General features: G+C 50.9%; 1 protein-coding gene across 1 annotated transcript; it reads left to right on the top strand.

Moving 5' to 3' along the window:
- On the top strand, window positions 31,713-62,646 carry LOC100519997 (matrix-remodeling-associated protein 5). Its single transcript, XM_013991051.2, is given in 11 exon segments — window positions 31,713-32,412; window positions 35,086-35,301; window positions 40,789-40,918; window positions 41,526-41,916; window positions 46,785-48,500; window positions 48,503-49,522; window positions 49,525-49,635; window positions 49,638-50,126; window positions 50,129-51,754; window positions 54,891-55,791; window positions 59,562-62,646. Coding segments are annotated over 10 exon segments (8,481 nt in total). The 5' UTR covers window positions 31,713-32,412; window positions 35,086-35,113; the 3' UTR covers window positions 61,471-62,646.

The following is a 71,940-nucleotide window of genomic DNA, read 5'->3' as shown; positions in this document are numbered from 1 at the left end:
CTGTTGTGTTAACTCCTCTGGAACCACACGTGCCCTTCCATGCAAACCACGCTTCTTCCAATTTGAGACGTGAGAACATGAAGGCTTAATGCACCGTCCTCGGAGGTCCTATACGGAGGACTCGGAATCAGCCGAACATGAGTTTCCACCACGAAAACGGCAGCACCCAAGTGTCCCCAGCCCCCCTCCCCACCCTCCACCCCCATCTCTCTCTGGCTCTGTCTCCCAGCACCATCAGTCCATCCAATGTCAATCCCAGGAGGAGCCTTTACTGGAGAATCACCTGCCACCAGGAGCAAAGCCCACCCCTCCCAGCCAGGAGCATGCCCTGCAGCATGTAGAGGACAGAGCGGGTCCAGGCAGGTGGAGGCAGTTAGGGAATGTCCCCCCCACCCCGGCACCCACACAGAGGAAATAATTCACCAGTCATCGTGGCCAAAACCAACCCCAAAGATTGCACAACACAGCCTACACGGGTACACAGGGGCTCTCCCTCGCTCCTGGGGCAGGGACCGAAGCCTCCCCCAGACAGCATCGTCACGGACAGCCAGGGTCTCTGCACAGCCTCCCCGCCCAGCCAGTGGTCACTCTGTTCCTTTGAGGCATATAACACCTATAACACAAGGCGCGGTGGTTTGCAAAACGCCCCTGTGGTGGGTTGCAAAACGCACCTGGCTCGCGGATGGAGAATTATGAGTCTAAACACCCAGAGACGCTGTGTTATTCAGCTCAGGCTGCCCCAGCCACGTACCGCAGATGGCGGGCTTCAAAAAAGAAAGAAAGAAAGAAAGAAAAACAGACATTTATTGACTCACCATCTTCTTGGAGGCCAGAAGCCTGAGATCAAAGTGGCCGCGAGCTTGGTGTCTGGTGGGGATTCTCTTCTCTGCTTATCAATGGATGTCTGCCTTCCTGCTGTGTCCTCACGTGGTAGAAAAAGAGAGAGGGTGTCTCTTCTAATGTGGCCGAGACCGGCCTCTGTCCAGTGGGCCCCATGAAGTCTCAGAGGCAGAGTTGGGATGAAGCAGAAAGAACAGCTCTATGGCTCTGCCAGGCAGAGGCGGCCCCGGCAGGTGAGCCCCTCCCAACGGGGTCCTCCCTTGAGAGGGGACAGCCAGGGCTCTTCGAGGTTGAGCTCCAAACCAGGGCTGTTGATGAGGGTGCGGGAGCCTGCCTTCTGCTCCCTCCAGAGGTCATTTCTTTATCCTTTTTCTTTTCTTTTTTTTAGGGCCGCACCGCCAGCATATGGAGGTTCCCAGGCTAGGGGCTGAATGAGTGCTGCAGCTGCCTGCCTAGACCACAGCCACAGCAACACGGGATCCACGCTGCATCTGAGACCTACACTGCAGCTTGCAACGATGCCAGGTCCTTAACCTGCTGAGCCACCATGGGAACTCCGTATAGGTCATTTCAGAGTCATCACAGCCACAGTTGGGGGTCCAGGAATGGTGCCTGGTGGTCCGTGGGGTGATGGCACCTTGCCCTTCTCTCTGCAGTGAAGACGGCTCACCAAGGAAGCGGTGTTGGGGAGGGTTTCAGAGACACAGAAAACCCCACATGCAACAGAACTCTACCTAGAAAGGAGCCATGAGGAAAAGAAGGCTGTTGAGCAGGGAAGAGAGCATTTGTGCAAAGCTGGTTAGAGCAAGTTCAGGCCGAGGCCAGGCTGAATGTCATGGAGACTATTTCAGCCCGTTTTTAGCTGTCACCATGTCTCCTCAGCACGAACTCTGGAGTCAGCCTTTTGAGACGGAGGGAGGCCTGGGCGGTGAAAGGCAAAATGTTTCCTTCAAAACACGGGGACGCAGGGGCTGGTCCACGGTTTCAATAAAGGCGCTAATCGTGTGGGCTCAGGGCCTCACTGTCATGAGTGCATTTCACCTTAATTACGTCCTTACCCCAAATACGCCTGTGCTGGGCATAGGGCTTCAACCCATGAATTTTGGAGAGACACAAACACTGAGCCCGTAACAGGTGGAACGATCCAGCAGCACACATTCCGTGCATGGAAATGAGATTTCTGGAGTTCCCGGTGGCTCAGTGGAAACGAATCTGACTAGTATCCATGAAGATGCAGGTTCGATCCCTGGCTTGCTCAGTGCGTTAAGGACCCGGCATTGCCGTGAGCTGTGGTGTAGGTCGCAGACGCGGCTCGGATCCCGCGTTGCTGTGGCTGTGGTGGAGGCCGGCAGCTGCGGCTCCGATTGGACCCCTGGCCTGGGAACCTCCATATGCTGCAGGTGCGGCCCTAGAAAGACGAAAAAAGAAAAGAAAAGGAGATTTCCGACCGTGCGGTCCTTAGCCCAGCGAAACGTTCGGTGAAATATCGGTCAGACGTGAAAGAGAAAATCATTGCCCTCAGCTGGCCCCCCTCCAACGGCTTCTTCAAATTTTATTCTCCATTTCCTGCTGCACGTGGGTTCCACCAGAGACCAGTCCTGGACATGAGTTTATTTTCTTAGCGGGGGGGGGGGGGGCGGGGTGCATGCGTGCGTGCATTTCTGCCTGTTTCTGTGCACATGCGTGTTTGTGCCTGTGCTGCTGTGTACGTGTGCATGTGTTTCTGCATGAGTTTACAGATACCTGGGTGTGTCTGTCTACCTGTCTGTGTGTCCCACGCAAAGCACCCCTCTTCTCACCTCTGAGCTTTTCTGCACTCTCTCCCACTCCCTAAATGCCCATCCAGGGAACTAGGAAAAGAACTAATTCCTTGAAACGTCTCTCCTTTGTGTCGTGACCTGCGTGTCTCCACGCCCAGGTTGGGAACAGAGACTTTCGACTCCGTCCCACAGCACAGCGTATTTCTATTCGCATAAATCCTGGGTTACACCACATCTTCAAACGTATTTCCAGGAGGAAAACAAAACAAAACAAAACAAAAACGTTGCCCCGGAGGGATTTCTGGCAGATGCATGAGAACTGGCTTCAGTGCTTAGCGACCGTATCTGAAACATCATGCAGCAAACACATCACGGGAAAATATCCTGTCTACACATATCACACGATGGGTGTTGGCCACGGATTTCTCTCTGGGGCATGGAGATTGTGCTGGATACCTCCACGTATGGGTCGGTTATCTGGGCGAACGTGGCTTCTGTCCCGTAAACACACACACACATACTCACACACACACACCCACACGCATACCATCGTGAAGCCCAAATTCACCATGTACCCATCATCTCCCTACAGCCCACGGTGACCTCTGAGCAAGAGAAGAAACAGACACAGCGCCCTGCCACATTTTACAGATGGTGAAACCCAGAGCTGGCTGATACACGGATACATCTCTCCCACAGATAATATAACTTTGAAAAAAATATCCACTGATATATGTGGCTGTGATCCTTTCTGCTGGGCAACAAAGTAACTCAGGGATCCATATCCACACGCCCCTTCTCTCTCAGCTTCTTTTCCCACAGAGATGAGCACAGAATCCTGGGGAGCACTCCCTGTGCTGCTCAGCAGGTCCCCGCTGGCCCATCATTCCATAGACCTCAGGGTGCACCTGCCAACCCCACACCCCCCATCCGTCCCTGCCCCCACCTGTCCCCTTTGGTGACTGTAAGATTGTTTTCAAAGTCTGTGCGTCTCTTTCTCTTCTGCAAAGAGGTTGGTTGGTGTCCTTTTTTAGATGCCACATTTCAGTGGTATCATATCCTGTTTGTCTATCCCTGTCTTTTTATCGCTGCCCCTTCAATCCTTTTGCTTCATGTCCTTACCAGCACATAGTGTTGGGACTATTGGTATGTAAGCCATTCGAATAGATGCGTAGTGGTCTCTCCTTGGTGTTTGTTGTTGTTGAAATTTTACAGAAGTAGAGTGGACTCTGAGTGTCGTGTTACTTTCTGCTGGACACCAAAGTGATGCAGGGGTCCCTGTCCACACATAACCATTCTCTTTCAGATTCTTTTCCCACATGGATGATCACAGAATATTGGGTAGCGTTCTCTGGACTAGACAGCAGGTCCCTGCGTGGCCCATCGTAGGCGGATTTGGGGGTCATGCAGGTCAGCTCCAGAAGGAGCAGAGGAAAAGAACGCGTCCTGGTGACAGTTATGGGGACGGCTCCTGGAAGTGGGTGTCCTGGAGCCCCCTGCCTCCACAGAAACACGATCCCCTGAACATCACAGGACAGACGTGCGTGCTTGCCTGGGCCAGACGGCGGAGGTGGGGATGGGGGTGGGGGAGGGGGCCGGCTCAGGTATCAGACTCAGTAAAGCTCCCAAGCAGCTGTGCCTCCATCCCCCCAGGGGAGGTGACTTAATCTGTTCCGGAAAAAGCCCTGGCAGAGGCAGCGAGCTGCGAAGCTGAAAACCTGTGGTGTCTGCAGAAAGCTGGGACGAGATCTTAGACCCTCTATCAGGCTTATCTGTCCCCTTCCTTTGCAAAAGCCCCCACCCCCCAAGGCCAGAGGCGTTTGCCGTTTGCTTCTCCGCTGTAACATCTCCAGATGTTACTGCCTACAGGGGGAAAAATGTAGCCTGTTGGGAAAATGCTTTTTTGCAAATGTGACCTTTTTGAGGATAAACCCTTGGAGTCCCAAAGAGGGTCTCCGTAGCCTTCCAGTATTATGCCTGTCTCTGAGAGGAAAAAACAAACACACTTGGGAAAGATTTAAAGAAACAAAACAAAACAAAACAAAAAGCCAGGGCACTTTTGCAAAGCTGCCCTAGGAGCATTTGGCGAGCCTGAGTGAGGGGAAACGCAGGGGCCTTTGTGAGAACACCTGTCAGGTCATGTCTGGGGGCTGTAGGAAGAGCGGGCAAGGACCACCTGCACCTTTGCAGAGATGAGCAGCTGCGGAGAGGCAGGACCAAAGCACCATTACTCTGGGCAGCGGACTGGACCCAGGCATCTCTGCATGCACAGAACTCGCCTTTAAAGAAAAAAAAAGGTTTCTGAAATGTTTCAATCATTCCTGGCTATGGCCCCAAAAGCACAGGCGAGGAAAGAAAAACATAAATAAATTGGACTTGGTCCAAACGGAAAACTTTTGTGCATGGAAAGACACGCTCGAGAGAGAGAGAGAAAGAACCCACAGAACGCGAGACGATGTTTTTAAGTCATGTCACAGTGAGGTCTATGGAACCACGGGTCAATGGGGACCCGCCGTCGAGCACAGGGAGCCTACCCAGAGTGCTGCGATCTTCTCTGTGGGGAGAGAATCTGAAAGAGAAGGGATGTGTGGACACCGACCCGAGTCACTCTGTTGTGCAGCAGCAAGAATCAGCCTTGTCAAATCAACTCGACGTTCAATGAAACTTTAAAAAAATGAAAGAAAAAAAGTTGCCAATCACGTACCTAATAGGCGATCCATTTCCAGAATTTGGAAAGAACTCTGGCGCAACCACAGCAAAACACAAACAGCGCGATTAAAAAGTGGGCAAAGGAGCGGTACAGCTGTTGCTCCTAAGGAGGTCCACAGACGGCCAGTAAGCACACCATACGAGGCTCATCATGCATAGACGTTTGGGAAATGGATTAAAAACCACGATGAGAGGAGCTCCCATGATGGCTCAGTAGGTTAAGAACCTGACTCGTATCAGAGAGGATGGGGTTCGATCCCTGGCTTCGCTCAGTGGGTTCAGGATCTGGCGTTGCCCCGAGCTGTGGGGTAGGACACAGATGCGGCTCGGATCCGGCGTGGCTGTGGCTGTGGTGTAGACCCGCAGCTGCAGCTCCGATTGGACCCGTGGCCTGGGAACTTCCATGTGCCCCAGATGTGGCCCAAAAAAGAAAAGAGAAAGATGGGGGGTGGGGAAACACATACTGACTTGCTTGGGTTATAACAAAGCACCCAAGACAGGCAGCTCCAGCCACAGCTGTTTTCTGTCTCGCGGCTTCTGGGGGCTGAAAATCAGAGGTCGGGGGGCGGGTCCCTCCCAAGGCCTCTCTCCTCCCGTGTCCTCCCAGGGCCGTCCCTCTGTGTGTGTCTGTGTCCTGACCTCCTCTTCGTCTAAGGACCCCCATCCAGGGGCATCAGGAACCCCCCTCGTGACCTCATGTCACCTCCATCCCCTCTTGAAAGACCCCGTCTCCAAACCCAGCCCCATCCTGAGGTCCGGGGGTCAGGGCTTCAACCTATGGATTTTTAGGGGCGCCCACGTCAGCGCACCAGAGACGCTCAGGGCAAGGTTCACGTCTTCCCTTCCGCAAAGCTCCCCGCCTGCGCGGGCGAAGTGAGGTCTACACAGACCCACTGACACACGCCCTGTGCGCTTGGTCTCCATCAGAGAATGCAGCGCTCCCCTGGTGCCCTCATTCCAGGGGCCGACAACCCTGATCTGACGGCGCCAAAGGAACCAAGACCACGCTCGCATCCTTCCTCTGTGCTGTCGAGAATGTGTCCTGGCGCCTCTGGGCACAGGAGAGGCAGCAGCGGAGGGAAGAGTCGGGCGGGAGGGAACCTCCCTCGCTCCCCTGCGCAGGGTGCTTCTCTTCCTGCGGTTATCGTCCAATGAAGATGGTTAGTGAGCATCTCTTTTCACCCCCTTGGTGGCCCTTGGGTACATGCCTCACGTCACCTCCATAACCAGTTCATCAAACAGATAAAGTCTCAGCAAATACAGCCTGAACATGAATCCTTTGTTGTTTCTTTTGAGGCATCTGGAGGTTCCCAAGCTAGGGGTTGAATCAGAGCTACAGCTGCAGGTCCACACCACAGCCACAGCCACACAGGATCGGAGCCATGTCTGCAACCTACGCCCCAGCTCACGGCAACACCGGGTCCTTAACCCACGGAGCGGGGCCAGGGATCGAACTCGCATCCCCATGGACACTAGTCGGGTTCGTAACCTGCTGAACCACCACAGGAACCTCCAGAAATGCTCTTTTAGAACCAAGGTGTCTTGACTTGCCAAGACTCAGAATCCCCTTTTCTTCCTGCGTCCTTGCATTGGCTTCATCCCTGTTGGACGGGGACGGATAGAGACAACTCAGAAACGAAGAAAAGAACTTAAAGAAGGGTCTGGTCTTTCCTGATCCCCAGGGCCCCTCCCTGGAGGTGGGGGGGACCAGCTTTGTTTTCCATTTATGTGGAAACACAAAAGCCACGTAGCCTGGGTTTTTTTTTTCTTCTTCTTCCTCCTGAACTTTCCTTTCATTGTTTTCCCTGGCACTCGGCCCTGGGGAGACTCTAGCAGCCTCCTCCTGCAAAGCCTGAGAGGTGGGGGGGGGCACCCCGCAGGGGCCAGGGTGGCTCCTGTAAATTTGGTCCCCTAGAGCTGTTCACCTGGAAGACGGGAGAACCCATCTCTCCCCGTAAAGACTTTAGCGCCTCTCTAAGCGAAGGGAGTCAGAAAGAGAAACAAACACCATATGAGACCACTTCTATGTGGAATCTAAAATATGGCACCAATGAACCTGTCTGCTGAACAGAAACAGACCCACAGCCACAGAGACCAGACTTGGGGTTGCCGAGGAGGGAGGGGGAGGGCGTGGGAGGGACCGGGGGAGTCTGGGATTAGCAGATGCAGGGTATCGTCTAAGATGGATAAACAATCAGAGAGCACAGGAAACTATCCAGTCACTCAGGATGGCACGTGATGGAGGAGAATGTGAGAAAAAGATATATATATACTTATATGAACTGGGTCACTTTACAGCAAAAATTGACAGGGCATAAATCAACTATAATAAAAAAAAGTTTAAGATCAATTTCCAGAAAAAAAAAAAAAAAGTCTGTGAAATGGCTTGTCCTAAAGGAAGAAAGCCAGCTAAAAACAGGGTGACGCGGACTCACCGCCATGGAGAAAAGACCTGTGGTCGCCAAGGGGGAGGGGGAGGGAGTGGGCTGGACGGGGAGTTTGGGGTTCGTAGATGCAAACTGTGACGCTGACAATAGATAAGCCATGACGTCCTGCTGTCCAGCACAGGGACCTCTGTCCAGTCTCAGGATAGACCAGGATGGAAGAGAATATGAGAAAAATAATGCGTGTGTGTGTGTGTGTGTGTGTGACTGGGTAACTTTGCTGTACAGCAGAAATTGACAGAACATTGTAAATGAACTATACTCAAAAAAAATTTAATTAGAAAAATCAAAATACGGTGGCTCTTCGGACTTTGTTTTGCATCTGGTTCGCTCCTGCCCTCATCAGATTCATGACCTCCCAGAATCTTGGCTTTGAATGTCACGACTTTCCCCAGCCATCCCATCCCATATATTTTGTGCAGGATACGAGGGAAGACGCCCAGCACAGACACACGCCAGCATCGGAAAGGCAGAAAGAGGAAAATAACCAATTTGCCAAAGTCATCGGACCCATGTAATCACGACCATCCCGAGGGGAGGGCATAAAGCAAGACCACATGCTCTGGGTCCCCCCACCAGCAGCAGAACCCTGCCATTTATAAAATTCGGGTGCTGCTATGGTTTTCTCCAAGAAATGCCTCACTTGCTTACCCTAACCCGTACAAACATCTGTGCTCTTTTTTTTTTTTTTTTTTTTTTGCTTTTCGGGCCACCCCTGCTGCACATGGAGGTTCCCAGGCTAGGAGGCACATCGGAGCTACGCCACAGCCACAGCCACAGCCACGCCAGATCCCTAACCCCCCACACGCGCGGCCAGGAATCGAACCCACATCCTCATGGGTACCGGTCGGCTTCATTCTCCACGGAGCCACCATGGGAACTCCCTGGGCTGACTCTTAAAAATCGTTCCTAGGCGGCCCCGTCGTGGCTCAGCAGAGCCGTCAGGTCCCTGACAAGCAGAGCTCCCCTCATTAGCACCAGCTCCTGCTGAGGAGGCAGCACTAACGGGTGGGCTGTATCGCGTCCCCTCCCCACAGGGGACTTGTCTACACTGGAGCCTCGGAGATGCAGTGTCTGTGAGCCTCGGGATCATAATGCCCAGTCCTCCCTCGACGGTCAAGGAGAAGCAGCCTTTACACTTGCCTGGACACCATGGCTCTTTGTTCTAACGTGACACCACGGGGCTCTGCCAGCACTAGGGCCCGTCCACCTGGAGCCAGAGGCAAACTTGGCATCGCAGAAACCCCACAGTAAAGTGCGGACTGGGAAAAGGAAAAAAAATCCCTTATCCCAGGTTTATTTATTTTTTATACATTTCTTTATACGCTTATTTCTTTATTTGCTTTTTAGGGCCACACCCACAGCGTATGGAAATTGCCAGGCTGAGCTGATTCGGAGCTGAAGCTGCTGCCCTGCGCCACCGCCACAGCAACGCGGCATCCGAAACGGGTCTGTAATCTACACCACAGCGCACGGCAACATCAGATCCTTAACCCACTGGGGGAAGCCAGGGATCGAACCCACATCCTCAGGGATACTAGTTGGCTTCATTCCCGCTGAGCCACGATGGGAATGCCCCTTTATCCCAGTTTGAATTTAGGAATCTGACCAGGGGCTCTTTTTGAGGTGATTATGGAGAGATTATGGGGAAAATAGAATATTCCTGTTTTACCAAATGTCATCGAACCTTTACAGAAAGCTCCATTATATGGCCATGTATACATTGTATGCAATTAAATACAAGGAGATACAATGGTATATAAATACACACGTATGCATTCTTTATACATACACATGGCTGTTTATAACCGCTCTGGGAATCCCTTTGTTTCCATCCCTATGTTGGTGGGAACAGGGTGGGGGGTGCTTTGGTGCTGCAGCTTTGTCGTGGCAGGTTGAAGAGTCAGACACACCATCCATCATCGGGGGCTCCCTGGGGACTCCCCAGGGACTCCTGTGATGGCTTCGCCGGTGGGCAACAAGAGAGAGCCAGGTCTGGCTTTGCAGGTGGACGAGAGCCTCAAGCTCCCACTGGACTCGTGGGGTCCACGTCTCAGTCCCGTGGGTGGAACATGTCTACAGGTACCTGTCAGGTTTGGGCAGTGACCTGGGAGAATGTTTACCAGGCTGGTCCTGGGCTGGTACCCACGGTGTGTGGTTGGGTGAGTCCAGGCTGGTCCTGCGATGGCTGAGGACATGCAGGCTGGTCCTGGGCTGGTACCCACGGTGTGCGGTTGGATGAACGGAGCGTGGGGAGAAGAGGAAGATGCTGGTGGGGTCTCCGTGGGTCCTCCGGTGCTCTGCATCCTGCCCTGGGTCGCCCTGGGCATCCCAAAGCTTTGTCTGGCAAGGACAGGTCCCTGTCTCCCACCAACAGCCCTTCTGGTCCCTCAGAGCCTCAGCTGCTGTGCCCCCGGCGGGGGGGGCGGGGAGGCGGGGGGACAGTTACCACAATTACACTTTTCCTAACACTGCTTTACGACGCCTGAACCTCCTTGACTTCCGAAGACCTCATTAGCAGAACCTCGGGCTCGATGGACAGATAAAGCGTTAAACCAGGCTGTGATTCCCGCATTCCTGCCTTTTTCCGCTTCTGAGATGGGAACTCCGCCAAAGGAGAAACTATTTCTCTGAGAATTGGATTGGTTGAAAAGCATATGCATGGATGTCGTGCCAGTGGAATCCCAGCACGGACTTTTCATCCTTCCTCTCTCTTTTTTTCACCTTTTGGTTTGGCGTGACTTTTTCTTTTTTTTTTTTTAGTCTTCTTAGTGCTGAAGGCACCTCCGAAAAGCACACACAGAAAAGAACTTAACAGGTTTTCTCTTCGTAAAGTATTTCACGGTCTAACGTGTCAGTGTCTTCCATTTGCATGTGTGTGTTTCCACCAAGAAAAATACATCCTTCTGCCGGCACATGAAGTTAAACTTCACAGTCAAATAATGGAGCACACCTCGCCCGAACGCCAGAGGCATGAAGCAAACGGATTCTTCTCTCCCTGGCAACCTTGGAAATGTGCTCAGTTATTTTTATGGATTCTTTGAGCCAACATAAAATGCAAGGGGTATTCCAGCTGGGTAATTAAAATCCTAATGTTCGTGAAGTTTGTGAAATTCATGCCTCATCCCCCTCAGTTGTCTGTGATCCAAGGATCCCCCAGGCATCTTTCTCTCCTCTCAACTGTTCTTTTTCCTTTTTTAATTATTTTTTTAGGGTCCCACCCACAGCGTATGGAGGTTCCCAGGTGAGGGGTCGAATCGGAGCTGCAGCTGCAGGTCTACACCACAGCCACAGCCACACCGGATCCGAGCCTCATCTGCAAACCACACCACCGCTCACGGCAACACCGGACCCTTAACCCATGGAGTGAGGCCAGGGATCCAACCTGCATCGTCATGGATACTAGTGGGATTCTTAACTCGCTGAGCGCTCCCCTCACCCCTGGGAATCCTTGTAGCCCTAATATAAACCCCCATCATGGAGCAGAAGCAATATTGTAGGGCTTTCCTGGAAGAAGCCCAGACTTTGACCCCCGGGTGTGATGTTTTATTTCTCTGAAACTCCAAGACTTTTCAGTGGGTTGAGGGGACCCAAGGATCCGCTCCAGGATTACAGAAACGGTGATGGATGGATTAACTGTTCCACGGTCGCCGTGGCTGTGGTGGAGGCCGGCAGCTCTCATTCAACCCCTAGCCTGGGAACATCCATGTGCCACGTGGCCCTAAAAAGCACACACACACACGAAGGCTGCCATTGCATATGTACATGGAGCGGATGGCCGACAGGGACCTGCTGTCGAGCACAGAGAACTTGACCCAATATTCCACGATCATCTCTGGGGAAAGAATCTGAGAGAGAATGCACGTGTGTACATGTGTCTCTCCATCCCTTTGTCGTCCAGCAGAAACCATCACAGCCTCGCACGTTAACTCTACTTCAGTACAACGTGAAAAAACAGAAATAAGAATACAATAAAACATGGCCGTTGCAGCAGGTGGGAAACAGAAGAGCAGGCACCTGTGACCTTGGGGTATACCCAGAAGGCCATGGTGGATCAAAGTTATTTTCCTTTTCAAAGAATCCAAAAAAGAATATGCACGTGTGTGAGTGTGTGTGTGCACGCGTGTGCTTTTATGTGTAAATGAACCACTTTGCTGTACACTTGACGCTAGCAGAGCACTGGAAATCCATTATACTCAACTGGAGTAACCAGAAGGCGATGGTGGATCCAATTATTTTCCTTCTCCAAGAATCTGAAAAGGCATCCATGTGCGGGGTACGTCGGTGTGTGTACAGGAATCACTTTGCTGGACCCTCGAAATGAACACGACACAGGACGTGAATTATACGCCATTTGAATACCCAGAACGCCACGTGGATCAAAGTTATTTTCCTTTTCAAAGGATCTACAAAGAAGAATGTGTGTGTCTGGGTGAAACTCCAAGCCCTCTCCATGGGTTGAGCGGACCCGAGGGTGGCAGGAGGATTACAGAAAGGGTGATGGGTGAACTGTCACACTGGTGCTGAGGCTGTGGGGGAGGCTGGCCCCTGCAGCTCCCGTTAGACCCCTAGCCCGGGAACATCCATGTGCCGCAGGTGCAGCCCTGAAATGCAAAAAAAAAAAAAAAAAGGCAGCTGTTGCATATACACTCTTGCACAACTCAGTATTATTTATTCTACTCCTGTAATGATGCTTCTACCTTTTTTTTTTTTTTTTTTTTTTGGCCCTGCTTAAGGCACACCGAAGAAATTCCAGGGCCAGGTATTGAACCCTTGCCACAGCAGTGACCAGAGCCGCAGCAGCAGCAACCCAAGATCCTTAAGCCACGGCGTCACAGGGAATGCCACCACTTCTTATATCATCTATATATATACGCATACAATAATTATCTCAGAGCCTTCGAAAAACAAACGGTCTCGTATTCTTTGTCTTATGTAGTATTTCTCTTACCTGTACGGAAGTTTTCCATTCAGCAAGTAGGTGCGAATTCTGTGTCGCAGAAGGAAGTACAGTCTGTATGTCTCTGATCTCTCCTGAAAAAAAGAAAAAAAAATTTGAAAGCCTGGAACTGAAACCACAAAAGTGGAAATATGCAGAAATACATATGCTCCATTCCATGGCACAGCCAGCAGCCAAAAGGCAGCCTTGCGGCGGGGGCGGGGGGGGGGTGGATGTTGCCACAGTACCCAGGTCTATGAAAAGGAGACCACGCCTGGACACAGGCTCATGATTTCCGTAATGCATCCTACATCCCAGAAGCAAGCCGTCAGGAGGGTCCCTGCTACCCACCCCCAAAATCTGTCCGTGGGAAGCAGCTCTGCTTTCCTGGTTGGAACTGCTCGTGTCAGCAATTCTCAGCACAACAGCTGAGCTGCACATGTGACGTCCACCCCCAGCCTGCTGGCGAGGCTGGACCGCGGTGGAGGTCCTCTGATCCAGATGCTTCAGCTGCCCTCCTCCGTGGTCGGCGTGGGGTCAGCAGCCAGGTCGTCTTGGGGAGGAAGAGAGACAGACGGCTTGGTCCAGAGATGGGATGGCAAGGTGTGGCGTCCACCCCCAGCCAGGGCGTTCCCAAGGAGGAGGTGCTGGCATCTTTTTCCCGGGAAGGTCCCAACAGGGAGGCGACACTGACTGTGGCTGCAGGGTGTGTTGCAGGGCAGGACTGGGTGGCTGCCCAGGGGAGCAGATTTCTGGAGAGGAAACTGGCCTCCCACAGGGTGGGTATCACATGGATGGGAGAAATGCAGAAGCTGCAGGGATGGGCTGAAAACCTCGAGAAGCCTGTCCGGCTGCAGGAAGGCTGGGGTCAGAGCCTCAGGGTTCCTTCCCGCCTTCCCTCGTCCACTCGCATCTCCTCTGCCTCCTCGGTCCCTCTGTCCTTTCTGCGCCCGGGTTCTCTTCTCCCATCCTCCTGGCTAATCCTCCAGTCTGACCTCTCAGAAAAGACCTTTGCCTCCAGCTAAGCTCAACTCCTCCCCTGCCCCTTCTAGGGCCGCACCTGCTGCATATGGAGTTTCCCAGGCTAGGGGTCGCATTGGAGCTACAGCTGCTGGCCGACACCCAGCCACAGCAACATGGGATCTGAGCTGCCTCCACGAGCTACACCGCAGCTCACAGGAATGCTGGGTCCTTAGCCCATGGCGTGAGGCCAGGGATCCCACCCGCATCGTCGCAGAGACAGTCGTCCTGGCCTTCACATTCTCAGCCACCACGGGACCGCCCAAGGTTTATTTTAACACTAAGGAGGCACATAGAGGTTTGACACAAAGCGTTCATGGCAGCGACTTCCATGTTTTAGGAATTCATGGATTTTGCACAACGGTCCCCCCCCACCGCCGCCGCCCCGTTAGCAATAAAGCTGCCGTTTCTCCGGTAACCGGTGAGCCCGGTACAGCAAAGCATTCTTGGGAAGAACAAACGTCCAGCCCCCTAAAGGTGCCAGACTACAGCGCAGAGTTTCAGCAGCAGAGATGACGCCCTTCATGATACCCTTTGAAACTCAGAGTCACAAGCCCTTTGGACACACGAGGAAAACTGTGTGGATGGGGCTGGATTTGCAGAGCATCGTAATACAGCGTGAAATTCCCCGAGTTCAAGCCCTGCCTGTGCTTTCGTTTCTGCCCAACACCCCTAACGCCAGCAGACAGAGAAGCGTTGTTATGGTCAGAACATCAGAGCTGGTAAATAAGACCCAACACACACACACAGACACACAGACACACACACACACACACACCCTCGACAGTTCAGGTGGAGCATTTTATTATTTTTTAATTTAATTAAAAAGATTTTTTTTCTCTCTTAAGAGCCACACCAATGGCATATGAAAGTTCCCAGGCAAGGGGTCGAATTGGAGCTGCAGCTGCAGGTCTACACCACAGCGAAAGCCACGCCGGATCCAAGCTACATCTTGGACCGATGCCACGCTCATGGCGACGCTGGATCCTTCACCTTCTGAACGGGGCCAGGGATCGAACTTACATCCTCATGGATACTAGTCAGGTTTTTAACCTACTGAGCCACAGTGGGAGCCCCAGGCAGAACATTTTGGAGGGCAGATCCACATCAGGCCCTAATATGCCCAGTTTCCAAAGAAGCGAGTTGACATTAGGCTGTGTCTGCTGGAGGTGAGCATGGTGGATGCTGTCTGCAGCGTTTGTTTGCAGCTGGCAAGTGTACAAAGCCTCCTTGGTTGGGTCTAATCAGAAGATTATCTGCCTGTCTAGACAGCGAGTTAGTCTCTGCCCGTGCAGATGGCGTGGGCTGGCGCTGTGGACCCGAGGTCTTTGACCGCAAAGCCTGGTTAGCTCTGTTACCCAGCAAGAACCATGACATCCATCCAGAGAATTAGCCGTTTGAATTCCAGCAGATAGCCTTGATACCTCGGACCAAGAACCTCCCACACAGTATTTACCTAAAGAGTGGCTCACTGAGATCATTTTTGGCAAGAGTCATGGATGATAATAAGTCATTATTTCCTACGCGTTCTCTTGCTAGTCTTTTTTTTTTTTTTTAAGCATGAGTTTTTCGGTAACTCTCCAGGGATGTTTTCACAACCTAATGGCCCCAGCTCCGGGTGCACACGAACCTTAAATTAGCTCAGGGTCTCCTCAGTTCCATGGCACATCTGGAATGGAAGAAGCCAAAGAAAGAGCTAATTGTCAAATGGGTGAAAAATAAAGAGAAGGAAGGCGCCCTCTGATAAAGTTTATTTTTAACAAAAGACACCCCTTTTATCACCTAGAATGTGCCCCGAGACACATCCTAGATGGGCGGGACCTTGCACCCTGCAGAGACCGTCTAGAGAACTTTTGCAGTGTGCTTCCTCCGTGCAGAAGCAATATGCTTCTGCATCTCCTGTCTCTCTAACACCTCCAGGGAGGGAAAAGAACAGATGCAAAAGCTTGGGTCGGGACATCTGCAGTTTTCCCCTCACTGCACGCAGTGTTCCTTCTCTGCCTTCGAACAGTGTAGATCGGCAGGTGCAGACACCAGCTTCCTTGGTTGAGGGTCAGCACTCCTGTTGGCCTCTCTTGGCGGTACTCTGTGATTTTCCAGGGTGGGGCTTTAAATGACACAGCACAGGGAAAATATTTACCATCCTCTGTGGGTGCCAACAGGTAAAAACTGTCTACACCCTAATGCTTGAAAGGCTTCACGGACGTGATCTCTGGCGTCAGGACGGCTCCCATGATCCAAGTGGAAGCTGGAGTCAGAACCCAGGGTTTGGCTTCTGTGTCTGAGGGTTTCATGGCTGGTCTACACCACAGAGCGTTTCAGAACTCAGCCTTATCATTATATCTGGGGTGGTTTCTTTTTCTTCTTCTTTTCCCATCAGGATCTTGGAGTTCTTTGCACACATAAATAAGTGTGGCTTTTCTCTCTGTGTGAAACACAAACTTTTTGCCAGAAATTCTTTATTTCCCCCCCTTCTTTTTTCATCTCATCTCCCTCCAACCAGAAGGATCTAATGGCAGGAATAAAAACAACAACGGGGATTCAAGCAAGAATAGCTTAGTGTGGGTAGGAAGGTAGGACAACCCTTGCATTTTTGTTCCAACATAAACCACGAGAGGAGAGATGACAGGAGAAATCCATTCCTAGCCAAGCCCCCGCCCTGGATTTTAAATCTGGAGGTGTGTTTCACTGGTGGTTTCCATGAGATGCCAAAAGATATTTCTCAATGGGAAATTCCTCAACAAGACAATCTGTGCACATCTGTTCCTGATGTTCCCCGGAAGCCCTCATAGCTGTGGAAAAGAATTATCTTTCTAGAAACACAGGGTTTTGCACAGCCTGGCCGTTTTTCCTGCTGCCCATGGAGAAGGCGGGCTGAAGCCCCTGGTCCCGGCTCTTTGCCCCAAGCTGGTTTGCGTTTCTATAACTCTGAGCGTGAGAAGTTATCTGCCTCTGGAATCATACTCACTTGGAAGGCTGATCTCCTGTGTAGTTGTACCAGTGGGACATCAGGCATGGCTGGTTCTAGCAGCTCTTCAAGAAAGATCTTTTGAGGAGTTCTCGTTGTGGCTCAGTGGTTAATGAATCTGACTAGGAACCATGAGGTTGCAGGTTTGATCCCTGGCCTTGTTCCGTGGGTTAAGGATCCAGCGTTGCCATGAGCTGTAGTGTAGGTGACAGACGTGGCTCAGATCCCACGTTGCTGTGGCTCTGGCGTAGGCTGGCAGCTACAGCTCCAATTGAACCCCTGGCCTGGGAACCTCCATATGCCACAGGTGCGGCCCTAGAAAAGACAGAAAAAAAAAAGAAGAAAGATCTTTTGAAAAAAATATATTGATGCAACTAGAGAGTCTCATACTAAGTAAAGTGAGTCAGAAAGAGAAAGACAAACACCATAGGATGTCACTTCGATGTGGAATCTAACATGTGGCAGAGATGAACTTATCTACAGAATAGAAATAGACTCACAGATGTGGAAAACAGACTTGGGGCTGCCAAGGGGGAGGGGGAGGCAGTGGGCTGGACAGGGAGTGCGGGGTCAGTAGATGCAAACTCGGACACTGAGAATGGATCAGCCATGAGGTCCTGCTGTCTAGCACAGGGAACTCTGTCCAGTCTCCTGGGATGGACCAGGATGGAAGAGACGATGAGAAAGGAATGTGTGTAGATGTGTGACTGGGGCACTTTACTGTACAGCATAAATTGGCACAACTCTGTAGACCAACTGTAATTTTAAAAGAAGAAAGAGAAAAGAAAAAAATATATCGAGCATGAGTGATAGTGTGTTTCCGATGATGCGATCTGTGAGTCCGGGACTGCCAATGGCTGGTTCCAGAAGGGGCAGAGCTTTGCAGAGATGTCTGCTGTGTAGGTGTGAGCCCCGTGGCCACCCTGGCCAAATTCTCCCAGTGTCATCACTTATACACCTCTCTTTTCTTCTCCCTCACCCACCCTGTTACCACCTGCCTCGCCATCCTCTTGCATCCAGCTCCTTTCATTAAGGATGGACAATGTCCCCATCCCAACTGGCAAGGGACAGAACCTCCAAAGAAGGAATTGAATGTATCCCCTGGTCATTGACTCTTTTTCCCCTCTTGTGTCTGTAGCACTCGAGGCATCTCAGTCCCTGATTAGCGTTTTCATCCATCCACACTCTTCAGACTGGGGATGCTTAGAGGGGTACGGATCAGGTGCCAACACCTGGGAATCAGGGAAGCGGGTCATGGTGGCCAGGAAGTCACCCCGTTGCCATGGGAACATGCCCACGGCCAGGTCCAAGAGGTCCTAAGAGCCCTAGCTCTTCGCTCCCTCTTCTGGAAAAACCCAGCTGGTGTGGAGCCAGGCTGAGTGTTGCAACCCTGACTGCCTAGGAACCTGACCTGGGGCCTTGGAGAACAAATCCAGGGCTGGGTTCTGGTCCAGGAGCTTCTGTCTGAATGGATCTGCTATTCAAAGGGTGGACCACTGACCGACTCACAGCAGCATCCACTGGGGGGGGTTGGACATGCCAGATCTGAGCCCCACTCCAGACCGGATGAACAAGAGTCTGCATCGTATCAAGATCTGCAGGTGATTCATAAGCGCACTCAAACGCTCAACGCTCTGGTTTAGAAAGAGGTCTCAGATCCTTCGCTTATAGGGGTTTCTTCTTGCAAAGCATTTCACATGACACGGTACCTACTGAATCAGAAACCATTGTCAAGGTTTTGGCCAAGGTCATGAAAGGAGGTACTTCTCTTTAGTATCTTAAGAAGCTCTTCCTGGAGTTCCCATCGTGGCAGAGCAGAAACGAATCTGACTGGGAACCAAACCATGAGGTTGCGGGTTTGATCCCTGGCCCAGCTCAGTGGGTTAAGAATCTGGCGTTGCCATGAGCTGTGGTGTAGGTCGCAGACACGGCTCGGATCCTGCGTTGCTGTGGCTGTGGTGTAGACCAGCAGCTGCATCTCCCATTCGACCCCTAGCCTGGGGATCTCCATATGCTGCAGGTGTGGCCCTAAAAAGCAAAACACAACAAAACAAAAAAGAAGCTCTGCCGGGGCACTCCCTCCAAGAGACACATTCACGCCAGCCCCCTCTCTCTTCACATGCCTTATAGATATTACATCAGCATTTTTCCCTTTTTTTTGCTTTTGAAAATCTCTTTAATAGACGCTTGCTGGGTTGTGAGCCACCCTTTAATTTAACGCAGGGTAAATTATGAGCCAGAAAGGAACCTTCAATCTCTTTCAAAGTAAACAATATTGAGAAAGCGTCTTTCAACAGCTCAACATTTTTTTCCCCCTCTAAACCAAAGTTAAACCCCCCGAAAGCATCTCTTCCCATTCCAGAGCACCCCATGGACTCTTAGAAACAAATTATACGTTTAACAATTTACGACCACAAATTCCCGGATGATCAGTAGCCAGGAGACGAGGCACAGCTCACAAAGAAGAAAGAACGAGAAAACAGGAGCCATGCTGCATCGGCCATGGCTTTTAGTTTTGAATTCGGAAATTGGCTTCCTTTTGGAATTTCTGTTCCAAGATACGGAGCCACTTAACCGCTGGCTAGTTGCCACCTCTGTCATTCAATTTATGTCTCCTCTGATCATATTCCTTTTTTTTTTTTTTTGACCTCCACTTTTGGCTTCTTTCATCAACCTGCATAGTGACAATGAAAATGTGCCTTTGCTCTAAACGGCTGCCATTGTCAAGGTCTTGGCCAAGGTCATGAAAGGAGGTGCTTCTCTTTAGTAAATTGTTTTTCTTAGGCATCGACGTGCCACAGGTCACGGTGTATTCTTTCCATTAATCTGTTTGCTGGTAATGAATATTCAGCTTTTGCATTATTCGGTGAAGATGTTTTGCATTTACGGTATATTTTCTTTTTTTTTTTTTTTTTGGTCTTTTTAGGGGCACACCCACCGCATCTGGAAGTTCCCAGGGTAGGGGTCAAATTGGATCTGTAGCTGCCAGCCTATGCCACAGCCACAGCCACAGCAATGTATATTTTCATATAATAAAATCATGGCAGATTTTTTTTTTCCTGTGCTGTGCTCTCTGTAAGAATGGTTCCAATCAAACTTTCTAGAAATCCCCCTTTCTTCCCCCTTTTGAATATAGTTGAATTAAAGATCCAAAGGGCTTATGGGCCATCAAAGTTTACTTCAGACGCCAGCGTCAAGGACATTTGAGTCTTTTGAACCCATGTCACTTTTCTTTTCCAAACGCTGGTCCTCTAATAGTTTGCCAATGCAAAGGACATACTTTTAAAAATACCCAGAAGGCACGAGGCTGAAAATGATCAAAGCAGCATAGAATGGATGCGTTCATATCACATATGGAGATGCCTTTTTAAAATATATGTGGTCTGCATTTCTCCTTTCAAAGAAAAGCCTCTATTTCCTGTGGGTTTAATGAGTTGTCACTGCCTCTTAGTTTTGTGACCCAGAGATGAGAGAAGAGAGCAAACATGCATCAGCTACCAGGGTTGACTTTGGGTGGGTGTTAGGACAGCTCTTAACAGGGAGCTTCGAGGCAAACAGAGAAATTCTTCCACCAAAAGACAACCATGTAATAATTGTTATTATTAATAAATTGCGTTATATAGTATAGTATAAGTCATCAATAGAATAATACTTTGATAGAACAATTACTCTATACATTATCTTACAGTCATTATCATGCAGAGAATGATAACTTTGTTTCTTTTTTCACGGCCGCACCTGTGGCATACGGAAGTTTAGGGGTCGAGCCCACAGCCACTGCAACACCAGATCCTTAACCCACTGAGCGGTGCCAGGGATGGAACCCGCATCCTCGCAGACAGTAGGTCAGGCCCTTCACCCACGGAGCCACCTCGGGAACTCCAGATATTTTTCTTGCTTAAAACTCAGATGCTGAAGCAGCAGCCACAGTCTGTTTTCTTTCCATTCCTCTCATCTGGGACGAGTTAAGAACCAGACTGCCAGAAAGATCCGAATCACGATTCATTGAAAACTGGAATGATGTTATTTTCTAGATGTTAGAAAAATACGCTGGGCTCATTTCCAAGAACCCCAGGCATCCATTTGTTCCCGGTCGTTGGAAACGTCCCTCTGTCGGGACCCATGCCTCAGAGACCCACTCCTGGTGGCGACCGAAGCCAAGTCTTCGGCGCGAGCCATTCATTCGGGGAGAAAACACCGGGAGCGAAAGTTCAGGAAGCAGGAAGGCGAAACCGAAGCAGAAATGGGGTCAATTTGAAGACACCTTTGTGAATGCGCCTGCAACGAGTTCTTCCGCACCTGCAGCCTGCACAACCCTCTGAGGGAGACCTCACTGCACGGCACCTTACCGCATTCCGCAGAGAGTGCATTTTTTTTTTTTTTTATTTTTTAGGGCTGCACTCGCAGCATTTTGATGTTCTCAGGCTCGGGGTTGAATCGGAGCTGCAGCTGCCAGCCTCTGCCCCAGCCACAGCCATGCCAGATCCAAGCTACGTCTTCAGCCTACATCCCAGCTGTGGCAACACTGGATCCTTAACCCACTGAGCAGGGGCCAGGGATCGAACCTGCATCCTCATGGATACTAGTTGGGGTCATTATCACTGAGCCACAACGGGAACTCCAGGAATAAAGCATTTTTAAATGAAATATGTACGTTGGGCTTTTTCAGACATGATGCTATGGCTGACGTAACAGATCGCGGGGTAGGGTGAACATAACTTCTACGCACTGGGAAACCAAAAGATTCACTTTGGGGCAGGGGTCTGGAACCGGACCTGCGATCTCTCCAAGGTCAGCCTGTAATCCCGAGGCCCTGCCCCCAGGAGTTGATGGCAGAAGTGCTTTGCCACCTCCTCTGGCTCCGGGTGGCTTCCCTCCCTCTGAAGATGGGTGACAGAGCTGGAAAGACGCCCAAGACGCCGAGGGACTCCAGCCAAGCTGGCTTCTTGGGAACCTGGGCAAGCAGCACTGGCTTGAGTTGGAGGAGGATTTAAGAGGCTGTGCCTGTCTACACTGTGGGTGGGACTGTAAATCGGTGCAATCCCTAGGTCAAACGGGATGGAGGTTCCTGAAAGCACTGAACATAGACCCACCATACGATCCAGCAACCCCCCTCCTGGGCATCCATGTGGAGACAATTGTAATTCAAAAAGATCATATGCACCCCCAACAGTTCACAGCAGCGCTAGTCACAATTAGCCAAGACATACAAACAACCTCCATGTCCGACAACAGAGGAATGCCTAAAGAAGATGTGGTCCATATGCACAGTGGAATATTACTCAGCCATGAAAAGGAAATGAACTCATGCCATTGGCGGCAACACGGATACAACTAGAGATGATCCTACTGAGTGAAGTCAGTCAGAGAAAGACAAACATCATGGATCCCTTCTATGTGCAAATCTAATGAAAAATGATCCACCAGAACTTACAAAACAGACACCGACTCAAAGATTTTGAAACCAAATGCATGGTTACGAAAGGAGAAATGTGAGGGGAGAGATAAATTAGGGGGTTGGGATTGACACATATGTACACGACTGTCTATAAAATAGATGAGTATCAAGGACCTGCTGTGCAGCACAGGGAACTCTGCCCAGTGTTCTGTGGTCCCCTATATGGGAAAAGAATCTGAAAAAGCACGAATAGATGTAAAACTGATTCACTTGGCCGTTCACCGGAAACCAACCCAACATTCTAAGTCAACTCTACTCCAGTAAATTTTATTTTTAAAAACGACGCCCCTTGCATCCCATCAAACGTCCACCGCCACCTCCTAGATGGACTTGACCTTGGAGCATTCAGAGACAGTCTAGGGAAATTTGTCAGCGTGCTTCCCAAGAAGCAGCAACATTCCTCTTCCATATGTCCTGTCTGTCCCCCTAATGCGTCTCGGGAGGAGGACTGATGCCGCAGTGACGGCCCTTTGCGAGAGGCTCCGCCAGGACACCCCAACTTTCCCTTCCACGTGGTCTCTCTCATACACTGTTCGGTCTCTACCTTTGAATAGTGCACATCACCACGTGCAGACACTGGCTTCCTGGGCTGAGGGTCCAAAGGCTTGTTGGCTCTTGGGGGTATTCCGTGATTTTCCAGGTGGCTTCTGGTCATTCAAGGAACAGCAAGACATTCCATAGGATGGAACGGCATGGGGAGAATACTGGCCCTTCTCTTGGGGAGCTAATAGGTTAAGGCTGTCTACACACACGAACTCCTTCCCTTGTAAGAAGGGCTTCAACTCCCTCAGACAATTAACACTCTGCCAAAACCCCTTCTGCCTGAAGGCACAGCCGCTAAAAACTAGGTTGGATTCACATACGAGAAAGTGACCTATTCTCCTCTAGAGTACTGTATGTATTTCTTACTTCAGAAGTATAAATTGAGGTGTTCCCATCATGGCGCAGTGGAAATGAATCCGACTAGGAACCATGAGGTTGCGGGTTCGATCCCTGGCTTTGCTCTGTGGGTTGAGGATCCGGCGTCGCGGTGAGCTGGGGTGTAGGTCGCAGACGCAGCTCAGATCCCGCGTTGCTGTGGCTCTGGTGTAGGCCGGCGGCTACAGGTCTGATTCGACCCGTAGCCTGGGAACCTCCATATGCCACAGCTGTGGCCTGAAAAAGACAAAAACAAAAAAAAAAAAAATAGAAATTGATAGTACAGTGAGTCTTAAGTCCTTAAGGGGTAAACACACACACACTCTCTCTCTCTCTCTTTCTCTTCTCTCTCTCAGGTTAAAAATGGAGTTCTTTTTACCCTGTAGAAGGAAAATGTGAGTATTTTGACGTTATTTTTCAGGATGTTTCTTCTTCCCCGACCCCTTGTGGTCCCCCCTATGGCATCCTGAGCCAAGGTGACACCCTCTGTAATTTCATATCTACCTTGAGCCCTGGGTACCCCCATCCGTACACAGGATGCTCTCATCACCTGGGGACCATCTAGCATCCCGCAGCCCAGACCACACCCGGGACCAACGAAGTCAGAATCCCTGAGGAGCACCCCAGCTCTGGGTGTTTTCGGAAGCAGCTGAGGCTGAGAACCACGCCTTCAGGGGGCTTCCGCCCACGACTAAGGTCTCAGAACCAAGGAAACACGTGTGGCTGGTGGGTGTCCTGGTGCTCGGTTATCCAACAGAAATGATGTGCTGCTGCCTTCTTCCTAAGAAAGCCCCATGGAGCTCTCAGTCCGTGATTAGACATCACTTCTTTTTTTTTTTCCTTTTCTTTTTACAGCCACACCTCCCGCGGCATATGGAGGTTTCCAGGCTAGGGGCGGAATCGGAGCTGTAGCTACCTGCCTCCACCACAGCCACAGCCACAGCGGATCCGAGCTGCCTCTGTGACCTACACCGCAGCTCACGGCAACACCTGATCCTCAACCTACTGAGCAAGACCAGGGAGCAAAACCCTAACGGACACTATGTCCAGTCCTTCACCCGCTGAGCCACAGCGGGAACTCCTCGACCTCATTTCTTACAAGACAGTCGTACCCATTTCTAGGCAAGCCCATTTCTTCACCCAGCAGATAGGGATGGTTCCACTTTCTTGGAAAATGCATTGAGAATGCTGACAATCCCTTGACCTCACATTCCAGAGGGAGCCCAGGGATGCAATGCCATAAAATCCGAATTCAGGTCTTCGCAAGTCTTGCCAAAAGTCAGTCAGGCCAAAGGGAGTGGGGGAAGCTTGTAAAGAAGGGGACCGGGAGAGCCCCTCTGAAGAGCTGGTGTCTGCATATACCATTCGGCATTTGGAAAATGAGGTTTCCAGCAGGTGTAAAGGGCTGGAGGCGGCAGGGGTTGGGTGGGGGGGGGGGCTTTACCTTGGACTGGGCATTGATCCGCAGGCTTAATTTACTCTATCAGACTCCTAGGGCGCCTGTAACACATCGCCACCCACTCGCTCCATGGCTTAAAAATCACGCACGTCTCCTCTTGCTGTTCTGGACACCAGAGTTGCAGAGTGTGAGCAGGGCTGATTCCTTCTCCAGGCTCTGGGGTAGAATCTGCTTCTCTCCAGCTTGCAAAGCTGTTCTGAAATCCCTCAGCTCACGGTCCCTCCCTCCCTCCCACCCAGGATCCCCACCTGTTTTCTCTGATCTCAAGTCCTTCTTCCAGCTTTGAGCTCTGAGTGCCTTTTACAGGGACCCTGATGGAGCAGGACCCTGTGGTGACTTCCCAGGGCAGCCCTTCCCCCACATGCTGGACTTTCGCTCCTCTCTGAAGTGTAGCATGTATCTTGTTGGAGATTGATGGGGACATGCGACCTGTCCTCTGTGGGCAGCTGCACCAACACAGGATTTTTTCTGGGAGAAGTTTGCAACGACCAACCACGCCCCTCCCTCTCTTCTGTTCAAAAACACTTTGCAATTGTGGTTTGAGGAGTTGGGGATCGTTTGGGGGCTTAGTGTGGGGGTATGAGCCACCTGTCTCCTTGCCTGGCCCTGCAAGACGTCTTTGTCTGTTCCAACTCGACCTTGCAGTGCTTGGCCTCACGTTACTGAGCGGTAACACTGTGATGGTGTTGGTTCCAGCTGAATAGGCCAGGTGTCCTGACTCCATCCTCTGCAGGGTTTCCCATCTCTACACGGGGTGGGCAGGATTACTACGTGCCTCTAAAGCCTTCTGCAAATACCTACAACTGATTTAGTGTGAATCCGTCTTAAGAACCGCCTGCCCAACTAGGACATTGAGAATGGATAGGCAATGAGGTCCTGTGGTCCAGCACAGGGAACTCGAGCCAGGCTCCTGGAATAGACGGTGATGGACGAGACTATGAGAAAGGGAATGGATATCTATGTGTGCCTGGGTCGCTATCCTGTGCAGCAGACATGGACAAAACATCATACCTCAACTATACGCTGATAAAAAATAAAAATAAGAAACACCTGCTCGGATCCCAGGACATCCTATGATCCTCAGCTCCATCAGCTGACGTGTAGATTCAATCCTCTTCCTTACCCGAGCCCGCCTGGGTGCCCGTGAGGGAACCATGCTCTTCTTTGAAAGGATATAGAAAAGCAAAGACGGGGAGCAGGCTTTTAAGCAGGACAGGCAGGGTCATGTCTTTATGCTAAAGGAAATCAAACACACAGAGCACAGGGAGGATTTTTTTGGTTTGGTTTGGTTTTTTATATTTAAAGGGCTGCCATGGAGATAAAATGCCACAGGTATCTTTCATGTGCCCTCGAGGCATACCTGTGACCAGGATAATTACAAAGAGATGGATGTGGGGCTGCCTGCGATGGATTTGGGTTTGTCTCCAAAAGCATCGTCACCCATTCACGGGGGGGGTGGCAGGGCTCCATTTATTCCGTCCGGCCAGGCCCTTGACAAGGATGATATGGAATGAGTTTAGCCATTGAGGAGGTGGTAAAATGAGATCGGGGCTCTGCAAACGAATCAGAAACTGTACCCCCCCGCCAAACCAATAGATTTTATTTCCTTTCAAAGCACAGTAAACCATTTTCCCTGTCATTCCTGAAAACAGCCATTGTGAGTTAAGCCCTTTTTGTGTGTTTTTATTTTGTTGGCCTTTTTTGGCCACAGCAACGCAGGATCCAACTCGCGTATGGCAGTGCCAGATCCTTAACCCACTGAGTGAGGCCAGGATGGAACCCGCATCCTCACGGACACTAAGTCGGGTTCTTAACCTGCCACGCCACAATGGGAACTCCTCTTTTCCTCTTGTTATATAAGTCTTCCAGCCACTTCCAGATCATCTGACTTTCTCTGGATTCCATTTTTTCCTCCATCAAGATTATCTTTTTTTTCTTTTTCCCCACTTTTTATGTCCACACCTGCAGCATATGGAGGTTCCCAAGGCTAGGGGTCGAATTGGAGCTGCAGCTGCCGGGCTACACCACAGCCACGGCGACGCAGGATCTGAGCCGTATCTGTGACCTACACCACAGCTCATGGCAACCCCAGATCCTTAACCCACTGAGCGAGGCCAGGGATCGAACCTGCATCCTCATGGATGCTGGTTGAGTTTGTTTCCACTGAGCCATGACGGGGAACTCCTCCAAGGTTAGTCTCGTTATTGCAACAGCATTTTCCTTTGCAATGAACTTGGCCCCTAGATTCTATACCCAGACTCTTGTTTTTATCCTTGGAAAGTATGTACATTGTTCTCTGCATTCCTTCAAAAATACACAGTATCTCTATGTAATTTTCCAGGTGTTTAATAGGTGTGTGGGCCCCAGGGTGGAAGTTTCTGTATAAACATGTTACTGGCTTTTGACTCACTTCACAGGCATGAGAAGTTTAGTCTCTCCTGGAAGACTGTTATATAATATCACTGCCGGAGGCGTGTCACTTAAGGATACAGGGTATCCAGCTAAGGAAACAAAGTCAGCTCCTCTGAGATAACTTGCAGGGCAGGTGGCAGAAGATGGGTGGTTTGTTGAGACCACGGACCTCCCGTCCGCAGATCCCAGGTCACGTGCCCTTAGTGCCGTCTGGAGGACTGGCAGCAGGAAGAACTCGCTTTCCGTTGTTAAATGCACGCCCTATCTCCCACATCAGTGACGTCACCTAATTTGCAGCGAGAGACCCAGTGAAGTACTTTGAAGGAAAGGACGTTTGAAGGTAAAGTCAGGCTGTGGTGTAGGCTGGTGGCTATAGCTCTGATTAGACCCCTAGCCTGGGAACCTCCATGTGCCGCGGGAGTGGCCCTAGAAAAGGCAAAAAGACAAAAAAAAAAAAAAAAAGACAGCATTGCGAGTTCTCTTGTAAAGCATCTGGCATTGTCACTGCAGTGGCTCAGGGTTGTTGCTGTAGCATGGGTTCAGTTCCTGGTCCAGGAACTTCCACATGCCTAGGGTGTAGCAAAAGAAAGAAATGAAGGAAGGAAAGGAGGGAGGGAGAGAGAGAGAAAACAATATCAACAGATAAAAATGCAATCCTCACAATGGGAGAAAATATTTGCCTATCCTCTAGCTTGATAAGGGATTCATAGCCATAGGGCACCTCAAACTTCAACTCAACAATAACAAACACAAAACAATGGCGGAGGCCTCAAAGCTGGTGATTTTGACTTAAAATGCTGGATTCAAAAATGGGCAAAGGACTTGAAAAGACATTTCTGCAAAGAACGAATCCAAACGGCCAGTAGGCACATGACAAGGGCTGGGTGTCCCCAGTCTTCTTAGATCAGAAGTTGCTTTTAATGACCCGTAGAGTCTGTTTCTGTTTTGTAGGGGGGAGGCGGGGGGGAGGCAGTGGACTGGGCGGGGAGGTTGGGGTTCATAGATGCAAACTATGACATTGAGAATGGAGAAGCCATGAGGTCCTGCTGTCCAGCACAGGGACCTCTGTCCAGTCTCTTGGGACAGAGCAGAAGGAAGGAGAATATGAGAAAAAGAATGTGTATAGATGTGTGTGTCTGGGTCACTGCTGTGCAGCAGAAATGGACACAACCCTGCACATCAGCTACACGCTAATTAATAAAAGTAAAGTTAAAAAATAGTCCTTCAGAAGTTACTAGGTCTCTCCTTCTAGACACCGCGTGCCCGCAGGGCATAAAATCAGCATAAACGTAGGTGAAAAATGCCTCTTCAAAAGAAACCAAAATGTGTCTTGATCCTTTGTAGGATTTGGAATAGTCACTGTCATAGAATATCTCATTTTCTGGATTGAATGTGTTCCTGCTGTGGCGGAAACCGTTGGTTATTTTTATTTTGGAACGGGAGACGGGTCTTGCTTTCTGAGCCGAGGTCTCTGAAGGGAGCTCTGCCTGCAGGCAGTTCACCCCATCTGCTGAACGCCCTGTGGTCCAGAGACGGGGAGCTGAAGTCTCATCATCTTACTCCCTGTCCCCCCACCCCCCACCGCCCCAGGGCGTTGGTTTTCTCCCAAACGGAATTTGAAGACCCAGAGAGAAAGAACTGTGACTTTCTTTGTTCTAGAAGCTTCTGGCTCAGGAAGGGGCAGTGGTGGAGAAACAGCTCCCAACTTGCCAAGAACTCCCTTTCAGCGAGTCCCCCCACAACGGGTCAGCCCGAGTTCACGTCTGTAAGCGCTGCTTTTCCTGTCGGGGGCTACCCTGCCTTCTGCTGAGCAGGATTTGCTCCAGCCTCTTTTGCAGAAATAACTCCAGCATGCTTGGGAGATCTGGGGAGTTCCTCTGAAGTGCACGACTTATTTTTTTGTTCTACTTAAAAATCTGCTGTAAAGAAAATCTGGAAGCGTTTTAGCAAATGCAACAGGAGACTTCCAGTGACTTTGCTGTAAAAGAACAGTGCAAAACCAAACCAATCCAACCCCCACCCCCTCACTTTCAGAGAGCTTTTCAGTAACCTGTCTTCTTCTCGAAGGGTTACCCTAGACAGACACGGGGGTGGGGGCCAATTTAACAGGGAATGGTCCGAAAAGTCTGTTTCTGCGCAAATAAAATCCACCCCCACTAGCAACTATTCCACCCCTGGGATTTCCCAGCTATGCAAGGAGACATTTCCTGTGCAGACTTTTTTTTTCCCCCCTTTGGTTTCTTTTCCTCCTCTCCAGTCATCCTAGAAAATTTAGGGTCAGCACGCCTTCTGATTCTGGAGGCTGGGCAGCCGCCAGGCTTGCAGTCACGTGACTCGGACCTTCCTTTCACGGACCCCGTTAGGCACAGGACCACGTCATTCCGTGGTCAGGCACAGCTGCCCTCAGACCACGAGACCACCCCCTTCTCCCCCATTCAAGAGGCAGAGGCTTTCAGAACTTCAGCTCAAGCAAGAAGCAGCCTCCCTGACCCCAGAGGTCCTGCCTGGGGGTGAAACTGGAGAAGAGGGTGCATGGGGAGGGAATGGAGTGAAAAGAAAGAAGAGTAGGTTAAATAGATCCAGTGCAGCGCCTGCAGGTACAACGCAGGTCCTGCGTCCTGCGCTTTGCAAACGGGATTGCCGTCCTGTGGACCCCATACCTCTGACGGGTGGGCATCAGTGGCCTCCCGTTATCTCTGGAAAAGCCACTTTCAGAAAAGGCTAATGTTCTTCTCTGGTCTAGGGTACCTGGACAGTGGGAGCCGAGGGCCAGACCCATCTCAGCGAAGTCTTTTCCCCATGTCACCTGTGTGCCGTCAGCTTGCTTACAGGGCCATCTCTGCCGACAGGTGTTGTTGCACAGGTGACAGTACCACTGGGCCAGTAACAAATGTATTTCTGCCCTAACATGTCCATGGTAGGTCAAAGATCCCAATAAGCAAAAATGGATGATGCCGTCTGTCTGGGAATCTGGGGTTCACAGATGCAAACGATCGCCTTTGGAGTGGATAAGCAATGAGATCCTGCTGCTGAGCACCGCGAACCATGTGTAGTCACTGATGATGGAGCATGATGGAGGCTAATGAGAGAAAGAGAATGCATATATGTCTGTGTGACCGTGTCTCTTTGCTGTACAGTAGAAAATTGACAGAACACTGTAAACCACCCATTATGGATAAAATAAAATTCATAAAAAAATTGACACTGCAGTCCATTGTGTTAGCTAGATTGTAGTCCAGGAGGTTCTGCCTCAATGGATCTGCTACTCAAGAGAATTGGCATCAGTGGGTAGGGCTGGAAATACATCTCTGCCGACAGGTGTTGTGGCACAAGGAATGGTACCATTAGGTACTATGTAGATTTATTTCTTTAAAAAATTTTTAATTATGGTTGGTTCATTTACAATGTTCTGTCCATTTCTGCTGTGCAGCGAAGTGACCGAGTGATACCTACATCCTCTGTTTGTCTCCTATTATCTTCCCTCATGTTCCATCCCAAGGGATTGGCTAGAGTGCCCTGTGCTGGACAGCAGGGCCTCAGGACCTCGCTGCTTATCCCCCAAATGCAAGAGTTGCATGTCGATTTATGTATTTCAGAACAGACGTCCTAACATACATATTCCTGCCCTGACAGGCGCCCTAACCGAAGTCTATTTCTGTCCTAACCGGTGTTCTGTCCTTTGTAGATCAAAGACCCCGTGCAGCAGGACGTGAGGATGCAGTCCATTGTCTGAGCTTGGGCTGCGGACGCAGACTCCCCCAGACTTGAGGCTGACCCCGCAGGCGTGTATGTCTCACCCTGCTGCAGACCGGAAGTCTGAGACTGAGATGTAGCTTCTGGTGAGAACTCTCTGCCTGATGTGCAGGCGGCCCCCTTCTCGGGGTGTCCCTGCTTGGTGGAGAGGAGAGGGGGAGCCTGGGTCTCTCCTCCTGGTTTCACAAGGACCTTCAGCCCATCAGGGGGGCCCCACACTCCTGACCTCATCTCAGCCTCATCCCGTCCCCAAGGCATCACTTCCTAATACCATCACCCTGGGGACGACTGCTCTCCCACATGTGAATAATAGAGGGGGTACCCGCCAGTCCCTGGCACACATATTGTCAACACGCTGGCTCACGAGGAGAGATGCTGGGGGTCCTGTTGTGACACTATAACTTAGGAAGCAGCTTCAATCTGCCATCTGGACACGGAGCCTCCCCCTTGGATGAAAGCCCTGAGGGTTTCCTGGACACTTCTTAGGAGAAACGGAGCCAGTCCATACTCGGGGCATCAGACACGACGTATGGTAAGGTTCATTCCTGGATATCGAGCAGACCCTGGCCAGGAGCCAGGCTCAGGCAGGGCACCTGGAATGTTCCCCTCCAGGAGGCCCGCACTCCCCCGTTTTTCCCTTCACTCTTAGGTTTTACGCAGCCTTTCTCAGCCCTGCCCTTTCCTCCCAGGTGGGCGGCGCTGACAGCCCCACCTGACTCCGCAAGGACCCTTCTATCCCAGGTCAGATTCCTCCTGGAAGCCGGAATACTTCCTCTGCTTCTGCGCGAGGTCACGCCGTCTTCTCCGGCTTGTTTGTCGCCCTCTCCGCTGGCCGCTTCTCACTTGCCCCAGCCGGGCACCACGGGGCTCCCCAAAGTGCTGGTCCCGGCCCAGCCCCCTCAGGCTCTCCAAACGGGAGGGGAGCCTTCCACCTTTTTTTGGCAGGAGGCTTCTGGCAGGCGGAGGGAGGCTGGCGGCCAGGAGCCGGGGCAGGGGCGGGAGGGCGTGGCCGTGGGCTCACGTGGCAGCAGCGCCTGCAGCTCGGGGGTGCCGGCCCGGCGCAGCGGCTCCTGCCAGCACACGGCTTCCGAGGCGCCGCGGGAGCAAACCCCATCCCGCCCGGGGCCCTGCAAACTCTGGGCTTCCCACTTCCCCCGAAAGGAAAGAGACCGTTCCCAGCTCTGCTGGGAAGGGCGCTCCGGGTGCGTCCTTTGGGGTGCAGCTCGCGCCGCGCCCCCAGTTTCTCCCCCCTCCCTCGGGTCCCCGAGTTCATCTCGGACCCGGAACTCTCCTTCCCCAAACCGCGCGCCCTAGGGCCCTGCCGGCCTTCCCGCCGGAGTGGGCGAGGAGGGCCCACTCGCGACGCGGCGCCATGAAGAGCAGAGAGGAGGGCTGAGCGCCGAGCGCGCGGCCAGGGTCCCTGGGCTGGGGCCCGCGCCCCGCTCCCCGGGGTGGGGCAGAGTGGGGGTGGGCCGAGGCGTGCACGCGGGGAAGTCTCTCGGCGACGGGAATAAAAGGGCTCCGGCTCGCCGTGCCGCACTGGGAAGCCGCGCTGCCTCGCCCCCGGCCCCGGGAAGGGCATGGCCCCGGCGGACCCCCGGCGGTGACTCGCGCGCCCCGGCCCCGCAGACGCTCTGGGCGCACCGCTCGCGTGTGTCGCGGCTTCATAAGGACAGGTGAGGACCGACGGCGGCCTGGACGCTCGCGGGGAGCTGGCTCTGTCTGCACGGGGGTAAGAGAGTGGGCGGCGGCCGAGGGGCAAACTGGGTTGGTTTGGGGAGACTGGGCGGCGAGGGCAAAGAGGCATATGGAACTGTTCCTGGGCGCTGTACTAAGCGGCCCGCCACCCTCCAGGACAGAGGGGACGGGATCTTGCAGGAAGATGCGTTAAGTAGATCCAAGGAACCCGCAACCCTTCTCCTTCCTCCCTCTCCCCTGCTTCCTCTCCCCCATCCACCCCTGGTTTCCAGGGAGCCACCCACGGGACCCCCAAGTGAAACCCAGTGCGCGCTGGCTTGGGGTGTGGGGTGGGGGAAGCACCGTTGCGGGGCTTCCTCTTAAACTCCCCCAACTCCCGGTCCTAAAACTCTCCTTCCCGCCTCCTCCGCTTGCCCTGGCCAGGGGCACAGGGCAAGCCCGCCGGGAGGCCGAGCCGCGCGGAAGCTGGATAAGCGAGCATCTGGTAGAGGCGTCCTCCGGTAGCCGGGTCTCAGGCCTCGGGGAAAACTCGGAATGCAGCGCGCGGCCCCGCCGGGCGCTGGAAGCCGGCCAGGGGCGCAGGGCCGCGCGCCCGGCTGCTCCAGGTTGTCACCGCCGGCGGGAGGAACGCCCAGCTCCCCGGAGCTCGCCAGGCGTGCCCGGCGGTCCTGCGGGCTCAGGGCGGTGTCCCTGGAGGCCTGGGCACTAGGGTTCCCTGGGGCGCGTTCCTGCGGCCTTCTCGGAGGACCTGGGTGGAAAGCGGGACGCAGAGCGTGGCTGGAGAGGAAGCTTCGGGACTCTGGGGCCAGGACGGCCTGCGGGCCCGGGGCGCGGGCCGGGAAGCCCTGGGCGGAGGTCGAGCGGGCAGGCGGGAGCGCGGGGGGCGTGGGCTCAGGCGAGCGCGGAAACGGGCTCTCGGCAAAGCTGCGGGAGCCGGTTCGTTCCAGGGCGCGGAGGAGGAGCCTGAACTTGCTTTTTGCAAAGCTGCCTGCACCGTCAGCTCTTTCCGAGCCGCTCGCTGAAAGGGAAGACGCGTTCAGGCTTAAGAGCCTCTCTGTGTCGAAGTCCTGTGAGGGATGGAAGAGCTGGGGGATGTGGGATGTTCCTGTGGGCATGTGAGCGGATGCAGCGCTTATGATCAGAGGTTAGGACGTGCCCAGCGCAGGGACCAGCTGCAGAGGCGCGGTTCTCCACTGTGCCTGTTACTGTCCTTAGGTGGGACTTATGGGTAAAGAAACTTCATGCAACAGTTGAGAAAAACATGAGCTGCTGAAGGCATGACCCATGCGTGCAAAAATAATCATTGACATTCTAAAGGAGGTCGCTGATGCAACCTAATATTTATCTGAACATTTGCTCCCTTCCTCCCTCTTCCCTTCCTTCCTTCCCTCCCTCTCTCTTTCTCCTTTCTTTCTGTCTGTCTGTCTGTCTGTCTGTCTGTCTCACTGATCTTTCTGGTTTGCCTGAATAGTCTTCATCAGGCGATTCCTTTTCTCTATCTAATGGCAGATTTTTATCTGATGGCAGAGGTACCCCCGCCCCCAGTTTCCTGGCTGATAAGGGGGGATGCTGCATCTCCTCCACATTTTGGCTCGTCCAAGGGAAAAAAACATGCGGGGTGATAAACACATCCACCCCAAATGGAATACATGTCACTTTAGTGGACGCCTCTGCCAGCGCTTCAGGGAGCTCTCACTAACACTTTAAGAAAGGTCATTCGAAGAAGGAAATACTTCTGATAATTGCAAGCTTCTTGAGAAGCTTTTTATTCAGGTACCTTCAATATTTAATGACTCAGAATGAACATTTGGAGGGGGATACAGAACATGTATTTTTGTTATTTATTTTATGATAGAAACGTAAATATATCTGTCCTCTGTATATACATATAAAGACAAATATATGTATGCATATGTACAAATACATTTGTATATGTATATATATGTGAATACACGTCTATATTTGCATATATATTTGTGTATTTGTGTATGCGCATTTATACGAGTATATTTGCATATATATGTGTATGTTTGTGTGTGTATACATTTATACACACATATCGGCATGTATATTTGTATATTTATATGTGCACATATACATGAATGCAAGTCTATATTTCCACGTATATATTTGAATATCTGTGTGCATAGACATTTATACAACTATACGTATTTGCATATCTATCTGTATATTTGTGTGTGTACATATGCATTTATACAAGTCTATATTTGCACAAACTATATTTGTATATTTGTGTGTATATACATTTATGCATATATATAGTTAAATATCTTCATATTTTGTATTTTTGTGGGTGTGTCTGTGAGCCTGCGTATGTCATACCTTCCCTCACAACAGGGAATTCCAAATCACAGTTTCCAAGTCCAGAGCGATGTTTATTTTCCATTTACTTTATCTTTTTTTTTAAGTTAAACTTTAGTTGATTTACGATGTTCCTGCAATATCTTTTGGACAGCAGAGTGACCCAATCCCATACAGTGATGTTTGTTTTGTATCGTAATGGTTAAAGTTAATGGCGAAAGATCTTTTAAACTACGTTTTGTGTTTCTCCACGCACATGGTTTGGGTCCCTCAAATAGACCTGGTGATGTTTTGGGAAGCTTGACACTGAGAAGCACCGTTCGTGTGACAGCTGCTGGAAATAAGGAAGGGTTATCTGACATCTCCTTTTGTGGTTCCACAACAGGTGTCCTGGGCGCACGCACCCTGACAAGATGCCAGCGCGGGTGCCGTGGCGAGCCCTCTCCGTGGTGCTGATCCTGGTCTGGGGACACCCGCGTGCCGGGCTGGCCTGTCCGCACCCCTGTGCCTGCTACGTGCCCAGCGAGGTGCACTGCACGTTCCGTTCGTTGGCCTCCGTGCCCGCTGGGATTTCTAAACATGTGGAAAGAATCAATTTGGGGTTCGTACCGAATTCTTTCTGAGCCATTTCAGCCTCCTTGCATGCAGGCGCGTCTATTTGGTTGTTTGGCTGTGTCTGTGCATCGACAGCTGCGACTGTATTCCTGTGTGTGCCATGGGCTGGCAGCTCGAGGCGACGTTTGGAACATACTAAACGGGGGGTCCTCCGGGGCTGTGGTCTGCACGGATCCATCACAAGGCTTAATAACAAGCCATCGAGGACTGCGTTAGTTCCTCGATAAATCTTTGACAGCAGTGCTTGAATATATCATAGACACAGCTACATAAGACAGACACACAAATATACTAATAGTATTTAGACTTGAGAAACTTACAGAATAATAGAAAGACTACATGGGACATCTCTGACCCTCTCAGGTGCCTGAATGAGATGCGAGTTCTTTCAGATTTTGCCTGTTTAAAATATCAATCTCTTTTCGTTTGTTTTTGGGGGAGGAGCTTTTGGCCTCATTTCCGGCATGAGGAAGTTCCCCCAGCCAGAGATGGAACCTGAGCCACAGCAGTGATGATGCCGGATCCTTAACCTGCCGAGCCACCAGGGAACTCCACCATCTTTTCTAAGAGTCTTTTGAATGCCGCAGGTCAGGTAGAATTTTTATATCTTAATTTCATTTTATACACATCTCTGCTTTCTATACCTCAGAGTTAGTTGTGTTGCATCACAGGTACCTATGGGCAATGTTCATTGTAAACTCTTCCTTCGTTTAGTTTGAATAGGACATCACTGGTGCTGCTCTGGCAGGATATCTTAGCTGCTTTCTCCCATCTACAAGATGCCAAAATTCCTCAGGTCTGGATGAGGAGCCCCTGGGGGGTCATGTTCATAAGACGAAATGGCCAACCTTGAGTCAGTGCACAAAGAATTGTAAATAGGCTTTGACATCTTCGAGTCCAGAGCTCCAAAAATTGTTACATTTATTTTAACTTTTATTGATGGAGAGTCGATTTACAATGTTGAGTTAATGTCCGCTGCACGGCCAAGTGACTCCGTTAAACACACACACACACACACACACACACACACACACACATAGAAACACACACACACACACACATAGAAACACACACACACACACACACACACACATACACACTGTGTCAGATTCTTTTCCATGATGGTTTATCACAGGATATTGACTATAGTTCCCTGTTTGGTACAGGAGGGTCTTGTTGTTTATGGATTCTGTGTATAACAGCTTGCCCCTGCTAATCCCAATTGCACTTACTGATGAGAAAGTCCATTAGTCGAATAAAAGAAAAGATAAGACACTAAGATAAAAACTTCACGAATCTGTTGTAACAGACCATGAACGAGCTTTCTCCAAAAAAAAATCTTGGCAAACGTTACGATATGACTCTCTGAAAATCTAACCCCAATGATGATCGCTCCACAGGGAAAAGAATTTGGCTTTGCCAGGACAGGGAAGAGGCGCAGTTTCCTTCTTAAAATAAATTTGTATCTTTGTACAGCTTTTGAACCCGTTTCCTTTTTACAGGCTTCCAGTTTTCATAGAAAGGGGGGAGCTGGAGCGGATTTGAATCAGAATCAGATGGCTTTGGAGAAAGGAGAATGGAATTCATCTGTGGTTTCTCTCTGTTCTCACACGTCCTGGGGTGCAGAATGGGTCTGTCTAAGCACGATGGCTTTCGTGAGCTCTTTGCAGCAGGCTGTCCCCCCGCTTGGCTGGGTACAGAATGAGGGGTGCAGTGAGACAGCCCTTAGGGGAGCCCCCTGGAAAGTATGGGAAAGAGGATGCTGCAGAAGAACTGCTTTTGCCAGTGTGTCCTGCCTCCGAAGCCACCTGTTGCATGTTGGGGTCTGGGCGGTCCGGCTTTAGGAAGAAGCCGCATGCATTTTCCCTACACAGTAAACTGTGTGATGGCTCTAGACTTGCAAGAGCTATAAACTAGGTTTTGTTTGCAGAGCTGTTTGCATCTCATTAGCAGTTGCTGGGCTGATTTTCTTCCACCCAACTTTTTTTTTGGGGGGGTGTCTTTTTAGGGCTGCACCTGCAGCATATGGAAGTTCCCAGGCTAGAGGTCGAACTGGAGCTGCAGCTGCCAGTCTATACCACAGCTGCAACAACACAGGATCTGAGCCACGTCTGTGACCTACACCACAGCTTGTGGCAACACCAGATCCTTAACCCACTGAGCAAGGCCAGAGATTAAACCCGCGTCCTCATAGATATTAGTTGGGATCTTAAGCCACTGGGCCACAGTGGGAACTCCTTTTCCACACGTCTTTAAATTGGTGTAACTGTGGAAATTAAGTAACTTGTCCCTGAGAACATCGTTTTTTGGTGTCTTCACTTTAAACGATGAATGGCAAAGACAATGAAAAGCTTTGCTCCTAGAATGAAAACCATATCAAAATGTTTCTTTGTCCTCCTGCTGCCAATCATATCTTGAGGTGGTTTTGTGTATATATATATTTTTTGTCTTTCTAGGGCCACACCTGCAGCATATGGAGGTTCCCAGGCTCAGGGTCCAATCGGAGCTGCAGCTGCCAGCCTGCACCACAGCCACAGCCATGCAGGATCCAAGCCATGTCTGCAACCTACACCACAGCTCACAGGAATGCTGATCCTTAACCCACAGAGCGGGGCCAGGGATTGAACCCAAGGGCTCGTGGATGCTAGTTGCGTTCGTTAACGGCTGAGCCACCACGGGAACTCCGGTTTGTGCCATTTAAAGATAAAGAAAAAACAAATCGGGAATAACTTCACTGCACCAACCTGTATGAGTACCGTCTGGCTCAATCGGTCACATGATTCAATGTGCCATGTTTAACAGCCTTCTCAGCATTTCGCAGGAAGTTTCTGGAACCCACCCTTGAAGTGGATCACGAGGCTGATATTGTGCATTTTGTGAGGGGGGAAGAAAAGAAAATATAAAAACAGGAGCAATGTCTCAGAGAGGTTTTAAAAAAAAAATCGGGGTCTGAGTTGTCTTTTCAGTCTCGAAAGAGCTGGAAATCCTCGAGGAATGAGGGAGTCTTGGCAGAGCGCTAATGAAACGTTTCAGTCCCAGGCAGATGGTTTTAGGGTTGTCACTCAGGATTGACAGAAAGATCCGTTCTTTCCTGCTTGGACAGCCTCAAAGCTTTTTGTTGTTGTTGTTGTTATTTTTATTTTTTCTTTCTTTCTTTTTAGCTTTTTAGGGACGCACCCTCGGCATATGGACGTTCCCAGGCTAGGGGTGGCATTGGAACAGCCTCTGCTGTCCGATGCCACAGCCACAGCAACGCAGGATCGGAGCCGTGACTGCCACCTGCACCCTAGCTCTCAGCAACACCGGATCCTTAGCCCACTGACCGAGGCCGGGGATCAAACCTGCGACCTCATGGATCCTAGTTGGGCTCGTTATGACTGAGCCACAGTGGGAACTCCTGAGCTTTTTTAAAAAATTACTTTCCATCTCTTTCTGAGTACAATAAGCAATCATCTGCTTCATGTGTGATGTATAAACCTTGAAAGATTTTTTTCTTCCTTTGACTAAAAGACGAGTTTTGGTGACATTTTTTTAGAATTTCCCTAATGTCCATAAGGGTTTTTTTTTTTTTTTATATGTTTTGCTTGAGATGCTAACAGACATCCATGAAGCAGTCTTACATACACTGATTTTTTTTTTCCTTCTTTTTTATTGACATAGATCATTATGTGAGTTTCAGGAGCAGAACATAATCACTGGGTATGTGTATATGTGGCAAAATGGTCACATATTTCTGCTATTAAGAAAGCCTCTCATGGCAGTTCCCACAGTGGCTCAGCGGACTACGAACCCGACTGTCCATGAGGACGCGGGTTCGATCCCCGGCCTCGCTCAGTGGGTTCAGGATCCGGCATTGCCTCGAGTTGTGGTGCAGGTCACAGATGCATCTCAGATCTGATGTTGCCGTGATTGTGGTGTAGGCCAGCAGGTGCAGCTCCGATTCCACCCCTAGCCTGGGGATTTGCATATGCCGCAGGTGCAGCCCGAAAAAGCAAAAAAAAAAAAAAAAAAAAAAAAAAAAAAGAAAGCATTTCCTTTGGATGGTTCTGCACTGTGATTTCGAATCAACAGATGAAGGAAGCTGCTCTGAAATGCAGGCTGGTAACTCATTAAGTACCCAGCGAGGCTCTACACGCTGGGTCATTTCACTCTCCCAGTCAAATCCTTCTCCTCGACTGCCACCTGAATTTCCCCATCTCTCTGCTGCTTCTTAGACGGTTGCGGGGAGCAGTGACCCACCCCCCACGGGTGTAGAGAGGGAGGAGCACCCTGAGTGCACTTGGCATTCAGGCCATTCCCTGGGCTTTTGTCTCTCCCAGAAAAGTCCCCCCATGCCTGGCTCTGACATCACCAACCCGTGCAACTGCCCTCTCTCTCTCTCTGTCTCTGTCTCTCTCTCTCTGATGCGTCTCGCAAGCACCAAGGACATGATGTAGAAAGATGGGTTCCTGAGCTCCTCAGCTCCCCTCTCCCACGTCCAGGACATGGAGGCGATGTCCTCAGGTGTGGAGGGAATCCCAGCAAGGACGCTCCTTGGCCCCAGCCTTCCTCCTTACCTGCCTCTCTCTACCTCAGCATCCGCCAGGATCGTTGGCAGGGAGAACCGGGGGTGACAAAAACATTTCAGGAGAGGAAACTCTGGGGGCACACCTTGACCAAAAAGGGGCTGAGGAACAGGAACCTCTTTCCAAATCCATCTTAGAAACGAAGGCTTTGCCCCCCGCCCTCCGCCTCTTCCATCTCAAGACCTGCCTCCTCCCCCTGGCCTCTCCACTCGTCCTCTCCTAATTGGTTCTTCGGGGGTTAACGTTGGGGAGTCCTTGGTCCCACCAGCCACGGAGCAGTGAGGAGCTGCCACCCCAGTCAGAGAAGCATGTTTACCAACGTCTTTGCACAAAGAAAACCCAAAACACACCAGAACGTTGACCGTAACGTCGGTCACCCATCAGAAATGGGAAGGAAGGTGTTTCTGTGCATTAGGGGCGTCTGCGTTCAGCTGTCCGCCTTGTAATCTGGTCCCTTGGCACAGAGAAGGTCTCTCTTGTCTTACATGCACGGCCACCTCTGATGCCCCTGGTTTTGCCCATTGGCGCTGGCCGTGCAGCTTTGTTAGGCTCTCCAGTTCCAAGAGGAATTTCCAGAGAGGGGCCGGGTTCACCCAGCATCCTATTAAGAGTTGAAATCTCCATGTCTCTCCCCAAATAGCCTCTGACCACATGCATATCCTCGAGAAGTCAGAATTCTCAAGGAACGCACCGCCGTGGAACGATGGCTAAGAAAAACGGGTCCGTTCCTGGGCAACCTTCAGAGGAGACAGAGGGGACTACCCTTGGGGTCTGGCGCCAGAACAACCTCAGAAGCAACCTTTGGCTCCGTTGTTTCTCCCCCCCTCCCACCCTGGGGCAGGCTGGGAAATCCTCCCCAGATGGGATGCAGGATTCACAGTTTCTCATCCCTGTTATTTACTGTCTAGGTTTAACAGCATCCAGGCTTTGTCGGAAACCTCGTTGGCAGGGCTGACCAAGTTGGAGCTGCTTATGATTCACGGCAATGAAATTCAAAGCATCCCCGACGGGGCTTTAAGAGACCTCATCTCGCTCCAGGTAAACACGGGCATGTGTGACCCGTGCTCAGGGCACCTGTAGGATGTGTCACGAAGAAGGGAACTGATGTAACGCTCCCCATGAGGAATGCAGTGGCCGGGTGTATTTTGGTTTTTTGTTTTTTTGCTTTTTGCTTATTTTTTTTTTTTTTTTTTTGTCTTTTTGCCATTTCTTGGGCCGCTCCCGTGGCATATGGAGGTTCCCAGGCTAGGGGTGAATCGGAGCTGGAGCCACTGGCCTACACCACAGCCACAGCAACGCAGGATCTGAGCCGTGTCTGCAACCTACACCACAGCTCACGGCCACGCCGGATCCCCAACCCCCTGAGCGAGGCCAGGGATCGAACCCGAAACCTCATGGTTCCTAGTCGGATTTGTTAACCACTGCACCACTACGGGAACTCTGGTGGTGTTTTTTGTTTTTTGTGGTTTTTTGTTGTTGTTTTGGTTTTTTACATGAAAAACAAGCTTACTGTCATGACTTTGCTGCCCTTTGTTGGGCTTTCTGTTCCTGGTCGTGGGTTTTTTGGGTGGTTGTTTTTTTGTTGTTTCCACTTTCGTTTGTTTTGAATTCTAAATGGCATCTTCCGCCCTCCCTGTCTTGGTAGGTTTTCAAGTTCAGCTACAACAAGCTTCGCGTGATCACCGCACAGACCCTGCAGGGGCTCTGGAGCTTACTGAGGCTACACTTGGACCACAACAAGATCGAGTTTATCCACCCGCAGGCGTTCAGCGGCTTAACCTCCCTAAGGCTCCTCCACTTAGAGGGAAACGTGCTTCACCAGCTGCACCCAGACACGTTCTCCACGTTCTCGTTCCTGGATCACTTCCGGCTCTCCACCATCAGACACCTCTACCTAGCCGAGAACGAGCTGAAGACGCTGCCCCCCAGCCTGCTGCAGAATATGCCTCTGCTGGAGAACCTTTACCTGCAGGGGAATCCCTGGTCCTGTGATTGTGAGATGAAATGGTTTCTGGAATGGGACGCGAAATCCAAAGGTAAGAGGCGCAGAGAGGCAGGGTGCCGTTCCAGAGAAATTGCTTTCTCCAGCCTTGCCGAGCTGGCTTCGTCCTGGGTCGGGGGAAATCACGTCTCCAAAATCCGTGAGACAAAACTATGATGCCTGACCTGTCAAGACACCTCCATGGTGTAAATCAAAGGTGTGCATCTTTATGAAACACAGTAACGGTCATTGAGTCGGTTGTGGACCGTACGGTGGCGGAGGGTGGATGTCTGGAATCTTCTTTTCAATCTGGTGTTACAGCTAAAGTAGGGTTTCTGTGCCTCCACATCCTACGGGACCTATTCGAGGATGCTGGGAAAAGCAGTCTGGGGCGGCTATGAGGTATTTCGCTTGAGATGCGGGAGGCAGGTGTTCTGTATGGATCCAGAGAAGCAGCCCACCCACCAAGCAAACAAGCAGACCACGACTGAGATGTAGAGGTTGCAAGAAAGTAGCGTTTGAATCAACATAAGGGAGGTTTCTTTTTCTTTTTCACCCCCATCCCCAAGCCCCACTCGGACCCCGTCCTCAGCGCCGTCCTGGGGTCTCTCTGATCGTCTCCATCCTCACAGCCATCAGCCTGGGTCGAATCCCTTTCTTCTGCCTCTAAGGAGAGAAGTGGGGCACTCTGGGCAGGTTGTTCTGCAGCCTTGGGGTCTCCCTTCCCTTCAGTCAGCCCCCCACAGGGCAGGTGTCAGAACCCATGTTGAGGAGAAGCACCTAGTCCTGCCCCCGCCCCCACCATCAAACTGGCTTCCTGCTGCTCTTAGGATAAAACACACACTCCTTCCCATAGTTCCCATGCAGTGCTGCTCCCACCCTCTGCCCACCCTCCTCCCACAGGCTGGTCCCGCTGTGCCCAGTATTCACCCCATTCCAGCCACACTGCTCTGCTTTCTGTCTTGAACCATCTGAACCTATTTCCAACTTAATATCACTGGACCTGCTCTACATCGGCCAAGAAAACCCTTCTGCGAGTCAACCTGTGTGCAACCTCATTGGACTTGCTATCATCCTCTAAGAAAACACTTCTTCTTCTAGTCACCGTCTGTGAGTCAACCTGTGTGCAACCTCATTGGACTTGCTATGATCCTCCAAGAAAACCCTCCTGCAAATCAACCTGTTTCAACATCACTGGACCTGCAACATCTGCCAAGAAAACCCTTCTGCTACTGAACCTATTGCCAGCATCCTTGGACTTGGTCATCACCCTCCAAGAAAACACTTCTTCTAGTCACCTTCTGCTAGTTAACCTATTTCCAGCATCAATGGGCCTGGTTGTGATCTGCCAAGAAAATCCTTCTGCTAATCAACCTGTTTCAACATCAATGGACCTGCTCAACATCTGCCAAGAAAACTCTTCTGCTGATCAACCTATTGCCAACATCATTGGACTTGCTGTCATCCTCCAAGAATACCCTTCTGCTAATCAACCTGTTTCAACATCATTGGACCTGGTTATGATCTACCAAGAATACCCTTCTGCTAGTCAACCTGGTTGCAACATCACTGGACCTGCTCAACATCTGCCAAGAAAACTCTTCTGCTGATCAACCTATTGCCAACACCATTGGACTTGCTATCATCCTCCAAGAAAATCCTTCTGCTAATCAACCTGTTTCAACATCATTGGACCTGCTCAACATCTGCCAAGAAAACTCTTCTGCTGATCAACCTATTGCCAACATCATTGGACTTGCTGTCATCCTCCAAGAATATCCTTCTGCTAGTCAACCTGGTTGCAACATCATTGGACCTGCTCATCATCTGCCAAGAAAACTCTTCTGCTGATCAACCTATTGCCAACACCATTGGACTTGCTATCATCCTCCAAGAAAATCCTTCTGCTAATCAACCTGTTTCAACATCATTGGACCTGCTCAACATCTGCCAAGAAAACTCTTCTGCTGATCAACCTATTGCCAACATCATTGGACTTGCTGTCATCCTCCAAGAATATCCTTCTGCTAGTCAACCTGGTTGCAACATCATTGGACCTGCTCATCATCTGCCAAGAAAACTCTTCTGCTAGATGTTGAAGGATCTGGCTTCTCTTCAGCGTTCAGATCTTTGCTAAGAGATCTCCTCCTATGATAGGTCTTGCTCTCCTCAATTTCAGCTTCACAGCCTGCGCCCATCTAGAAATGTCCAACTCACCCACCTGATGTCACTATTTAATGAGGGCACTGACAGTGAGTGACCAGGTCCCTCTCCTCCATGGATTAATGAAGAGGTCCCAGTGCTGCTCTCTGTGGCTCCACTTTACATTTGACATTGAATCTGATTTAATCAGGCATGGGGAGGGCGAAAGACAGGTACACCCTCATCTTAATTATCTGAACCAAAAAAGACATGTCACCTCCGTTCATAGTTCAGTGCCCACACGCCACCGGGTCCAGCAGAAGCTGAAAACCCATGTGAAGGGGGCATTTCTCAGCAGAAGTGCGACAGTAGGGAGTCACGAAGCCATCTCAGCCATTCTGGAGATTCGTGTATGTGCCTTTGTGTGTGCGTATGCACGCATGTATGTGTGGGTGGGGTCCATCCGTACGTGTCTCTGTGCACCTGTATGGCATGTGTTATATTTCTGCGTTGGAGCTGTGTGAAACCATCCTGTTTGCATCCTGAGGTTATGACTTTGAGAGTCGTGTAGAAAGCCGCGTTCCGAGAGGCAAAAGTCAACACAGGGACACTAATTAGGAGCTTTATCGTGTTCCAAGTCATCAATAATGGACATTTGGATGGTTTGTTCCTGGTGGGGGGGGGGAATGGAAAGACGTGGAGACCACCAAGGAGATGGTAAAAAAAATCCTCATTTTCTTATGGGAAAGATGATGGAGCTAGAAGACCTGCAAGAGGTCGAGCGGAGAGAAAACATAATTTGTTCTCTCGCTGTCTGTAGAAGAAGCTTTTGTGTCCTTTAATAGACACGTCCAGTAGCACTTGGGTGTGGGGTGTGTAAGGCTGTGTCTGGGCTCCAGAACACACACGGAACTCATCGCTGCTGGCGGGTGGTCATTGCAACCACGTAGGTGGGCGAGGCCATCCGTGACGGGGCAGCGCCAGAGGGGAACGGGGCTAGACCAAGTCAGGGAATATGTCCCCCTAATGCCTTGGGCAGAGGAGGAGGACACGGTGAAAGGCTCTGTGTTGGCCAGAGCAGGAGAAAATGCGGGGGCGATCCAATGTCCGGGGAAGCAGGCGTGGTGTGTGAATCCAGAGAGTCAGCACTGCCTGAAGTGAAAGAGTCTAGCGGACAAAAGAATAACCATCCAAGCCAGACGGGACAGGACTTCATGCCAGCAGAGCCTCCTGTCACGTGGAACTGGGCTTGGGGATGGAAATGAATTATGTAGATGCGCCTGAACCTTCACAAAAGGTCAGTGGTGTCGAGTGTGTGAATAGGGATTCTTTTTCAATGTAACAACACCTAATTTATTTTGTTATTTTTATTTTATTATTTATTTACTCATTCTTTTATTTCACTTGTTAGGGCCACACCCATGGCATATGGAGGTTCCCGGGCTACGGTTCGAATCGGAGCGACAGCCGCTGGCCTGCACCACAGCCACAGCCACGCCAGATCCGAGCCCCGTCTGCGACCTACACCACAGCTCATGGCCACGCCGGATCCTTCACCCATCGAGCAAGGCCAGGGATCGAACCCACAACCTCATGGTTCCTAGTCGGATTCATTTCCACGGCACCATAATGGGAATGCCTATTTTATTTTTCGTTGTTATTATTATTATTATTTGGTGGGGTTTTCTTTTTGTTTTGTTTTGTTTTGTTTTGTTTTTTGTCTTTTTTGCTATTTCTTGGGCCGCTCCCGCGGCATATGGAGGTTCCCAGGCTAGGGGTCAAATCGGAGCTGTAGCTGCCAGCCTACACCACAGCCACAGCAACGCGGGATCCGAGCCGAGTCTGCAACCTACACCACAGCTCATGGCCACGCCGGATCCTTCACCCATCGAGCAAGGCCAGGGATCGAACCCACAACCTCATGGTTCCTAGTCGGATTCATTTCCACGGCACCACAATGGGAATGCCTATTTTATTTTTCGTTGTTATTATTATTATTATTTGGTGGGGTTTTCTTTTTGTTTTGTTTTGTTTTGTTTTGTTTTTTGTCTTTTTTGCTATTTCTTGGGCCGCTCCCGCGGCATATGGAGGTTCCCAGGCTAGGGGTCAAATCGGAGCTGTAGCTGCCAGCCTACACCACAGCCACAGCAACGCGGGATCCGAGCCGCGTCTGCAACCTACACCACAGCTCACGGCAACGCCAGATCGTTAACCCACTGAGCAAGGGCAGGGATCGAACCCACAACCTCATGGTTCCTAGTTGGATTTGTTAACCACTGCACCACGACAGGAACTCCTATTATTTGTTTTTTTAGGGCCACACCCACAGCCTATGGATATTCCCAGGCTCGGGGGCAAATCGGAGCTACAGATGCTGGCCTACACCACAGCCACAGCAATGCCAGATCCAGGCAGCACCTGTGACCTACACCACAGCTCACAGCAACACCGGATCCTTAACCCAGTGAGCAAGGGCAGGGATCGAACCTGTGTCCTCATGGATACAAGTCAGATTCATTTCCACTGAGCCACGACGGGAACTCCAATGTTACCTCATTTTTAAAACAGAGTACTCATTACTCATTGTCAGGAAGTTATAAAAGGCTGTGCTCATTGGATTTAAAGTCTGGGGTGATGGCGTCCCAGAGGCAGGGTGGTCGAGGGGGTATTCGATAAGGTTGGAAGGGCACCCAGATAACAAAGACGCCAGCCACGGCTTCAGCCTCCAGCCATTCTTGGTCTCATGAACTCAGAGCCTCTTTGTCTGATCCTGTGTTTCAGGGATTCTGAAGTGTAAGAAGGACAAAGCCTACGAAGGCGGTCAGCTCTGCGCCACCTGCACCAGCCCCAAGAAGCTGCACAGACAGGAGATTCAGAAGCTGAAGGAAGTCACCTGTCAGAAGCCGCTCATAGCGTCCCCTCTGAGGCAGAACAGGAGCCGAGGCAGCGAGGAGGAGCCAGAGCAGGAGGAAGACGGTGACGACCACGTGTCCCTGGAGTCGCTCCAGGTCCCCCGCTGGAACGTCTCCCTCAACATGAGCGACGAGCACGGGAACACGGCCCACTTGGTCTGCGCCATCAAGAAGCCCACGGACCTGCAGCAGCTCCATCTGAACCAAACAGACCCGCAGGAGATAGAGCTCAACGCCACTCTTGCCCTGGACTTTGAGTGTCCCATGACGCGAGAAAACTATGAGAAACTGTGGAAGCTGATCGCCTATTACAGCGAGGTCCCCGTGAAGCTGCACCGCGACCCCGCGCCCGACCGAGACCCCAGCCTCGGCTCCCAGTACAGGCAAGATGCTGATGACGACACCCTGTATTACACGGGCGTCCGAGCCCACATCCTTGCCGAACCGGAGTGGGTCCTGCAGCCGTCCGTGGACCTCCAGCTCAACCGGCGACAGAGTACGGCCAAGACGGTAGTGCTCTCCTATGCGTCCCGGTATTCTCTCACCATGCCCGCCAAGGACGCAAGGCCGTCTCGGAGCCGGAGCTGGGTCATGATCGAGCCTAGCACGGCCGTGCAGAGAGCCCAGACGGTCTTGGAAGGGAGCCCGTGCCAGCTGAGCTGCAACGTCAAGGCTTCCGAGAGGCCGTCCATCTGGTGGGTGCTGCCGGATGGCTCCGTCCTGAAGGCGCCCTTGGAGGACCCGGACGGCAGGGTCTCCGTCCTAACTAGCGGCTGGCTGAAGATCAAGTCCACGGAGCCGTCAGACGCTGGTCTGTACCAGTGCATCGCGCGGGTGAGGGACGAAGTGGATCGAATGGTATACAGGGTTCTTGTGCAGCCTCCCGCCCCTCAAGCCCCCGATGGGCACACAGTGACCATTCAGAAGAACCCAGGCGAGCCAGTGACACTGCCTTGCCACGCACTGGCCGTACCCGAAGCCCAGATCAGCTGGATCCTGCCCAACAAAAGGATCCTAAATGACATGGCTAACACGTCCCACGCATACCTGCTGGCTGACGGGACCCTTTCCATCCCCCGGGTCCAAGGCAGTGACAGCGGTTACTACAGATGCGTGGCTGTCAACCAGCACGGGGCCGATCATTTCACCGTGGGGGTCGCGGTGCATAAGAAGGACTCCGGCAGGGCGTCGAAAAGGGGCCGGCGCCCAGGGGGGAAGACGCTGTCCAGAGGAAGGGGGGACGTGGCGGAAGACGAAGGCGGATCTGGCGTCGGAGAGGAAGATCACGCGCCGAGGAGAGGTCTCCACCCAAAGGACCAAGAGATGTACATCCAGTCCAAGGACGACACGGTCCCCGGAGGTACGAAACCCAAGAAGGGGAGGAGGAAACTGAAGCCCTGGAAGATTTCCGAGAAAGAGCCCGAGACAAATGTCGCAGAAGGTCGCAGAGTCTTTGAGTCCAGGCGAAGGGTCCACATGGCAAACAAACAGATTAATCCGCAACACTGGGCAGACATTTTAGCCAGAGTACGTGGGAGAAACCCACCGAAGGGAACAGAGGTTCCCCAGGTCCTTAAAGTCACCCTCTGCCCTCAGGGAGCCCAGAAGAGACATCCATCTGGCCGGCTGCCCCTCCCCCCTCAGGAGCACCCCTGTGGACCACAACCAGTGCCGAAGAGTCCTCGGGAGACCTGTCCCTCTTCGGGGAGGAAGAGCAGGTTGCTGGCACTGTTTTCTCACCCGGGATGGTTCTTCTGGAACCCGGCCCCCAGGGAGTAACTGTGGCCGCACCCCAAGTGACAAGCATCCACCCGGAAGAACTGATTGATGAGGACTTTACAGAGAAGGGCAAGGACGCCCCTGCCACCGAAGTGGACTTGGGGTGGGCTCCCGCCACCACATCCCTATTGGTGCCTCATGAATCCTCTCCGACCGTGCAGACCCTGGCCGCGGTCGGCGAAGAGCCCACCCACGGAAGCCTAGGCACCGAGGGCAGGTCGACACCGGATGCCGGGTCTGTGCCAGAGCCCACATCAAATGCGTCTGAGCCTCCCTCCAGCGCCATCCCCCACGCTGCGTCCAAGAACGTGCCCTACGCTCCCTCAGAGCCCGAGACCCAGTCGCCACAGGATGAAAATGAAATGAACGATCTGACCTCCTCAGGTTTTACTGCAGCCCCGACCTTGGGGGTTGCTGACTCCAGGACCTTTGAGCCATTTGAAGACCACAGTGTCAGAGAAACCCTTGTGCCAGCCCAAACGTTTCTGCAAGGACACAGTGACACCCGGCAGCTAGTGAGCAATTTAAGCACACAAGCCCACCCGCGGGTGAGACAGGGTTCACAGGAGGATGCTCAGACGGTGCGGAAAGAACGCGTGCTAGACAGAGACCCTGCAAACTTTGGAAATCCTGAGAATCGCAGGCAGGGCCAGGTATCTTCCACCCTGCTAGACGCTGCCCTGGAGGTGATGAGCAATGTCACCGCCTGGAAGCATCCCAAGGAAACCACGCGATTGGACGAGGCTGCCACCACGGTCGCCATGCTGGCACCCACCCAGAGAAGCCCTGCTCCATCAGCGCCGACCACTCACCCTTCTCGAAGGAGACCCCAGGCAAGAAGCGGGTGCGCACGCACCGATTACGACAGCGGCAGAAACAACCCCCGCCCACGACGTTGGCCCCAGTGGAGACTTTTTCTACTCCACCCACTCGAGTACCAGAAGGGCGGTTCCAAAGCAGGGGGACAGCTTGCCGGTCCCCACGCCTTGGCTGGAGAGCACTGTCCATACCCCTCCGCAGCTGGACGCGCAGAGGCCCTCGGAGCCCGTACCCAAGGAGCCCCCGCGCAAGAAGCACGGGAAGCGGCCGAACAAACATCGCTACGTGACAGCGACTGCGAGCCCCACGGCGTCTGTGTCCCCAACCAGCCCTTTCCCAGAAAATAAAGGCGTTCCTACCCCCACTTCACAAGCTGTGCTTCCAGCGACAACCGTTTCTCTCCCAACTGTAGACCTGCCTAGAGGATCGAGAGTGGAAGGTGACAGTACAACCCGCGTAGAAATCCGCTTCTCCCCAGATCAGCTGCAGGAGGCAAGTCCACTCACCCACGAGCCTGTACCCCCTGGAAAAGAAGTGGAGAATCTTGGTGTCGCCAACATCGATGACTATAAAACGGGCAGTCCGCTCCCTGGCGAGTCAGTGGGTCACACGGTGTCACCGTTGGGGCCACAGTCTCCAGCGGGGGCGAATTTAAAGAAGCATCTAAACCTTCTGGCTTCCCAGGAACCCCAGGCTGGAACCCCCCAGGGGCAGCCCAGCCTGAAGAGCTCCTGACCGACCGACCTGCTCCAGGATCTTCCGAAGATGTTACGGACTCACCCTTCTTCCAAGAGGGGGAGGGCCCAGGGTTTCCTTCAGAGTTTGCACCTTCGGTTGCCGTGTCTACAATGTTGCAGCCGGAAGAATGGGTTCCTTCGCCGACGCTCCCGGGCCTCAAAGTCGAAGCGTCTTCAAGTCCAGCGGAAACCAGCATCAGTGATCAGAGCGATCACGCAGCCCGTCCAGCTACCCTCCGTCCTGAAGGTGGACCTCAGCCTCGGATCTCTCCACCTGTCCCCGTGCGGGAGCCTGCCTCCCCCCTCCCGCCCACCACCACTCTCGCGTCCCTGGCACACACCACGGCACAGCCCGCGCCTCTTACATCTAAAACATCGCCAGCATCAAGCACGTCCAAAGAAAACCTTCTCTCCGGCGATGGGAGGACCCCAGAGACCACAACGCCGTCGGTGAAGAAGCAGGGAACGCAGCCTACGGGGAAACCAGATCGGGTATCCACACCCTCTCCCGTCCTGGACAAATGGAATGTCACCCCTAAGCCAGTGTCCGGAAAGGAAGCCCCGGATGGCAGAACCGAAAGCCTTCTTCCCCGGCTCCCGGAGAGCCGCCAGGAGGCTGGCAGAGCCCAGGTTTTCCAGCCACGCCCCCGAGTCCCCACCAAACCGGTCTCATCAAGAGAGACGGTGAGGCCACCGCAGACCACACAAAGCTCCCTGAGATACTTTGTAACTTTCCAGCCCCCTCGTCACACGACCAACAGACCGGAAACGACGGCGCATCCGTCCAGGGTTCCGCTGACGAATGAACGCTTCACGACGCCCACGTTACCAGGTCCGACCTCTCCTGTGGTTCCGCTGCACGGGTCCAAACCCAGCGCTCCCGGTACCACCACCCGAGGCCCGCACCGAGCCCACGGCAGCTCCACATCGCCAGGCGATAACCACCTCCCGGACCTAAGAGCCCCCGCTGGCAAGCTGCCCCATCCCAGAGCCCCTCCTGCCAGTGGGAGGCTCCCTTTCTTCCTCAACAGAACCCTCTCTTTCCCACCGTTGGGAGCTACCCCCAAGCCCCCGACACCCGCCTCGCCTGCACTGGTGACGAGAGACCAAAAAGTCAACCCAGGTCCCTCCCATAGGATTCATTCCCAGAGCATCGCTCAGGTGGACCTCGGTCCTCCGGCGCCTCCGCTGTTGCCCGCTCCCCGGACCACAGCGCCCCCGTCCACGAACGTCCGGAACCTTCCTGCGGTCTTCTCCACCCGGAGCTCCGTCCCTTCCCTGACGCCTTCCGCCCAGCCCTCCAGAAGCGTCCATCACAGCAGCCTCAAGCTCTTCTCTGCTGCAGGACCACCCGCATCCAAATTCTGGACCCTGGGGGAGAAGCCCCACATCGTCACCAAGTCTCCTCCCTCTGTGACTGTCACCGCGGAGACAGACGTTGTGTTCCCTTGTGAGGCAACAGGCCAACCCCAGCCTTTTGTGACCTGGACAAAGGTGTCCACAGGTAGGGCATTTACCCAGCTACCTTTTTTTTTTTTTTAAGGTGGCACCTGTGGCACATGGACGTTCTCGGGCAAGGGGGTGAATAGGAGCTGCACCTGCAGGTGTATGCCACAGCCACAGCAACGCCAGATCCGAGCTGCATGTGTGACCTGTGCCACAGCTCGTGGCAACGTCGGATTCTTAACCCACTGAGCGAGGCCAGGGATTGAACCTGAGTCCTCATGGGTGCTAGTTGGGTCCTTAACCCACTGAGCCACAACGGGAACTCCCCATCTGCTTTTTCGCCAGCACTTCTGTAGGGAGGGGTTGCTTGAGTCTATGACCTTGCGTAGAACCAGAGCGTCTGGGAAAGGACAGATGAAGAGGAGGGGAGGGGACATTTGAGACTCAGTTAACAGGTGTATTCTCTTTACAGGGACAGGAATTAAGGAACTACAATGGGTGTGACTTTTTTTTTTTTTTTAACTTTTTAGGGCCAACCTGCAGCATATGGACCTTCCCGGGCTAGGGGTCAAGTCAGAGCTGCAGCTGCAGGTCTACACCACAGCCACGGCAATACCATGGAGATAGCAGCTTCTCAGCTTTTACTGTCATCCGTCACCTGGAAGCCATTTCACCATAAGGGGCGTTCTCGTTGTGGCAGCAGGTTAAGAATCCACATAGTGTCTGCGAGGTTGTGGGTTCAATCCCTGGCCTCGCTCAGTGGGTTAAGAATCCGACGTTGCCACGAGCTGAGGCACAGGTCACAGACATAACTCAGATCCTGTGTTGCCGTGGCTGCAGCATAAGCCTCAGCTGCAGCTCCAATTTGACCCCTAACCCGGGAACTTCCATATGGTGCAGGTGTGACTGTAAAAAGAAAAAAACAAACAAACAAAAAAGCCCATGATGGATGCAAGGACCCAGGAACCCAGCAGTGTGGGAGAGGAAAAAAAGAATGAAACTCTGGGTTTTCTTGGGCTTTCCAGGTTTTTAACTATAGGATTTGCTATTTATTATTCAGGTGTGGGTGAGACCAATAGATTAGGAAACGACTGTATTGATGACAGTTGGTCACTCCCTGTCCCCAAGAGGGGGACACACCATGCCATGCAGGGTTATATAGGGCAGCTCCAGGCTGGGTCAGGAGGCAGAGGGAGGAGGAGGGAACAGGTGAGGCAGGGGAGCAGGCTTACGGGGGACTGGTGTGACATATTCCAGCCGGTCCTGGGTGCAGGGCTGTCCTTGTTGCTGGCACCTGGCCCTGGGGTGGGGGGACGAGGGCAGGTGCATGGTGGCCCAAAGTAGGGGAGCCCCACTGAGGAGGTGAGGGGCTCTGCCTGGCATTTGAAGGGCGAGTCCTTAGCCCTCTCTAGGAACTGGCCACCCCTAGGAGGTCAGCAAGACCCCAAGAGGACGAAGCATTGGAAACCCTTGATTTATACAGACCCTGCCTGGGGCAGAGCCCAGAAGGGTGGGCTTTGACACATGGGGCATGTAGTGAGGAGGGAGGAAAAGGGGCACCTGCCCCTGACTGTGGTAGTGGGGTGAAGGCCCCCCGGCAGAGAATGGCCGGCTCCATCTAGCCGCCAGGAGCCTGGCTGGGCACAGAGGGAGGTGACTGCAAGCCTGGGACGTTCCTGTAGTCAAGCTGGGGACCTCAGCAGCACAACCCCCATGCAGTGAGGTGAGGGCTGAGCAAAGGCAGACTGCCTCTTTAGGAACTCAACCAAGAGGCCACCTGGGGGGGAGGCTTGGGGCTCAGGATGGCTTCCAGAATCCTCCACGAAACCTGTCCAAGCTGCCCATGGCTTGAAGATGGCATCTGCCTTGATTTGGGGATCAGTGTAGGAGTTAAGAACGATATTGGAGGAATTTTAAAATAATAGTAATAATAAATTGTAAAGAATGTATTGGAGGGATTGAGGTGGGGCCTTTGCCGTCACTGTTTGGACCTAAAGAGAATTCGAGGAGCTCGCTGGTGGCTCAGCAGGTTACAGAGCCAGTGTGATCACTGCTGTGGCTCAGGTCACTGCTGTGGTGTGAGTTTGAGCCCTAGCTCTGGGGCTTCTGCATGCTGCAGGTGCAGCCAGAAAAAAAAAAAAAAAGAGGGGAATTAAATTAATTAACTAATAATCCTCATTGGGCCCTTTTGAAGTGGTATTTTTATGTTGAACTCGATGGACTTTATTTTATTCTATTGTTATTAGAATATAGTTGATTTACAGCATTGTGTCAATTTTCATGGTACAGCAAAGTGACCCAGTCAAACACACACACACACACACGTATATATGCACATTCTTTTTCTCATACTATCTTCCATCATGTTCTATCCCAAGATATTTATCCTTTTTTTTTTGTCTTTTTAGGGCCACACACGTGGCATATGGAGGTTCCCAGGCTAGGGGTCTAATCAGAGCTGTAGCTGCCAGCTACACCACAGCCACAGCAATGCCAGATCTGAGCCACGTCTGTGACCTACACCACAACTCACGGCAACGCCAGATCCTTAACCCACTGAGACTGGCCAGGGATAGAACCCGCAACCTCATGGTTCCTAGTCCGATTCGTTTCTGCTGTGCTACGAGGGGAACTCCCTTTGTCTTTTTTTCTTTTTTTGTCTTTGATATTTATATATAAATGAACTATACTGGAATATATATATATATGCATTCTTCTCATTTATGTATGTAAATCAAGTATATTCTAATAAATACACACACACATTTTTTCTCATAGTATTTTCCATCATGTTCTATCCCAAGAGATTGGATATACTTCTCTGTGCAGTGCATATACACAATGGAATATTACTCAGCCATAAAAAAGAACAAAATAATGCCATTTGCAGCTACATGGATGCAGCTAGACATTCTCATACTAAGGGAAGTCCGTCAGAAAGAGAAAGACGAATACCATATGAGATCCACTTCTGTGTGGCATCTACAATAGGACACTTGGGAGTTCCCGCTGCCATGAGCTGTGGTGTAGGTCACAGACACAGCTCGGATCTGGTGTGGCTGTGGCGTAGGCGTAGGCGGGTGGCTACAGCTCCATTTCCACCCCTAGCCTGGGAACTTCCATGTGCCCCGGGTGCAGCCCTAAAAAGCAAAATAAGTAAATAAAACAGGACGCTTGTTTTTCTTTATTTCCAGGCGCTCTCATGACCCCAAACACCAGAGTGCAGCGGTTTGAAGTCCTGAAGAATGGCACTTTCGTCATCCGAAACGTGCAGGTGCAGGACGGGGGCCAGTACATGTGCACCGCCAAAAACCTGCACGGAGCCGACAGGATGGTGGTCCTGCTGACCGTGGCCGTGCAGCAGCCCCAGATCCTGGCGTCCCACTACGAGGATGTCACCGTCTACCTGGGGGATACCATTGCCATGGAGTGCCTGGCCAAGGGGACCCCCGCCCCCCAGATCTCCTGGATTTTCCCCGACAGGAGGGTGTGGCAGGCCGTGTCCCCCGTGGAAGGCAGGATCACGCTGCACGAAAACCGGACCCTGTCCATCAAAGAGGCGTCCTTCTCGGACAGAGGCGTGTACAAGTGCGTGGCCAGCAACGCAGCGGGCGCGGACAGCCTGGCCATCCGCCTGCACGTGGCGGCCCTGCCCCCGGTCATCCAGCAGGAGAAGCTGGAGAACATCTCGGTGCCGCCCGGGCTCAGCATCCACATCCACTGCACCGCCAAGGCGGCGCCGCTGCCCAGCGTGCGCTGGGTGCTGTGGGACGGGACGCAGATCCGCCCCTCCCAGTTCCTCCACGGCAACCTCTTCGTCTTCCCCAACGGCACCCTCTACATCCGCAACCTGGCGCCCAAGGACAGCGGGCGCTACGAGTGCGTGGCCGCCAACCTGGTGGGCTCGGCACGGAGGGCGGTGCAGCTCTCGGTGATGCGCGCGGCCGCCAACGCGCGCATCACCGGCACGTCGCCGCAGAGAACCGACGTCCGCTATGGGGGGACCCTCCGGCTGGACTGCAGCGCCTCGGGGGACCCCTGGCCGCGCATCCTCTGGAGACTCCCTTCCAAGAGGATGATCGACGCGCTTTTCAGGTACGTGGCGCTCCGGCCTCGCCATCGGTCTTGGCTCCTGGGCCCGCTTCCCCTCTGGGCGCTGGGCGACAGTCTGCAGGATTCTCGGGCAGGAGAAGGAATGACTCTGTTGCTGCCTGTAGGTGCTGGAGGTGGGGACACGAGCATGTCTCTTTTCTTTCCTTCCTCCCTCCCTCGCTCCCCTCCTTCCTCTTTTTGGGGTCATACCTGTGGCATATGGAGGTTCCCAGGCTAGGGGTCTAATCGGAGCTGTAGCTGCCAGCCTACGCCAGAGCCACAGCAACGCAGGATCCCAGCCGCGTCTGCGACCTACACCACAGCTCATGGCAACGCCGGATCGTTAACCCACTGAGCAAGGGCAGGGATCAAACCTGCAACCTCTTGGTTCCTAGTCGGATTCGTTAACCACTGAGCCACGACGGGAACTCCAATAGCTTTTTTTTTAGTGATCATATTTTTAACTGTACTTGGGGGGTGGGTGCTGTGCCCTGACAGGCAGAAATTCCTAGGCCAGGGATCCCGCCTGTGCCACAGCAGCAACTCAAGCCACAGCAGTGACGACACCGGATCCTTAACTCACTGAGCCACCAGGGAACTCTTTTTAACTGTATTTTAAATAATTAGATAAAACAATTTAATTTGCCTTCTCTTTCTGTTCAGTCTCCACAAAACACCTAGACGCCTCAGGTCTTATATGGAAACAGTATTCGCAATAGATGGAACATAGGTAAAACAGAAAATTTAGGAGTTCCCATTGTGGCTCAGTGGTAAGGAACCTGACTAATATCCATGAGGTTGCAGGTTTGATCCCTGGCCTCGCTCATCAGGTTAAGGATCTGGCGTTGTCATGAGCCGTGGTGTAGATCACAGATAAAGCTCAGATCTGGCATTGCTGTGGCTGTGGTGTAGACTGGCAGCTGTAGCTCCAATTGGATCCCTAGCCTGGGAACCTCCATATGCTGTGGGTGTAGCCCTAAAAAGAAAAGAAAAAAAAAAAAGCAAAATAAATAAATGAACACATAATGGCATCAGGAAGGTAGAATATTTGGAATTCTAAAAGTTCATTTTGGCTATGATAAAAGTGCCTCTGCTCCCCTGCCTTCTGTTCCCAGAGGTATGAATCTCCAGCTCTCGGTCTCAACCAAGGGCAATTTTGTCCTCAGGGGACATTTAGCAGTTTTCGGAGACAGTTTTGGTTGCTGTGACTTAGGGAGTGGGGAGGGGGCGCTCCTGCCCTGTTGTGGACGGAGACCTGGGATGCTGCTCAACCCCCCACAGTGCACAAGAGCCCCCCGTCAGAGCCCTCCAGCCGCAGTGGCAGTAGCATGATGCTGAGAAACGCCGTCTTAGCATGGAGACTTTCTGCCAGTTATCCATCTACATCATCTGTCATCTATTTTATCTATCGTCGCCTATGTGATATCTATCATTTATCTATGTAGTATTTTCCATCTATCTGTTACCTATTCTGCGTATCTATTTCTGCTTTTTTTTTTTTTTTTTGACTTTTCAAGGCCACACTCACGGCATATGGAGGCTCCCAGGCTAGGGGTCCAATCACAGCTGTAGCTGCCAGCCTACGCCACAGCCACAGCAATGCCAGATCTGAGCCGCATCTGTGACCTACACCACAGCTCACGGCAGTGCCAGATGTTTAACACACTGAGCGAAGCCAGGGATCGAACCTGCATCTTCTTGGATGCTCGTCAGATTGGTTTCCCCTGAGCCACGACAGGAACTCCCATTCTATGTACCTCTATATCATCTATCATTTGTCCTTCTATCATTTATCTATCATCTCTTCTATGTAGCGATATATCATCTATCTGTCTATCCATCATCATCTGTCTATCTGTCGGTCTATCTATCTATCTATGGAAGCGGTTCTCAGCCAGACAGTCCGCTTCTGCAGGAAGCGCTCCTCAGTGTCTGCAGATATTTTCAGTTGTCATAACTAGTGAGGAAAGGGCGCTACTGACTCTGTGGCTGAGAGCAGTGATGCTACTCCGACCCACTGTGCACAGGACGGCCAACGACAGAGCCATCCACCCCTCAGAGCAGTAACCAAAACCCCCGGGGCTAAAGCCAGTGTCACCTGTTCGTGTTTCGAGATGCAGAGGAGGGGGGCAATGACTGGAACGCCCCTGGCCCCTGGTGCATCTTCAGCCTCCAGCCCCAGGAGCTCAGGCAGGAATGCACCTCAGTGTGTGTTTCAACCCCAGAGAGCCTCCAAATGACTGCCCCGGGTTCCGCCCGGTGGCGGCTCGTCTGCTCGGCTCTTCCCAAGGCAGGAACAGGGCGAGGCGCTTTCTCCCAGCCCGTGCTTTAGACGGCCGGGCGTGCCTCAATCTGGCACAATCCATCCAGAATACCACGTACCCAGTTTTTCCCCCGGAACGTCTTCCAGCTGAGCAGATTCCTGCTGTGGAGAGAAGGGTTTTCCGTTGACATTGGCAGGGCTGAGCCTGTGCTGAATGAACCCTGAAGTCAAAGAATGCAGTTCCAGTAGGAATGGGGGCCGTGCTAGGAGCATGTCGCTATAAATCAACCAGCACGGTCGCCCAGCCTGCACGGTTCCTAGATTCTGACTAATTGCATTCTTCATAAAGTGTAATTAAACCAGCCATGTGAGTTTAATAAAAGAGCAGGCTCTCTGCCCTGCCTGCATATTGGGACAGTTGAAAATCAGAGTTACTGGACTTCCACATCTATCTATGTGTGGATGTGTAGGCTCGGGTTTTTTTTCGGAGTTGCAAAATGTTTGCAGGCACCTGCTGCTGTACCCATTTCTGGATTCGGACTCCAAGTCTGATTCAGATATCTTTGTCTGCTCCACTCCCATCCAGTGACCCCCTAACTCATCTTGACTCTCTGGGTGACACCACCATTTCAAGGGTCCTTGTTACTCGCTGTTCTGGTGAAGAGCAAGCAGGTCATCAGGTTGAATGCCATCATAGGCAGACACTTTTGTGACTTTGTTTAATCGATAACACAGTTCCAACAGGCTACTAGAATGTCACAGTGGGAGGGAAATATTTATGGGTCAGATCCAAATGCCCCTTGCAGCTGCCAATATTACAAGTTATAGGTAAGGAGTTCCTGTCGTGGCGTAGTGGAAATGAATCTGACTAGGAACCATGAGGTTCCAGGTTCAATCCCACTCACTCACTGGCTTAAGGATCCCGTGTGGTGTAGGTCACAGCTGTGGCTCAGATCCTGCATTGCTGTAGCTGTGGTATAGGCTGCAGCTGCAGCTCTGATTAGATCCCTCACCTGGGAACCTCCATATGCCACAGGTGCGGCCCTAAAAAAACAAAAGACAAAAAAAAAAAAAAAGAAGTTACAGGTAATTGAGGTTTTCCTTCTGCATCCTTCTTTTCCTTTTTATTTATTTATGTATTTATTTTGGTCTTTTTTTAGGGCCGCATCCAAGGCATATGGAGCTTCCCAGGCAAGGGGATGAATCGGAGCTGTAGCCACCAGCCTACACCACAGCCATAGCAGCACAGGATCCCAGCTACTTCCGGGACCTACAGCACAGCTCATGGCAATGCCGGCTCCTTAACACACACAGCGAGGCCAGGGATCGAACCCACATTCTCACAGACACGATGTTGGGTTCTTAACCTGTTGAGCCACAATGGGACTCCAGCATGTGACATTTTGAGTGGTGGCCCTGTGTGCTGATAGTTTTCAGAACCACCAGCAGTTTTCTTTTGGTGACCAGCAGGCTGACCTCTTGTTCCTTCTCTTCCCCCACATCCCATCAGCTTTGACACCAGGATGAAGGTCTTTGCCAATGGGACCCTGCTGGTGAAATCTGTCACCGACAAGGACGCAGGCGATTACCTGTGCGTCGCCCGGAATAAGGTAGGGGACGACTTCGTCATGCTGCAGGTCAACGTGGTCATGAGACCAGCCAAGATCGAGCACAAAGAGGAGAATGACCACAGGGTCTTCTACGGGGGCGACCTCAAGGTCGACTGCGTGGCCACCGGGCTTCCCAACCCCGAGATCTCCTGGAGCCTCCCCGACGGGAGCCTGGTCAACTCCTTCATGCAGTCCGATGACGGCGGCGGGCGCGCCAAGCGCTACGTGGTTTTCAACAATGGGACGCTCTACTTTAACGAGGTCGGAATGCGCGAGGAGGGGGACTACACCTGCGTGGCCGAAAACCAGGTTGGCAAGGATGAGATGACCGTGCACGTGAAGGTGGTGACCGAGCCCCCCGCCATCCGCAACAAGACGTACTCCGTGGTCCAGGTCCCCTACGGGGATGTGGTCACCGTGGCCTGTGAGGCCAAAGGGGAGCCCACACCCAGGGTGACGTGGCTCTCGCCCACCAACCGGCTGATCCCCGCCTCCTCGGAGAAGTACCAGATATATCCCGATGGCACGCTGCTGATCCAGAAAGCCCAGCGCTCGGACAGCGGCAACTACACCTGTGTGGTCAGGAACAGTGCGGGAGAGGACCGGAAGATGGTCTGGATCCTCGTCCATGTGCAGGCGCCCAGGATCAACGGGAACCCCGACGCCATCACCACAGTGCGGGAGATCGCCCCGGTAGGCAGTCGGAAACTCATTGACTGCCAAGCAGAAGGCACCCCCATGCCGAGGGTCTTGTGGGCTTTCCCTGAGGGTGTGGTCCTACCCGCCCCTTACCATGGCAACCGGATCACCATCCATGGCAATGGGACCCTGGACATCCGGCGTCTGCGGAAGAGTGATTCAGTCCAGCTGGTGTGTATCGGGCGCAATGAAGGTGGGGAGGCCAGGCTGATTGTCCAGCTTACTGTCCTGGAACCCGTGGAAAAGCCCATCTTCCACGACCCAGTCAGCGAGAAGATCACCGCCATGGCCGGACACACCATCAGTCTCAACTGCTCTGCAGCCGGGACCCCGACGCCCACCCTGCTGTGGGTCCTCCCCAACCGGACAGAGCTCCGGAGCGGCCAGCAGCTGCAGCGGTTCTACCACAAGGGCGACGGCAAGCTCCACATCAGTGACCTTTCATCCGTGGACGCGGGGGCTTACCGCTGCGTGGCCAGGAACTCGGCGGGCTACACAGAGAGGCTGGTCTCCCTGAAGGTGGGGCTGAAGCCTGAGACCAGCAACCGGTACCACAACCTCATCAGCATCATCAACGGAGAGACCCTGCACCTGCCCTGCGCACCCCCGGGGGGCCGGCAGGTGCGGTCCTCTTGGACGCTGCCCAATGGCCTGGTTTTGGAGGGCCCCCAGGCCCGGGGACGCTTCACCCTGTGGGAGAACGGCACCCTCACCGTGCGGGACGCCTCGGTGTTCGACAGGGGGACCTACGTGTGCAAGGCAGACACGGAGTATGGCCCCTCGGTCGCGAATGTTCCAGTGATTGTGATCGCCTACCCTCCCCGCATCACCAGCGAGCCCACACCCGTCATCTACACTCGGCCTGGGAACATGGTGAAGCTTAACTGTATGGTCATGGCCATTCCCAAAGCCGAGATAACATGGGAGCTGCCGGATAAGTCCCTTCTGATGGCAGGAACCCAGCCCCGTCTCTACGGGCACAGGTTCCTCCACCCACAGGGATCGTTAACCATCCAGCAGGCCACCCAGAGGGATGCCGGCTTCTACAAGTGCTCTGCGAAAAACATCCTGGGCAGTGACTCCAAAACAACGTACATCCACGTCTACTGAGACGCCAGGCGGAGAACACAGACTCTGTGGTGCTTGCTTAGGGAGTTGGAACCAAGCCTCCTTTGGAAGGAAAGCTGGGGCTGGAGAGTTGGAGCTTTACAAGGATTCGTCCTAAGAGGTGGTGGCTCTCCTTCTTGGCTTTCAGGCTTGCCTTGACCTTGACCTAAGCTTGTTGAGGAAAGGAAGCAAGACAGACACTGGAGGGAGGGGTCAGCCTCTCTGGTGTGTGTGTGTGTGTATGTGGTGGAGGGGTGTTGGGGGGAGACTTTTTTTCATGTTTACAAAACACCATATGCTCTTGCCTTGTCTTTCACCAGACTTGAGCACAAACCAAATTTCTGGGTTGGCCTCAACCACCCTGACACCTGAAGGAGTATCTGGATGGTGTCCAAGGCATATTTGCCAAAAATAAGCTGTACACATGCACAGTGCCTTCCTGCCACACCCCCCGACACACACACACACTGGTTAACCTGTCACAGTTTTCACATGATAGAATGTTCTAGAATGAGTCCCCATCTTTCCGTTATTCCCTCCGTCACTTCACCACGCCAGCTTGCCACCTCCCCCCACCCCCAACCAAGGGCTGAGAACCAAAGTGATTGATTTTATTTTATTTTGTTCACATCCAAGTTTGATACAGCACAGCTCCCATTTTATAGGGAAGATTACGTTCTCCCTGGAATTCACTTTTTTATATAATGTTTTATTATATATATATTTTTTCTTTCTAGTCAGACAGTGAGAGTAGAAAGAGAAAGACATCCTTTCTGTCTCTTTTAAAAGAATAAATTATTGGTCTTTGCAAGACTTGGATACATTAGGGCAGGCGTGGAAATGTAATTAAAAAAATACTTTCTTCCCCAACTTCCTTCCAATCCATTAAGCACTATTATATTACCTTTCCCAGGAACCCACCAGTGGGGGAGGCTTAGATATTGGATTTCTTTGTCTTATCCCATGGGAGCTGTGGTGGGGGAGATGACAGGAAAGGAAGAAGAGAGCTAAGTCGTGACCCCACAGAATAAATCCGTAATCTTCCTGAGAAACCCAGAAATATCTCCCTTCCTGTCACACTGTGTCCATAGAAAGATCTGTTATTTCCATGACTGCTTTACTGTATTTTTAAGGTCAACACAATGTACATTTGATAATAAAATAATATTTTCCAAAGAACTAGGCAGTGCTGACAGTGATATGTTTAACGGCAGAGGTGCTTCCAGTGAATTTGGGTTATCAGATTGGTTGTGGGAGTTCCCACTGTGGCTCAGTGGTAATGAACCTGGCTCATGTCCATGAGGATGTGGGTTCAATCCCTGGCCTCACTCAGTTGGTTAAGGATACAGCATTGCTGTGAGCTGTGGTGTAGTCACAGACATGGCTTGATCCCATGTGCTATGGCTGTGGTGTAGGCTGGAGGCTACAGCTCTGATTCAACTCCTAGCCTGGGAACTTCCATATGCTGCAGGTATGCCCCTAAAAAGCTTAAAAAAAAAAAAGAAAAGAGGAAGGAAAATCATGCTTTTGTGTTACCTCTCTGCAAAGCTGAAGTTTCTCTAACTCAACTATGATCCCCCACAAAACATGAAGCCGTCTCTGTTACCCACAGCATCTTCTCATGTGACACATGAAGCCATAAAAATGTTGTGAGGTTTAAATCAGATAAGACTTCTCTGTAAATCAACTACACTATTTTTTTAATTAAAAAAATTTAAAAAATTAAAAGCTCAAGGGATATGAAGGCAGATGTTTGGAAGTAGAGGAAAGATTAAAACGAATCATTGTTCACATAGACATGATCCCAGCCAACACATGTAATCATTATCCATTGGTTTCAGACCAGGAAGTAGGTCAGAGAGGTTAATAACTTGCCTAAGGTCACCCAGCTTCAAGGGACAAAGCAGAGATTCAAAAAGGAGAAGAAGAAGAGTTAGAAGGAGGAGGAGAAGGAGAAGAAGAAAAAATTTCTCAAGGGCTTTCCATGGAAATGTAAACAAAAGTTATTATTTGTTTCGGTCGTCCTGATGGGTTGATAGGGTATCTCACATTTGTACACGAATTGTCTTTGAAACACCTTGCATACACACAGCGATTTAATAGATGACCAGGGACCAAGGCGTTCCCGTTGTGGCTCAGCAATAAAAAACCCGACTCATATCCATAAGGACCCGGATTTGATCCCTGGCCTCACTCAGTGGGTTAAAGGATCCGCATTGCCATGAGCTACGTCATAGGTGCAGATGCAGCTCTGATTGGCCCCCTAGCCTGGGAACTTCCATATGCCATGGGTGCATCCCTAAAAAGAAAAAAAGAAAAAAAAGAAAAGAAAAAAAATTATTTTAAATATGGACATGCTGCTTTGGGAAGAAAAAAACAAGGTTATTTTCCATTCATGTCTGGTCACGTGAATTTTAAAGCAAAGATCACAAAAACAAGCAAATCTGAGCGGCTTCATCTCTAAGAAACCATAAGGTTTCATATAGTCTCTTTTTAATATTTTGTGTTGTATGAGCTTCTGTGAAATATGTCAGAATCACTCACGGATACATTTTCGGGGTCTGGTAGAAGCGTTGCAGTGCATGGACTTGCTCAGCGTCTGGCTCTGGAGGATTATAAAAATAGATCTCTGTAAAAGCTTTTTTTTTTTTCTTTTTTTTTTTTTTCTGGAGGAGGACAGGAGCTGGAGGTCTGTATTCAATAAATAGTTAAGGAAGAGATTAAAAAACACAATTTCAGAGGATTGGATTAGTCCCCACTGCAGTTTTATTTTATTGTTGATGCTGGAAAATGAGACTTCTGGTCAAAGCTGGGATTTAAAAGAATCATTAAAAAAAAAAAAAAAAACCACTGAGATTTTTTCCTACAGAAAATATGGACTTGAGTGGGTTTCAAAATGGGGGAAATAATCTTTCTTGACATCCTTCCAGGAGAAAGCAGAAGAGTGCACAGAAGGGCCACCCACCGGGAGACCGGTTTGGGAGGGACTGATGGGACTGGCCAGAAAGAAGGCAGATTTGTTTGGGGGTGAGGAGGGCTTTGGGGGAAAAAAGACCAGGTTTCTCATGTTTTCACGAGCCAGCTTGTACGACACTGAGTTTTTTGGAAAGCCTTATTTTGTAGTATACTTTTTTTTTTTTTTTTTTTTTTTTTTTTTTGGTCTTGGTAGCATAGGGAGTATGCCTTTGATAAAGTAACAAGATACAGACATATGGGGGGGAAATGGACATTCTTGGGGAAAATGTCACCATCGCATTAACCAAGGAGAAACATTCTGAAGGTGCTCCAGTGTTGGTGAGTGTGGGTGCAAAATACAGATGTCGGTTCTGCTTGTGAGCCAAACCGTGTGGCTTTCGGCCCCTTTATTTGCCACAGAACAGTGTATGCTTTGTGTGTCCCCATGTCCTTCGTCCCCTGGATGCCCCCACGTAGTGGATGCGCCGTGAACATCCCGTCCTGGTGGACGGGCCACATGTTGCAGGGTTTGGTGCCGCCTCTGCAAAGACGCCCTCCTAAATCCCCCAACATTCCGAGAAGTATTATTGCTGCAGGGAAGGGTGTGAACATTTTGGAACTCCTCTCCCAAACCCTAAAAGACTTTCCAGTTCCTATAACCACCCTCCTGGCCCATGAGGATCCAATTCCCCACCCTTTTGGCTCAAGAACTGCCTTTAGTGGAACAACCCCTAAGTTCATACTCAAAGATAGCTGTGCGCTTTCTGTCTTTCGTGCTTTTGAAGGAACCGTCAAAATACAGAACCTGGCCGTGTCTGCAAGGAATTCTTTATTAGCTTTGGGGCTGTTTGCTCTTAGCTTTTTGAGGAATGAGACTGATTTCCATCACAAGGCATTAACATCCTAAACACAACAAATGCACAACAAGCCATTCAGACGTGTTCTGAATAGAGGAAATATTCTGCTTTTAGTCATTTTTTTTTTCAATTTTGTTTATAGAACTTCAATCTTTGGAAGTAGTCATTTTGAAATTCTTGTAGCTGTCTTTCGTACTTTTTTCTTTTTGAAAACCCTTTTGCTGTGTTTGTAAAGTCCCTCTTTGTCAGGGCATGTCCCCTGCAATGCCATTCTTCACATCCTGCGTGGAGCTGGTGGCGGCTTAGAGGAGATTTGGATCCCTGGCAAGAAGCCCAAGAGCCCAAGCTTCAGGCTGTCTTTTTATTGACCAAGAAACACGTGCCCATGAACCTGTTCCCAATTAAAAGTTAAACACATACACTCAAGCAGGAATAGATACAGGTTAAAGAGATTAAACAGATACAATCAAGCAGGTCATAAGCCACATTGCCTGAGACAGACAGAGACACGGGAGAGAAGCAGGGAGATATCTGCATCAGGCAGAGCATTCTCTGCAAGAGGCTTGATAGCAGTCCATCAAGCTTTATTCTATTGGAAACTATAGGTGGCATTCCAGCAAGGCATACCAAAATTTTAGGGAGAGCTATGCTTAAGGTGTTTTCTTCTGTCTTTCCCCATACCGCTTCCTTCTAAGACTGGATATTCCTCTACCTGTGTTCTTATGATATTTTTCATTTTTAAATATCAAAACTCAAAACATGTGTAAGACACTTGGCTCTATGGTATGAGATGAAAGTCTGATTTGCTTTGGCCTGAAAATTTAAATCCTTTTTTTCTAATACCAGGTATTGATTTGTTAGTTTCCCAGGGGTCTGCGTTTTCCCTCCCACTGAATATCCCTGTGGGTTTCTGGCGCTGGCTTATTATAGGGTGTTTGGGAGCATATTTTAATAGGACAGTGCAAGTTTCTTCATATTTTCCATTTTGCCTTCTGCGGTGCTTGCCCAGTTTTGCCTTGATTTACTGAGATTTCATAACAAAAAGCCATCGAGATGTCCACTGGCATTTTTTAGAATGATGATTTCGTTTTGCAATGTTTATCGTTTATGAGATTGAGCTTTCCTGCTCAGGGACACGGGGTGTGCCTCCGTCTTTATAAGCAAGTTTTCTTTTTATCTCTGTCAGAAACACTCTGATCTTTTCTTCATGGAAGTCTTGAACATCTTGGCTAAATCTTTTCAGGAAGGTCTTTTTTACATTCATCGTTTTCAGCTGAGCCATTTAATGGGTCCTATCATTTATAAAAACAAGTAGGAGGCGGAGCAAGATGGCAGAGGAGTAAGAGGTCACGCTCGCCTTCTCCCACAAACACATCCAAAAAAACACGTCTACCTGTAAAACAACTCGCACAGAATGTCAACTGAACGCTGGCAGAAAAACTTAAACCTCCAAAAAGGGCAAGAAACTCTTGACATACTGGGTAGAACAAAGGAAAAAAAGAGAAAAGGACTCAGGACGGGGACTAGCATCCCTGAGAAGAAGCTGTGAAGGAGAAAAGGAACCCACACCCTGGGAAGCCACCTGACCCACCGGGAGGGAGATCGGCTGAGATGGAGGGACCTCAAGGAGGCTGAGAAGCGTGCAACAGCTGGACTGAGGACCGCAAAGCAGCGTGAGAGCCTCACCGATCATCCGAACCACCGCCCAGGACCCCACAGCCTGAGATGCTCAGCTGGGGGTCGAGCACGGGGATGCAGGCTCCGGAGGTCAGTTCCGGGGAGGGGACTGGGCTTGGCGGTGTGCGGACAGCCTGAGGAGCTGGGGAGCAGTGCGCTTCTGGCAGAGGGATGTTGTGCTACCGGCTGGGGAGTGGGACGCGATGGCAGAGGGAACCGGAGAGGCGGTCTGGGCCTGCAGGTGAAGCAGGGCGCCCTTGCTGGGGAGGGGAGAGGAGGAGGGCATCTCCCCTGCGCATGCGCGCCAGGTGCGGGCTCGCAGAGGGCCGGGCAGCCCTGGAGTCGGGGTACTTCTTGTGCCGGCTGCGGGTGGCCTGACCTCTCTTGTGTGGCGAAGGACAGCCAGGGGCTAAGTGCGATGTGGTGCCTCTTGTGTGATCTACAGGCGGCCGGGACAGACCGGGGCGGGGGGTCTTGCCACCACTGGGGGCCTGTGAGTGGGCTCTGCCTGTGGCCCAGCTCACCTTAGGGGTTGTGGGGGAGGGGAGGGGCAGTGCAACCAAGCACTACACCTTGCTCTTACACCCCTGGGAACACACCTGCCCTGCAGCTGCCACTGCCAAACGCTCTGGGTGGCGCCCAGAAGCTCAATCACTGGCCCTTCCCAAGACCCTATAACTAGGAGTAACTGGTGCAGCACCTCCTGCATGGGCTAAGTGGGACTTCTTGCGTGGTCTGCAGGTGGCAGGGGCAAACCACTGCAGTTATCTCCAGAGGTGGGCATGGCTCACAGCCCTGGGGATGCCTGAACAAGAACCACTTGCAGCCCCAACCACCTCAGAGGGCACCACAGAGAAGGACATTGCGACGCAACACCACCTGTTGTTGCTCTCGCTCCCCTGGGAGCTCACCTGCCCTGATGCTGCCACTGCCAAACACTCTGGGCAGTGCCCAGACGCTTGATCACTGTCCCTTCCCAGGAACCTGCAGCTAGGAGCAGCTTGTGCAGCAACCTCCTGGGGGGGCTAAGCATGACAGAGGTGCTTCTTGCATGGTCTGCAGGTGTGGGGGGGGGGATGATCACAATTATCACTGGCTCCAGAGGTAGGCATGGCCCGCCACCACGAGGGGTCTCTGAACAGGCACCACCTGTGGCCACCGTTACCTCAAGGGCACCACAGAGGAGGGCACTGTAACCAAACACCACCTGTTGGTGCTCTCGAACCCTTGGGAGCACACCAGCCCTGTTGGTACCACTGCCAAACACTCTGGGCAGTTCACACACGCTTGAGCTGTGTCACGTCCCAGGATCCTGCAACTAGGAGCAGCCTGTGTAGCCCCTCTTGTGTGAGCTAAGGGGGACGGGGTGCTTTGCTGACTCCAGAGGTGGGCATGGCTCACTACCACTAGGCGTCCCTGAACAGGCACCACTTGGGGCTCCAATCACCTCAGAGGGCACCACAGAGGTGGGCATTGCCATCGAACATGACTTGTTCCTCTTACTGCCCTGGGAATGCACATACCCTGCTGCGGCCACAGCCAAATGCTCTGGGCACCTTGTCAATGTGCCTAAGACTCATTACCACTTCCCAGGGCCCTGCAACTAGGAGTAGCCTGTGCCACCTTCCTGCAGGTCCTTGCTGCTGTTAAGAGCCCAGCAACCAGGCACTGACAACTAGCCCTACCCACTGCCTCCTTCTCCCTGGAAACACACTCAGCACCCTGGGGATAACAGCCTGCTCACACCAAAGAAAGAGACAGCAAATATTCAAACTCCCACACCAAAAACAAAGAGTAACCCCCCACAAAATACAAAGGGGTGCTCCTGCATAGAAGGAGCCCCCCAGGACTACAGGGTGGCTTCCCTAAACTCACAGAAAAAGAAAAACATAAGCAAGATGAAGAAGCTTAGAAACTATTCCCAGTTAAAGCAACGGGAGAATTGTCCTAAAGAAACAGACCTCTGCAGTCTGATAGACATTGAGTTCAAAGGGAGACAGTGAAAATACTGAAGGAATTAAGGCTGACCATCAAGGAATTAAGAGCGGAGATAAAAAGTAATGCACATTCCCTTAGAAAGGAACTAGAAAATATAAAGAGGAATATAGAAAAATTAGAAAATTCATTTCCAGAAATGCAGACTGAGCTAAAGTCACTAAAGATCAGAATGGATAATGCAGAGGAATGAATTAGTGACTTGGAAGTTAGAATAATGAAAATCACCCAAACAGTACAGCAGACAGAAAAACAAATGAAAAAACATGAAAGCAATATAAGAGACACATGGGATAATATAAAGTGGGCAAAGCTACACATAAGAAGAATTGCAGAGGAGAAGAAAAAGAAGAGGTGATTGAAAATATATTTGAAGAAATTATCTCTGAAAACTTTCCAAATCTAAAGGAAATTGATATCAAGATGCAGGAAGCACAGAGGGCCCCAAACAAGTTGAACCCAAACTGGTCCACACTCAGACATATTATAATAAAAACGGCAAAATTTAAACACAAAGAGAGGATTCTACAGGCAGCAAGAGAAAAATTAAGAGTTAAATATAAGGGAACCCCCATAAGACTATCAGCAGATTTCTCTACAGAAACACTACAGGACAGGAGGGAGTGGCAAGATGTATTTAAAGTGCTGAAAGGAAAAAACTGCAACCTAGAACACTCTATCCTGCAAGAATATCATTTAAAATAGAAGGAGAAATAAAGAATTTCCCCAACACACAAAAGGTAAAAGGGTACAGCAATACGAAACCCATTCTAAAAGATATACTGAAAGGGCTTCTCTAAACAAAAAAGAAGTAAGAAGACATGGGATGGAGGAAACCACAATTGGAAAGCAATCATTTAAATAAGCAGCATACAGATCTAAAAGAGGAATAATTAAAAAAAAACTACTGTAAAAGCAATGATAAACACAAGGAACAGCAAAAGGATACACATGAAGATGTTAAAAAAAGGACTACAAAATCATAGAATGTGGGGAGGGAAGGAGGAAAATATCGATTCTTTTTTTTATTTTAATAATGTGTTCAAGCCTATATGACTGTCAGGCTAAAGAAAGCAGATACAGGAAGGGGTTCACATATTTAAAAAACAGGGCAACCACAAATCAAAACCAAACATTACATTCACAAAAACTAAAAATTAAAGTACTCAAGCATAAAATAAATGGAAATCACCCAACCAAAAAAAAAAAAAAAAAAGGAAGAAAGGATAAACATAGAATCAACTGGAAGCAAGGTTTAAAATGGCAATAAATACATATCTATCAATAATTATCTTAAATGTCAATGAACTGAATGCTCCAATTAAAAGACTCAGAGTGGCAGATTGGACAAAAAAGCAAAAACCTACAATTTGCTATCTACAAGAGACCCACCTTAGGGAAAAGGACACATATAGATTGAAAGTGAGGGGATGGGAAAAGACATTTCATGCCAATGGACAAGAAAGGAAAGCAGGAGGTGCAATACTTACATCAGACATAATAGACTTTAAAATAAATGCCGTAAAAAAAAAAAGACAAAGAAGGACACTATTTAATGGTAGAAGGATCCACTCAAGAAGAGGATATTACAATTGCAAACATATATGTGCCTAATATAGGAGCACCCAGATACCTACAACAAATACTAACACACATAAAAGGAGAAATTGATGGGAATACAGTAACAGTAGGAAACTTTAACATTTCACTCCCATCAATGGACAAATCCTCTAGACAGAAAACCAATAAGGCAACAGAGATCCTAAATGACACAATACGAAAGTTAGACTTTATTGACATTTTCAGGCCATTACATCAAAAAAAAAAATCAGAATATACATTCTTCTCAAGTGCACATGCAACATTCTAAAAGATCAATCACATACTGGGGCACAAAGCTAACCTTAACAAATTTAAGAGTATAGAAATTATTTCAAGTATCTTCTCTGACCACGATGGCATGAAACTAGAAATCAACTACAGGGAAAAAAAAATGAGAAAAAAACTGACTACATGGAGACTAAACAACATGCTACTAAAAAACCAGTGGGTCAATGAGGACATCAAGAAGGAAACTAAAAAATACCTTGAGACAAATGATATTGAAGACACAACCACTCAAAATCTATGGGATGCCACAAAAGCAGTGCTCAGAGGGAAATTCATAGCAATACAAGCCTTCCTCAAAAAAGAAGAAAAATCTTGAATCGACAACTTAATCTATCACCTAAATGAATTAGAAAAAGAAGAATAAATGAAACCTAAAGTCAGCAGAAGGAAGGAACTCATAAAGATCAGAGAGGAAATCAATAAAATAGATTTAAAAAAAAGAAAAAAATCAATAAAACCAAGAGCTGGTTTTTTGAAAAGGTAAACAAAATTGACAAACCTCTGGCCAGACTCACCAAGAAGAGGAGAGAACCCAAATAAACAAAATACGAAATGAAAAAGGAGAAATCACAATGGATATTGCAGAAATACAAAAAACCATAAGAGAATACTATGAACAATCTTATGCCAACAAATTTGACAACCTAGAAGAAATGGACAACTTTCTAGAGACTTACAGCCTGCCAAAAATGAATCAAGAAGATATAGATAAACTGAACCCACCGATTACTAGAAATGAAATTGAATATGTCGTGAAAACACTCCCTACAAATAAAAGTCCAGGACCAGATGACTTCACAGGTGAATTCTACCAAACATAAAAAGAGGAACTTAGACCCATCCTCCTTAAACTTTTCCAAAAGTTTGAAGAAGAAGGAACACTCCCAAAGACATTCTATGATGCCACCATCACCCTAATTTCAAAACCAGACAAAGATACCACAAAAAAAAAACTATAGGCCAATATGTCTGATGAATATAGATGCAAAAATTCTCAACAAAATTTTAGCCAACTGAATCCAACAACATATAAAAAAGATCATACACCATCCCAGGTTCACAAGGATGGTTCAACGTCAGACACCACATTAACAAAAGA

Source organism: Sus scrofa, chromosome X (genome assembly GCF_000003025.6).
Source record: "Sus scrofa isolate TJ Tabasco breed Duroc chromosome X, Sscrofa11.1, whole genome shotgun sequence".
Taxonomy (NCBI): Eukaryota; Metazoa; Chordata; class Mammalia; order Artiodactyla; family Suidae; genus Sus; species Sus scrofa.
Note: the sequence above shows the minus strand (reverse complement) of the source record. Positions and strands in the feature narration are given on the sequence as shown.